The sequence below is a fragment of the Hordeum vulgare genome, chromosome 2H (genome assembly GCF_904849725.1).
Source record: "Hordeum vulgare subsp. vulgare chromosome 2H, MorexV3_pseudomolecules_assembly, whole genome shotgun sequence".
Lineage (NCBI taxonomy): Eukaryota > Viridiplantae > Streptophyta > Magnoliopsida > Poales > Poaceae > Hordeum > Hordeum vulgare.
The window spans coordinates 451714563-451786651 of record NC_058519.1 but is presented as its reverse complement, the minus strand read 5'-3'; the positions used below and the strand labels follow the sequence as shown (position 1 = coordinate 451786651).

At 44.5% G+C, this 72089-nt stretch overlaps 3 protein-coding genes across 9 annotated transcripts; 2 read left to right on the top strand and 1 right to left on the bottom strand.

Moving 5' to 3' along the window:
• Positions 1-41628: 41628 nt before the first annotated feature.
• Positions 41629-45480, top strand: LOC123426606 (probable protein phosphatase 2C 39). Of its 7 annotated transcripts, XM_045110472.1 has the most exons (7): positions 41629-41785; positions 41947-42089; positions 42200-42328; positions 42490-42560; positions 43084-44384; positions 44472-44736; positions 45162-45480. In XM_045110472.1, the coding sequence occupies exons 5-7, from the start codon at positions 43218-43220 to the stop codon at positions 45287-45289; spliced, it is 1560 nt and encodes a 519-aa protein (XP_044966407.1). In that variant the 5' UTR covers positions 41629-41785; positions 41947-42089; positions 42200-42328; positions 42490-42560; positions 43084-43217; the 3' UTR covers positions 45290-45480. The 7 variants fall into 7 exon arrangements, with proteins under 7 accessions (XP_044966407.1, XP_044966404.1, XP_044966406.1 ...); XM_045110469.1 differs by lacking the exon at positions 42490-42560 and having other exon boundaries at positions 42003-42089; XM_045110471.1 differs by lacking the exon at positions 42490-42560 and having other exon boundaries at positions 41956-42089.
• Positions 45481-45580: 100 nt separating this feature from the next.
• LOC123426608 lies at positions 45581-46786 on the top strand. Its single transcript, XM_045110477.1, has one exon. The coding sequence runs from the start codon at positions 46343-46345 to the stop codon at positions 46625-46627; it is 285 nt and encodes a 94-aa protein (XP_044966412.1). The 5' UTR covers positions 45581-46342; the 3' UTR covers positions 46628-46786.
• Positions 46787-46799: 13 nt separating this feature from the next.
• On the bottom strand, positions 46800-52647 carry LOC123426607 (uncharacterized protein At1g32220, chloroplastic). The gene is made up of 7 exons (XM_045110476.1): positions 52332-52647; positions 52096-52189; positions 51933-52021; positions 49504-49559; positions 48152-48298; positions 47291-47416; positions 46800-47218 (listed from the first exon to the last, which is right to left on the bottom strand). Exons 1-7 carry the CDS (start codon positions 52469-52471, stop codon positions 46938-46940), a joined length of 933 nt encoding a protein of 310 aa, XP_044966411.1. The 5' UTR covers positions 52472-52647; the 3' UTR covers positions 46800-46937.
• Positions 52648-72089: the final 19442 nt, after the last annotated feature.

The following is a 72089-nucleotide window of genomic DNA, read 5'->3' as shown; positions in this document are numbered from 1 at the left end:
ACCTCTCGATCTGGGCGTTCTTCTGAAAGATGAACTTCAACTCCTGGAACATCTCAAATGCTCCGTGACGCTCAAAGCGACGTTGAAGTCCCGGTTCTAAGCCATACAAGACTGCACATTGAACTACTGAGTAGTCCTCCTTACGTGTTAACCAAGCGTTCTTAACATCCTGGTCAGCCGTAGCGGGTGGTTCATCTCCTAGCGCAGCATTAAGGACATAATCCTTCTTCCCAGCTTGTAAGATTAGCTTAAGATTACAAGCCCAGTCTACAAAGTTGCTTCCATCATCTTTCAATTTAGCTTTCTCTAGGAACGTATTAAAATTCAGGGTGACTGTCGCGTGAGCCATGATCTACAACACAAATATATTCAAAGTGGACTTAGACTATGTTCAAGATAATTAGAGTTTAACTTAATCAAATTACTCGCTAAACTCCCACTCAAAAAGTACATCTCTCTAGTCATTTGAGTGGTTCATGATCCACTTACACTAGCTCAAGTCTGATCATCACGTGAGTTGAGTATAGTTTCAGTGGTAAGCATCCCTATGCTAATCATATCATCTATATGATTCATGATTGACCTTTCGGTCTCATGTGTTCCGAGGCCATGTCTGCACATGCTAGGCTCGTCAAGCTTAACCCGAGTGTTCCGCGTGTGCAACTGTTTTGCACCCGTTGTATGTGAACGTTGAGTCTATCACACCCGATCATCACGTGGTGTCTCGAAACGACGAACTGTAGCAACGGTGCACAGTCGGGGAGAACACAATTTCGTCTTGAAATTTTAGTGAGAGATCACCTTATAATGATACCATCGTTCTAAGCAAAATAAGGTGCATAAAAGGATTAACGTCACATGCAATTCATAAGTGACATGATATGGCCATCATCACGTGCTCCTTGATCTCCATCACCAAAGCACCGGCACGATCTTCTTGTCACCGGCGCCACACCATGATCTCCATCAACGTGTCGCCATCGGGGTTGTCGTGCTACTCATGCTATTACTACTAAAGCTACATCCTAGCAAAATAGTAAACGCATTTGCAAGCACAAACGTTAGTTTAAAGACAACCCTATGGCTCCTGCCGGTTGACGTACCATCGACGTGCAAGTCGATATTATCTATTACAACATGATCATCTCATACATCCAATATATCACATCACATCGTTGGCCATATCGCATCACAAGCATACCCTGCAAAAACAAGTTAGACGTCCTCTAATTTTGTTGTTGCATGTTTTACGTGGTGACCATGGGTATCTAGTAGGATCGCATCTTACTTACGCAAACACCACAACGGAGATATATGAATTGCTATTTAACCTTATACAAGGACCTCCTCGGTCAAATCCGATTCAACTAAAGTTGGAGAAACTGACACTTGCCAGTCATCTTTGAGCAACGGGGTTACTCGTAGCGATGAAACCAGTCTCTCGTAAGCGTACGAGTAATGTCGATCCAAGCCGCTTCAATCCAACAATACCGCGGAATCAAGAAAAGACTAAGGAGGGCAGCAAAACGCACATCACCGCCCACAAAAACTTTTGTGTTCTACTCGAGAAGACATCTACGCATGAACCTAGCTCATGATGCCACTGTTGGGGAACGTCGCATGGGAAACAAAAAATTTCCTACGCGCACGAAGACCTATCATGGTGATGTCCATCTACGAGAGGGGATATTCGATCTACGTACCCTTGTAGATCGCACAGAAGAAGCGTTAGTAAATGCGGTTGATGTAGTGGAACGTCCTCACGACCCTCGATCCGCCCCGCGAACCGTCCCGCGATCAGTCCCACGATCTAGTGCCGAACGGACGGCACCTTCGCGTTCAGCACACGTACAGCTCGACGATGATCTCGGCCTTCTTGATCCAGCAAGAGAGACGGAGAGTTAGATGAGTTCTCCGGCAGCGTGACGGCACTCCGGAGGTTGGTGGTGATCTAATCTCAGCAGGGCTCCGCCCGAGCTCCGCAGAAACGCGATCTAGAGGTAAAACCATGGAGTTATGTGGTCGGGCTGCCGTGGCAAAGTTGTCTCAAATCAGCCCTAAAACCTCCGTATATATAGGGGGAAGAGGGGGAGCCTTGCCTTGAGGTCCAAGGACCCTCAAGGGGGTCGGCCGAGCCAAGGGGGGGAGTCCTCCCCTTCCAAACCGAATCCAACTAGGTTTGGAAGGAGGAGTCCTTCCCCCTTTTCCCACCTCCTCTTTTTTTTCTCTTTGATTTTCTTCCTATGGTGCATAGGGCCTTCTTGGGCTGTCCCACCAGCCCACTAAGGGCTGGTGCGCCACCCCCAAGGACTATGGGCTTCCCCGGGGTGGGTTGCCCCCCCCCCCCCCCGGTGAACACCCGGAACCCATTCGTCATTCCCGGTACATTCCCGGTAACTCCGAAAACCTTCCGGTAATCAAATGAGGTCATCCTATATATCAATCTTCGATTCCGGACCATTCCGGAAACCCTCGTGACATCCGTGATCTCATCCGGGACTCCGAACAACATTCGGTAACCAACCATATAACTCAAATACGCATAAAACAACGTCGAACCTTAAGTGTGCAGACCCTGCGGGTTCGAGAACTATGTAGACATGACCCGAGTGACTCCTCGGTCAATATCCAATAGTGGGACCTGGATGCCCATATTGGATCCCACATATTCTACGAAGATCTTATCGTTTGAACCTCAGTGCCAAGGATTCATATAATCCCGTATGTCATTCCCTTTATCCTTCGGTATGTTACTTGCCCGAGATTCGGTCGTCAGTATCCGCATACCTATTTCAATCTCGTTTACCGGCAAGTCTCTTTACTCGTTCCGTTATACAAGATCCCGCAACTTACACTAAGTCACATTGCTTTCAAGGCTTGTGTGTGATGTTGTATTACCGAGTGGGCCCCGAGATACCTCTCCGTCACACGGAGTGACAAATCCCAGTCTCGATCCATACTAACTCAACGAACACCTTCGGAGATACCTATAGAGCATATTTATAGTCACCCAGTTACGTTGCAACGTTTGATACACACAAAGCATTCCTCCGGTGTCAGTGAGTTATATGATCTCATGGTCATAGGAACAAATACGTGACACGCAGAAAACAGTAGCAACAAAATGACACGATCAATATGCTACGTCTATTAGTTTGGGTCTAGTCCATCACGTGATTCTCCTAATGACGTGATCTAGTTATCAAGCAACAACACCTTGTTCATAATCAGAAGACCCTGACTATCTTTGATCAACTGGCTAGCCAACTAGAGGCTTGCTAGGGACAGTGTTTTGTCTATGTATCCACACATGTATATAAGTCTTCATTCAATACAATTATAGCATGGATAATAAACGATTATCTTGATACAGGAATTATAATAATATCTATATTTATTATTGCCTCTAGGGCATAATTCCAACAAGTCTTGGAGGGAAAAAGTATGGCCTAGTCATTGTTGATGATTACTCAAGATATACATGGGTGTTCTTTCTCAAGTCCAAGGACGAGACAAAGATCACCTTCATTGATTTTGCCAAACAAGCCCAGCGGAAGTTTGACAAGGACATCAAGGCAATAAGAAGTGATAATGGCTCTGAGTTCAAGAACTACACCCTAGAAGAATTTCTTAGTGATGAGGGAATTGAACATCAGTACTCCACACCTTACACCCCTCAGCAAAATGGTGTGGCAGAGAGGAAGAACCGGACACTTGTGGAAATGGCAAGGTCCATGTTAGACAAATACAAGTCACCACATAGTTTTTGGGCTAAGGCCGTCAACACAGCATGTCATGCATCAAACCGGCTCTTCCTTCGATCAATATTGGAGAAGACTTCATATGAGCTCCTAACTGGGAACAAGCCCAATGTTAAGTACTTTCGTGTGTTTGTATGCAAGTGTTTCATCCTCAACAAACGGGAACGGTTAGGAAAATTTCAATCCAAAACAACTAAAGGGATTTTTGTTGGCTATGGATCAAACTCTCACGCCTACAGAGTCTACAACAAATCCACTATATGTGTTATAGAAACATGTGACGTGACGTTTGATGAATTTAACCGCTTCCATGGGGAGGAAGTTTATCTAAGTGATGCAGGTGAAGAAGACTCCTCAAAAGATATCTTGAACATGGGTGTAGGTGCACTTCTTCCCATGGAACAAAGACCCCATGATGATGATGAAGATGATGAGAGTATTTGTCATCCTCAAGACAGTTCACTGCCCGTACCTCCACAAGATACTAGCACACATATCATGCCAGTTGTTGAGGATCAAGTGGGAGAACATGTCTCTCACTCTGATCACACTCAAGAACAAGTCGATCTTCAAGAGCTAGACCAAAGTATGGATATGCTTGATGATGAACCTCAACAGGTGCAACGCGAAGAGGAATATCTTCCTCCGCACATAAATGATCCATATGTTGAGGACGTTGATGATGGAAACGAAGTCGAACCTCATGAAACCCTGACCTCCATCATGCCACGTGTGGCTGGTCGTGTTGATATTGATCAAATCCTCACCGGCGTGTCGGAAGGTAGAGTGACTCATAAACAATTAACAAACTTTTGTGCTCACTTTTCGTTTGTCTCTAGTACCGTGCCACACAGGGTTCGGGATGCATTGTGTGACAATGACTGGCTCCTTGCTATGCAAGAAGAGTTAAACAGTTTTACACGCAACGAAGTATGGTCATTGGTAGAACGACCAACTGAGGAAGATAATGTCATTGGAACTAAATGGATTTTCAAGAACAAGGAAGATGAGAATGGGACTATCCTATGTAACAAGGCAAGGTTAGTAGCACAGGGGTACTCCCAAGTTGAAGTTTGGACTTTGGTGAGACTTTCGCCCCTGTTGCTCGTCTTGAATCCATTCGCATTTTATTGGCCTATGCTGCTTTCAATGGTTTTACTTTGCATCAAATGGATGTGAAAAGTGCTTTTCTTAACGATCCTCTACAAGAAGAGGTATATGTATCACAACCACCTGGGTTTGTTGACCCTCACCACAAAGACCATGTATACAAACTTCACAAGGTTGTGTATGGCCTCAAACAAGCACCCCGTTCTTGGTACGATCATCTTAAGGAGTTCCTACTCGATGATGGCTTTGTGGTGGGGGTGATCGATCCCACTCTTTTTACTAAGAGGGAAAATGGTGACTTGATCTTATTCCAAATCTATGTAGATGACATCATTTTTGGTTCTCCTAACATCCATTTATGCAAGAAGTTTGCGGCCTCCATGACCAAGACCTTTGAGATGTCACTCAACACGGACTTGAAGTTCTTTCTTGGGTTTCAAATACAACAATTTCAAGAAGGGATTTTCTTGTCTCAAACTAAGTACCTCAAGGACATTCTTGAAAAATTTGATATGACAAATGCTAAACCAATGAAGACACCCATGGCCACAGATGTAGTTCTAAATGAAGACACCAACGGTATTCCTTTTGACCCATCTAGTTACCGCTCCATGATTGGTTCGCTACTTCATCTTTGCGCATCTAGACCGGACATCATGTTAAGTGTAGGCATATGTGCTAGATTTCAAGCTTCCCCTAGGGAAAGCCATCATACGGCGGTTAAGCATATTCTTAGATACCTTGTTCACACCCCAAAGTTAGGCTTATGGTACCCTAAGGATGCAAAGTTCGACCTTATTGGGTACTCCGATCCGGATTGGGCCGGTGACAAAGTGGGACGGAAATCCACTTCCGGTGCATGTCAGTTTCTTGGACGCTCCTTGGTAAGTTGGTCCTCGAAAAAGCAGAACTGTGTTTCTCTCTCCACGGCCGAGGCCGAATATATTGCAGCCGCAAGCTGTGCAACCCAACTGCTATGGATGAGGCAAACCCTAAAGGATTATGGTATCACGTATCGACACGTTCCTCTTCTCTGTGATAATGAAAGTGCCATAAAGATCTCTGAGAACCCCATTGATCACCCTCGCACAAAACATATTGATATTAGGTATCATTTCTTGAGAGACCATGTGCAAAAGGGTGACATTGATATTACCCATGTGGGTACCGACATGCAGCTCGCCGACATTTTCACCAAGCCACTTAGCGTAGCTAGGTTCTGTCAACTTAGGCGTGAACTTGGTATCTTGGAGCTTGATAACATAACTTGAAATCTTGCACACACGCACACACTCACATTATGTTTGTGTCTTGATGTGGGCATGCATTTAGGGGGAGTGGGTCATAATTTTGTGTTTTGAGCTTACAAAGTATGCATAAATCAACTTCTGTCCACAAGTAGTATATGTAATGCTTGTAGGCAACTATGTTCGTGCTCTTTGTGAAAAACCATGAAAAATCATCATCTCATCATCAAAAATTCCAGAATCAGCCTCTGCCTCCTCCTCTCTCTCTCGGTCGTCCCACGTGTCTCGGACGTCCGGCGGCTAACCACATTCCGGACGGCCCACCAGTGTCGGTCGTCCGCCGGCAAAATCCTCTCCGGACGTCCGACGCCTGTCGGACGTCCGACACATCGGGGCCTATAAATAGATGGGCGCGGGGCTGGGCTTTGCCCTAGCCCTCAAGCGCCCCCTTTTTCCCCTGCAGCCGCCGCCGCCAGCACCAAGTGCGCTCGCCCGCGCCGCCACTCCCGAGATCTGCCCGATCTCCTCCACGGATCCTTCTCTTCTTCCTCTTCTTCCTCCGCGGGATCTATCTGCAGGTATCTCCTCCGTTCCCCTCGCGTTTGGTTCCCTCTCTCCCAAGTCCACGTGTTCGTTCATATGGTTTGACCATGTTCGTTCCTCATTTGGGGTTTCCATCCGTGTAGGTTGTTGTGCACCATGCCCAGGGTTAAGCACGCCGCCCGGAAGGACGTTGTTGGCTCATCCGCTCGTGCCCCTACTGGCACGGAGTCGGACTCGGAAGGGCAACGTCGTCCCTTCAAACGGACTGCCCGGCGTTCTCCGTCTCCACAGCTCCCCTCGTCGTCTGATGGTGATGGCTCTAACTTCGAGGATGAGCTTGCCGCCGAGGACCGTGCTGACCAGCCCACCGATCGGAGGTCCATGCCAAAGCCCGGGACTCGCAGGGCGTCCTATATGCCACCACCTCTTCCTGCTCAGCCCGCAGGTGAAGCTCGTCGCATCTCACTTGAACCCCCTGCTACCTTAGGTCGTGAAGTCACGAACCTCACCACGCTTGCCAAGTCTTCATACCTCACTTTCCGCCGCGACATTGATCAATTCTCTGTCGTATGTGACTCTACGGACTCACGTTTCCGCACACACGTCCAGGCGGACATTTTTACTACAGTCATAGTTCCTAAGGGTCTCTCTGTTCATCACTTCATAGATCTTGAGCATATTCGCATGCACCCGCGAAATACCCGGGTGCCATTGAGCTTATTGAGGCATCGGGGCTTGCTGCCCCGTTTGCTTTTCATCGTGATTTTAACGCTGCTGCCATTCACCAGTTCTATGCCACATGCTTCTTTGCTCCAAACCACACTGTTAGCTGGATCACCTCTGACGTTCGCTTCACAGCTTCTTATGATACGTTTGTTGCCGCACTTGGTTTCCCCAACTCCGGCTTCAAAATACATAGGAATGATCCTAACCATGCACCTAAGTCCATTGAGGCGTGTGGGTATCTCCTCAAACCACTCCGTGAGCTTGATGCGGATGAAAGCATGAAGGATCTTAACCAGGTATCCATCTGGCGTTCACCTTACTTTATCATCTTTCAGTGTCTTATCCGCACCATCTATCCCAAGATGGGTGATAAGGGCTCTTGTAGTGGCTACTGTATTGACATCATGTCACACTTGTACGAGCACCCCAAGAGCAAAATTAATGTGCCTCGCTTTCTCTGGCATGAGATTCGGCTTGCTAGTTTTCAATACAAGCGAGCTTTCCCTCATGCCCCCTTCATCCAGGCTCTTATTAATCATGTTGATGATTTCTCTGTTGCTGTCACTCACACACATCGCAAGTGGGTCATTCCCGCTCACATGGCGGATAACTATGCTCCCAAGAAAACCCCATCCTCCACATCCACTCGCCACACTGCTGCACGGTCAGCAACCCCCTCATCTAGCTCCGCTCCTCTCGGTCGCTTTGCCAACTTCATTGGCAAGGCACATTCTGCTATGATGAAGGCCATCTCTTTCCAGTGTGGTCAAACCCATGATGTGGTTTCTCGCCTAGTCTCCTCCAAGAATGCCCTCAAGGCTCGTCTGAGAGACTCGGGCGCTCTTGATGTGAGTGATGATGAGGCCCTTCCTGCTGCTCCTCCTTCTGACTTTGGCTTCCCATCTGGTCCTGAGTGGGCTGATTTCCTTGACGACGCTGGTGGCAGTGGCTTGCCTGACGATGAGGATGATGCTGATGATGATGCTGATGAGCTCTGAGCATGGTTGATGCTGTTGGTGCCTCCCTTTTTGGTACTTGGTGCCAAATGGGGGGTAATGTATGGTAGTTTTTAGTCTTTGGAGATTTAGTCTAAATTTGCATGGTTGAGTAATGTAATGGATTGTTGGGGAACGTCGCATGGGAAACAAAAAATTTCCTACGCGCACGAAGACCTATCATGGTGATGTCCATCTACGAGAGGGGATGAGTGATCTACGTACCCTTGTAGATCATACAGCAGAAGCGTTAGAGAACGCGGTTGATGTAGTGGAACGTCCTCACGTCCCTCGATCCGCCCCGCGAACAATCCCGCGATCAGTCCCACGATCTAGTACCGAACGGACGGCACCTCCGCGTTCAGCACACGTACAGCTCGACGATGATCTCGGCCTTCTTGATCCAGCAAGAGAGACGGAGAGGTAGAAGAGTTCTCCGGCAGCGTGACGGTGCTCCGGAGGTTGGTGATGATCTTGTCTCAGCAGGGCTCCGCCCGAGCTCCGCAGAAACACGATCTAGAGGAAAAACTATGGAGGTATGTGGTTGGGCAGCCGTGAGAAAGTCGTCTCAAATCTGCCCTAAAAGCACCATATATATAGGAGGAGGGAGGGGGACCTTGCCTTGGGGTCCAAGGGACTCCCAAGGGGTCGGCCGAGCCAAGGGGGGAGGACTCCCCCCCCAAACCGAGTTGGACTTGGTTTGGTGGGAGGAGTCCCCCTCCCTTCCCACTTCCTCCCTCTTTTCTTTTCTTTTCCTTTGATTTTCTTATCTTGGCGCATAGGCTCCCTTGGGGCTGTCCCACCAGCCCACTAAGGGCCGGTGTGTCTCCCCAAAGCCTATGGGCTTCCCCGGGGTGGGTTGCCCCCCCCCCCCGGTGAACCCCCGGAACCCATTCGTCATTCCCGGTACATTCCCGGTAACTCCGAAAACCTTCCGGTAATCAAATGAGGTCATCCTATATATCAATCTTCGTTTCCGGACCATTCCGGAAACCCTCGTGACGTCCGTGATCTCATCCGGGACTCCGAACAACATTCGGTAACCAACCATATAACTCAAATACGCATAAAACAACGTCGAACCTTAAGTGTGCAGACCCTGCGGGTTCGAGAACTATGTAGACATGACCCGAGAGACTCCTCGGTCAATATCCAATAGCGGGACCTGGATGCCCATATTGGATCCTACATATTCTACGAAGATCTTATCGTTTGAACCTCAGTGCCAAGGATTCGTATAATCCCGTATGTCATTCCCTTTGTCCTTCGGTATGTTACTTGCCCGAGATTCGATCGTCAGTATCCGCATACCTATTTCAATCTCGTTTACCGGTAAGTCTCTTTACTCGTTCCGTAATACAAGATCCCGCAACTTACACTAAGTTACATTGCTTGCAAGGCTTGTGTGTGATGTTGTATTACCGAGTGGGCCCCGAGATACCTCTCCGTCACATGGAGTGACAAATCCCAGTCTTGATCCATACTAACTCAACGAAGTATCCATACTAACTCGAGTGGGCCCCAAGATACCTCCCCGAGATACCTGTAGAGCATCTTTATAGTCACCCAGTTACCTTGCGACGTTTGATACACACAAAGCATTCCTCCGGTGTCAGTGAGTTATATGATCTCATGGTCATAGGAATAAATACTTGACACACAGAAAACAGTAGCAACAAAATGACACGATCAACATGCTACGTCTATTAGTTTGGGTCTAGTCCATCACGTGATTCTCCCAATGACGTGATCCAGTTATCAAGTAACAACACCTTGTTCATAATCAGAAGACACTGACTATCATTGATCAACTGGCTAGCCAACTAGAGGCATGCTAGGGACGGTGTTTTGTCTATGTATCCACACATGTAAATGAGTCTTCATTCAATACAATTATAGCATGGATAATAAACTATTATCTTGATACAGGAATTATAATAATAACTATACATTTATTATTGCCTCTAGGGCATAATTCCAACATGGATAAACTCGTGTATGGCTACTTATGAATGTTGTGATTGCTATGGATTGCTATGATATCATCATAGGCTATTATGTTTTTGCTCCACTACTTATATGATGATCTATTGTCTTTCTATGATGATCTATTATCTTTACATGATGATCCATTATATGTTTGATACACACATTAAAAGGGAGCTCCGATATTTTATCATGCACATACTAAGGGGGAGCTCTGTACTAAATCTCTCCAAGGCTATAATGTATGTTAAATATTTTTGAGACCTATGTATATGTTGTCATCAACTACCCAAAAGGGGGAGATTGAAAGTGCATGCTATGCCCCTAATCGACTTTTGGTGTTAATGACAACACATACATAGGAAACTAATCCTATTTGTTGAGTGTATCTCAGGATGGCAAGTACTTTAGTAGATTGAAAATTATGTGACAAAGGTGGTCTGAGAAGATCGGGATTTATATATCAAGAAGGCTCGGGATTGAGAAAAGATGATGTAGACTATCCTTTTGAGTTTACTATTCTTGAGTATAGGGATCCCGCACTATTAAGATGGGATCACTGGTTTTGCGATGAACTTCCTCATACCACATCTTCACTATTCTGCTCAATACCACATATTCTCTACTCTGCTCCTATCTCAAAACAGGTCTAATGCCTTGGACTTCCGGCTCCCTCCGGACGTCCGAGGGCCGGTCAAGGGTCGGACGACCGACAGGCTTCGGAAATCCGGAGCTCTGCATCAGAAGAACTTGAGCCCTATAACTCGGATTTCCGGCTCCCTCCGGACATCCGATGGCCGGTCGACCGACTAGCTTCGGAAATCCGGAGCCCTGCACCAGAAGAACGTGAGCTCTATAACTCGGATTTCCGGCTCCCTCCGGACGTCCGAGGGCCGGACGTCCGACCACTTTGGAAATCTGGAACCTCGCACGAGAAGAAGTTGAGTCGAATAACTCGGATTTCCGGCCTTCTCCGGACGTCCGGTCCCTGTTCAACTCATAGTGTTTCCAGACATATCTATAGCTCTCGGACGACCGACCCCTTGCGGACGCCCGGACTTCCGTAAACTACCGGACGTCCGGACCCTGTGTGACTTAAAGTGTCCCCAACGGCTGCTTGTACACTCCCCACTATATATAACCCCTCCCACTTCGTGAGAGGGTGTCCAACACAGCTAGAACACATCCAAGAACACCTTTCTACTCACTCACTCTTGTCTACACCAAATCTTAGATCCCAAGAGCATTTGTGAGTCCCTTTGAGTGTTGTTCCAATCAAAAGATAGATCGTCTCCTTCTCCTCCTTCCCACCAAAGTGATTTGTGATTTGAGCAAGTTTTGAGCAATCCCCGTGATCTTGTTACTCTTGGAGGTTGGAGACTCCTAGGCGGTAGAAGTCTTCGGAGAGGAATCAAACCATTGTGATTTCCCCCGGAAAGTTTGTGAAGGTTTGGAAGCCACCTCAAGGCTTACCACTAGTGGTTGAGAAACGCCTTCATGGAGTTATGTCAAAGGGAGAATAGGGTGAGCCTTCGTGGCGTTGGTGTGCCTTCATGGTAACATCCGCCCCTCTAACGGCGACGTAGCTTCCCTCCAAGGAAGTGAACATCGAGATACATCCTTGTCTCTCTTGGAGTTTCGGTTATTCCTAACCCTAACTCTCTACTTGTGTTAATCCTTATTACGTACTTGTATTTGATTATTGTTTACCGCTTGCCTTACTCCACTCTAAATAGCTTACTCCTTGTCATAGCAATTATTAGGCCTACACTCATATTTTGCACTTTTGCCTAAAATTGCTAAGTAATTATTAAAATTTGGAACTGTACCTATTCACCCCCCCCCCTCTAAGTCCATCTCGATCCTTTTCACGCGGCCAACAAGTAGAGTTGATATCCAACAGTGTTGTCGTTCATGAGACGTGCTCGCAACCTACTGTCGAAAGTATCCATGTGTTTTTCTTCAATCCAGGAGATAACCTTCCCCGAGAACTCGGAGCGTACAAAATTCTTGTGCTCCTCGATATACGAAGCCACGAAGGTGGAACTTTTTAGAACTGTGTAGTGCGCTTGAGTGAAAGAATGTATGTCCCTACATATCACTGCTTTCATTCCTAGTGTGCCTTTTCCACTCAGTCTCCCCTCATGCTACGATTCAGGAATACCAATCGGCTTAAGGTCAGGAAGAAAGTCTACACAGAACCCAATGACCTCCTCTGTTCCATAGCCCTTGGAGAGGCTTCCTTCTGGCCTAGCACGGTTATGAACATATTTCTTTAAGACTCCCATGAATCTCACGAAGGGGAAGATATTGTGTAGAAATACAGGACCGAGAATGGAAATCTCGTCGACTAGGTGAACCAGGAGATGCGTCATAATATTGAAGAAGGACGGGGGGAACACCAACTCAAAACTGACAAGACATTGGACCACATCCTTCTGTAGCCTTTCCAGACGTTCTCGGTCGATTACCTTCTGCGATATTTCATTGAGGAATGCACATAGCTTTACAATGGGTAATCGAACATTTTCCGGTAGAAGCCCCCTCAATGCAACCGGAAGCAACTGCGTCATAATCACGTGACAATCATGAGACTTCAGGTTCTGGAATTTTTTCTCTGCCATGTTTATTATTCCCTTTATATTAGACGAGAAGCCAGCGGGGACCTTCATACTGCTCAGACATTCAAAAAAGATTTCCTTCTCTGCTTTGGTAAGAGCGTAGCTGCTTAAGTATTGACGCCCTTTATTAGTCTTCTTGTCGTATGGGTCTTTCATACGTTGCTACTCCTCCCGTGCTTCTATTGTAACTTTTGACTTCCCATACACGCCCAGGAAGCCTAGCAGGTTCACGCAAAGATTCTTCATCACGTGCATCACGTCGATTGAAGACCGGACCTCTAGGTGTTTCCAATAGGGTAGCTCCCAAAATAAAGATTTCTTTTTCCACATGGGCACGTGTCCGGTAACGTCGTCTTTCGGAACAGATTGACCACGAGGACCCTTTCCAAAGATTACTATTTGATCCAAATCCTTGACCATAGCTAATAACTCATCACCAGTAGGGAGGTTAGGCTACTTCCGGCGATCTCCCTCACCCTTGAAATGCTTGCCTTTCTTTCTTATGGGATGATTGGTCGGTAGAAATTGATGACACCCCAGGTAGACAACCTTCTTAGATTTTTCCAAATATGTACATTTAGTCTTATCTAAACAGTGTGTGCATGCATTGTATCCCTTGTTTGACTATCCTAAAATGTTACTAAGAGCAGGCCAATCATTGATGGTTACGAACAACAATGCTCGTAGGTCAAATTCCTCCTGTTTGTGCTCATCCCACACATGTACACCTGGTTTGGCCCACAACTGCAAAAGTCCATCAACTAATGGCCTTAGGTACACATCAATGTCGTTGCCAGGTTGCTTCGGTCCTTGTATGAGCACTGGCATCATAATGAACTTCCGCTACATGCACAACCAAGGAGGAAGGTTGTAGATACATAGAGTCACGGGCCAGGTGTTGTGACTGCAACTCTGCTCCCCAAAAGGATTCATGCTGTGTGTACTTAGGCCAAGCCATAAGTTCCTTGGGTCATCTGCAAAGTCCGGCCACTCCCTCTCGATTTTCCTCCACTGCGACCCATCTGCGAGGTGTCTCAACTTTTTCCCGTCTTTCTTACTCCCGTCTTTGTGCCATCGCATCAACTTGGCATGCTCATTGTTTCTGAACAAACGTTTCAACCGTTGTATTATAGGAGCATACCACATAACCTTAGTAGGAACCTTCTTCCTGTGGGGCTCGTCATCGCCCTCAACATCACCAGGGTCATCCTGCCTGATCTTGTACCGACTTGCAGTGCATACCGGGCATTTATCCATATTCTCGTACTTCTCACCACGGTACAGGATGCAGTCATTAATGCATGCATGTATCTTCTGCACATCTAATCCAAGAGGGCAGATAGCCTTCTTTGCTTCGTACGTAGTCTCGGGCAATTCGTTATCCTTTGGAAGCTTCGGCTTCAATATTTTCAGTAACTTCTCAAATCCCTTGTCAGATAAACCAGTTTCTGCCTTCCAATTCAACAGTTCCAGTGTGGTACCGAGCTTTGTGCTGCCATCTTCGCAATTTGGGTACAACAACTTTTTATGATCCTTTAGCATGGCCTCCAACTTCAGCTTCTCCTTTTCTGTATCGCATTCTCTCTTTGCATCAGAAATGACCCGACCAAGACTATCAGCGGGCTCATCTGATGCCGGTTGTTCTTCACCTCCTTCTTCTTCATTGTCTTCCATTGTAGTATCACCGTGTTCTTCAGTGAACATAGGATAGTTGTCATCATCATCTTCTTCTTCATTGTCTTCCGTCGTAACCCCTCTTTCTCCGTGCATGGTCCAACAATAATATGAGGGCATGAAACCTTTTTGAAGCAAGTGGAGATGAATGGTTTTCGAGCTAGAGTACCCCTTCACGTTTAGACAGCCAACACATGGACAAGGCATAAAATTATCCACTTTGTTTGCCTCAGCCACATCGATAAATTTATGCAGGCCCACAATAAATCCGGAAGCGCGTCGTTCGACGTACATCCATCGCTTCCGTGCATCGATCTGGCATCATACATGAATAGTGAAATGACCACCGTACATTGACACATGCAATATTTGTTTATCAATTACACATGAAGAAAGTTGCTAACCTCGGGAGAGGATACCATTTCGTGTGAACTTTAGTGTGACTCGGGCATTAATTAGTCCCGGTTCGTAATGTACTCCGAAGTGTGCCGGTCACCGTACATCCATTAGCGATTCATCTCTATTATGAAATTAAGTATATCAAAAAACCATTGCAGAACATCATGAATAAAGAAATGACCAAATTAATACAAGTTCATCATCACATTAAAACCAAAGCTCAGTAGTGATCAAACGTTATTATTGCAAACATAAATACATAAAGTTCTCTCATAAAACAACACACAACTATGTAAAACATTTAAATGCAACAACAAATGCGATCAAAATCGCAACTAAGGTAACAATTGACCCAACAGCATAATGATACCAAGCCTCTTTATCAACGGCATATTTTCTAATATTCCTAATCTTCAAGCGCATTTCATCCATCTTCGAGCGCATTGCATCCATCTTCGAGCATTGTGCATCCATCTTCAACAACATCGCATCGATCTTCATCTTGCGATCATCGATGACATCGGCGACATGCAACTCCAGTTCCATATTCTTGTCCTCAATTATTTTCAATTTTTCCTTCAAGTATTTTTTTTCTTTTTCAACCAAATTTAACTTCTCGAGAAGAATTTCTATGTGGGTTGGAATTTCCGGTTCAACTACCTCCTAGATTAAAAAATATATGTCACGTTGGTCGTCATAATTGTCATAAACAATAAATAAAACAAATAGTTATAAAAGATAATATATACCACATCCGAATGATAGACAGGACGAGGGCCGACGGAGGCGGATACCAAAACCATCATACTATATAATAACAAAAAATAATAAAAGTAAGTAATTTATACAAGTATGTATCTAAATCATACAAGTAAGAATTTTTTTTTTCTTTTAAAAAGAAGACAAGAACAAGAGGCTCACCACGGTGGTGCTCGCGACGAGATCGGCGCGGGACGATCGACAACGGTGAGGACGGGCACGGGACGGCACCCTACCCATGTGCAGACTCTAAGAAGTTAATTTGAGCATTTCAAATTAGCTAAACTAGCAGTGACACATGAAAGGATGAAGTAGCTAACCTTTTAAAACACTTGTGGAGTTGGTGCACGGCCAAACGTAGACAAATATTGAGGAAAATGGAGTTTGAAGGTCAAGTTTGGAGAGGACAAAGCTTAACAGTGTGGCTCGGGCATTTCATCGAACACGTCAAGTGCATGAACTAGAATGGCAAGGGTGGCATATGGCATGGGCACACTTCAGCCAAAAAACAGAGAGAGTGATGGCAGGGGCGACGATATATATAGGCAGAACTTTAGTCCCGGTTTTTCTCTAAACCTGGGACTAATAGCCTTCCTTTAGTCCCGGTTCGTGCCACAAACCGGGACTAATGATCCGCGGTACGCCACGTGGGAGTCGCTGGATCTTTAGTCCCGGGTTTTTCCCTGAACCGGGACTAGTGAGGTGAACCGAACCGGGACCAATGCCCCGGCAAACCGAACCGGGACCAATGCCTACCATTGGTCCCGGTTTTGATTTGAACCGGGACTAATGGTCTTTCGGCCCTCGGCCGAAAGACCCTTTTTCTACTAGTGAAGACCAGGAACCAAACCGTGATATTATAACCCACAAGTATAGGGGATCTCGATAGTTTTCATGGATAGTATTTCACCCTAATTTATTGATTCGACACAAGGGGGACAAAGAATATTTTTAAGCCTTAACATTTAAGTTGTCAATTCAACCGCACCTGGGATATCTCTCTATAGCAAAAGATTTAGTAGCACGACGAATAATAGTAGTAGCAGTAACATTGATGGCAGCAATTTTGGTAACAACAGTAACAGTAGCAATTGAGTAGCAAGTGTGATCGTAGCAACAATAGTAGTAACTTAACATGATTCAGTATTTATACAACGTAGGCACATGGATTGGCGATAAAAAGATATGGATGACATTAATCATATAATGGTTACACACAAGAGCGACACAAAACTAGCTCCAATTCATCAATATAATGCAGGCATGTATTCCATATATAGACATACGTCCTTACGGTAAGAACTTGCATGACATCTTTTGTCCTACCCTTCCATGGTAGCGGGGTCTTATTGGAAACTTAGGGATATTAAGGCCTCCTTTTAATAGAGAACCGAAACAAATCATTAACACATAGTAAATAGTTGAACTCCTCAAACTACGACAACCACTGGAAAGAATCCCAATTATCTTCACCTTGGGGTATGCATATCAAGACACGTAATAGGTGCATACAACTTGCAAGATAGGATCCAAATACTTTTCATATTCAGAGATAACATATTAAGTTTAGATATGAAATCATGGTACTCGAGCCGTAGTGAAAAGCATTAAGCATAGCAAAGTCATAGCAACATCAAGCTGAGAACATACTGGATACTAGGGATCAAGCCCTATCAAACTTAACTCGATTATATGATCAATCTCATCCAAACCTCGTCAGCATCCAGCAAGCCTACTAAGGAGTTACTCACACCCGGTGGTGAGCATCATTGAATTGTTGATGGAGAAGGGTTGATTGTGATAGCCTGACTTATTAGGGATGATAGACTACTCATATCAATAAGGAATTCCTTCTTTTCCGGGAGCCCATTCGAATAGAACTCTCAAGTTAAGCGTGCTTGACTTGGAGTAGTTCTAGGATGGGTGACCGACCGGGAACTTGATCCCGGGTGCGCATGAGTGAGGACAAAGTACGCAGAAAAGACTAGTATTGATATGTGGGGCCAGTCTAGATCCCACCAGGAGTAACGACAGCCGGCAGGTGTGTCCGGGGCGTTACAAGTTTGGTACCAGAGTTGACCCTCGTGGTTACACAGATGTTTGCAGATAGGTGTGCGGTAATGTTGTTCATAACGTTTGTAATCCGTCGTGGCACACGGCATGGTACATGTACTGGACTGGATGCACAGACGTTTGTACCAAGAGGGAACGCTCCTGTGGCCCGACAAGGACGTCGGTTCCTCTGAGTGGTGGTCCGGGGTGTTACATTGATGATGATGACGACGGCGACGAATCCCTCTCTGCGGAGCCCAAAACGGACTCCATGTGAATCCTTCCGAGGAATAAAAGGAGGTGGCGGCGACTCCGTCTCGTAAAACATGATGAAATCTTCTCTCTGATTTTTTCCCCATAGATGTGAATTTATAGGACTGAAATTAGAGTCGAAGGAGCCACATGGACCCTCGTGGTTACACGGATGTTTGCGGACAGGTGTGCGGTAATGTTGTTCATGACGTTTGTGACCCGTCTGATTTTTTCTCCATAGATGTGAATTTATAGGACTGAAATTAGAGTCGTAGGAGCCACATGGACCCTCGTGGTTACACGGATGTTTGCGGACAGGTGTGCGGTAATGTTGTTCATGACGTTTGTGACCCGTCGTGGCACACGGCATGGTACATGTACTGGACTGGATGCACAGACGTTTGTACTAAGAGGGAACGCTCATGTGGCCCGACAAGGACGTGGGTTCCTCTGAGTGGTGGTGTATGTGATAGCCTGACTTATTAGGGATGATAGACTACTCATATCAATAAGGAATTCCTTCTTTTCCAGTATTGATATGTGGGGCCAGTCTAGATCCCACCAGGAGTAACGACCACCGGCGGGTGTGTCCAGGGCGTTACAATTTTGGTATCAGAGCTGACCCTCGTGGTTACACGAATGTTTGCGGATAGGTGTGCGGTAATGTTGTTCATGACGTTTGTGACCCGTCGTGGCACACGGCATGGTACATGTACTGGACTGGATGCACAGACGTTTGTACCAAGAGGGAACGCTCCTGTGGCCCGACAAGGACGTCGGTTCCTCTGAGTGGTGGTCCGGGGCGTTACATTGATGATGACGACGGCGACGAATCCCTCTCTGTGGAGCCCAAAACGGACTCCATGTGAATCCTTCCGAGGAATAAAAGGAGGTGGCGGCGACTCCGTCTCGTAAAACATGATTAAATCTTCTCTCTGATTTTTTCTCCATAGATGTGAATTTATAGGACTGAACTTAGAGTCGAAGGAGCCACATGGACCCTCGTGGTTACACGGATGTTTGCGGACAGGTGTGCGGTAATGTTGTTCATGACGTGTGTGACCCGTCGTGGCACACGGCATGGTACATGTACTGGACTGGATGCACGGACGTTTGTACCAAGAGGGAACGCTCATGTGGCCCAACAAGGACGTCGGTTCCTCTGAGTGGTGGTGTATGTGATAGCCTGACTTATTAGGGATGATAGACTACTCATATCAATAAGGAATTCCTTCTTCTCCGGGGGCCCATTTGAATAGAACGTGTTGAGCGGAATCATACATGCACAAGGCATCAACCATTGCACATATGTGCGGGACGACGATGTTGCATGGTGCGTCATGGTTGTAGTCGAACAAACTCATCTCGAATCGGAGATGGCGCATGATGGGGCATAATTGTAGTCAAATAAGTTTGGCCGGGTCAGAGTAGACAGTATGACGGATCAACCTGAGTCGATTAGTACAGAAGAAAGTGGTGAGTTCAACAATGACGACATAGGAGCGTGGTGTTGATGGTGACCGAGATCTGGACATAGAAACACGTTGCACATGCCCGATGGCTTGTGTGGCTTCAACAAGACTAGGACGCAGGGTTGATTCAAGATGATGCACATGAGAGCTTAAATTCAACGATTCGTGAGGGTGGACTGATCATATACCATGGAGTCACGTTGAAGGTGGAGTTGGAGTCTTGAAGACTTCACTTAATGTTGATTGAGGGCCTATGATGTAAGAGCTCGAAGAGTTGAATCCTATTTTAGCGGGAAGAAAGCAAGTGACACATGGTTTGGACTGAAGGCTAGTGGTCTGATGGAATCATGAAACCGTCAACGGTCGGTGACGATCAATGGTAAATGTGAAGTTGGGGTTGAGTGGCGTGGGTCTGTGATCCTTGAGACTCGATCGGGACAATAGAGGATCGATGTAGCAATAGCGGCAAGGCGTGCGGGACACACATGGCATGAAGACCGGTCAAGGCTCTCGTGGTCATACATGTGGTGAGACAACTGCGAATTTCACTCGGAATGACTAAAAGAAATAGTGAATTTGCTTCAACTTTCACACAACGTTCAAGAAAAGAGCGATGATGTTGAGTTCAGGGGAACTTAATTTTGTTCGAGCGTTGAGTCTGATCAATAAAAAAGGGACTACAAGTTGCATGTGGAGTCATATGGAGTATTCGGAGTAGCAAAGAACTCATGGCATAAAATGAAGCTCAATGTACATGAAAGTTTGATGTATGAATGAATCAAGGTGGTGGAGAATATTCGTCAAGGTGGAGTTTGTTAAAATTGTGTCGCATATAGCATACAAGGTAGGTTTGAGTTGGACTTTGAGTTGTATTATGTTTGTTGGGTATGGACTCGTGTCCTAGTAGGACAGTTTTATCATGCGCCTCTCATCTAATGTGGGGGTAGACACGGATGTAATTTGTGCCAACATAATAGCACATGCATGCATGGGAGCCGGTGGCGTATGCTAGCATCGGAGGGATATGGGCGCGGTACTATGATCGTGTCACGGTGAGGAGCATCCAAGTCATGCCCTCAGGATGTAGCCAAGATCGATCATCCTTGTTAATAAGTCACGGCGTCGTGCCTTGTGTGGTTGCTTGATCCTTGGATGATCGACGGTGGCCTCAGATTAATTCTAACAAGAGCATCTCCATGCCACTAAGGATCTCTCGTCGAGCCACCCAAGCTCTTGCCCTACCGGGTCAAGGGCTGCTCGGGCACGTGCATGTTGTTTGTGTGGTTTGTGTGGCATCTAAGCGTGCTTGGCGCGTGCTCTCGCGGTGTACGCGATCTGTTCGACGAAATGTGAAGTATGGAGGAAAAAATATCGAGTGTGGTTAGTTGCACAAATAACTAAAGGTTTGAACTGAGCACACCCTAAGAGTGTCCCTACGCGTGCGGAGACATTATAAAAAGGCAATTAACTAATTATGGTTGTAGGTGCTCTTAGCTTCTTACAAAAATGTAGTGACGGGGATAAGATGATTGGTAAGCCATGGCCCATAGTCGCTCTCAATGTCTCTTCTTTTTAGCATGCTGAAATCAATTTGTAGGTCGTGACAGTCATCTTGTAGACTCTGAGTTTTATTTTTTTCATGCACTTTCTTCAAGTAATGCCGACCTCAAAAAGGTCATTATAGTGGTGGAGATTATGGACCCAAGGTGGGTGGGCCAAACAGAAATAAATAGCTTGTGAATTGTTGTTTCAAATCCCAAAAAGATTTTTTTTAAAAGATAAATCACAAAAGTAAATGCATAGTGTACAACATTTCATTAGACTGGCGGGCCATAGCCTATTCGGACTTGTTGTAGCTCCCCTAGTGGGTCAATGATCAGGACGTGACAATGTGCCACTCGCTCACAGTCTTACAAGGGCTTACATGTCCAATAGCCATGACATCATGTCCCGTTTTTTCTTTTGTTTTTATTCACACCTTGTTTTTGTTTTTACTTTCTTTATTTTTAACTTATGTTTATTTTTTTAGAAATATTTAAAATATTTGTTTATTACAGAAACACTTTACATTAAATTTAACAAATGCTAATATTGTATTTAAAAAATATTAAATGTGTATAGCCAAATGTTTTTAATGTATAAAAAAATACAGTGTGAAATAAAAAAGTAGGAAACTTTAATCAAGTGTCTAAAAAATGTTAATCCTATGTACGAACAATGATTTTGTAATGTAAAAAAATGTTTCCTGCCATTAGAAAAAATATATGCCTCATTTGATGGAAGTATTTCCATGTTTACTGAAATGTTCATGACATTTATAAAAAATAATATAAAAATCTAAAAGAAAAGTTAGCATAGGTTAATAATATGTTTATTTCATTTAAAAATGTATCATGACATTTTAAGAAATACTCCCTCCGTTCCTAAATATAAGTCTTATTAAAGATTCCACTACAAACAATATACAGAACAAAATAAGTGAATCTACACACTAAATTATCACCACATACGTCCGTATATAATTCATAGTGGAATCTCTTAAAAGACTTATATTAAGGAACGGAGGAAGTATTTATGTGTTCCCAAAATGTCCGTAAAAATTTCAAAATGTTTATACAATGTAAATAAGTGTTCGTGTTGTTTGAAAAAATTGTTTATTTTCATTAAAAAAATATACACCATATATTTGGAAAACAATGTTAGCATGTATTCGAAAAAGTGTTCTGAAAAATGCCAAACGTGTATCGGAAATATGTTTCATGTGTGCTCTAAAAATGTATACTCTGTACTGAGAAAAGGTAGATATGTGTTCAAAAAAAATAACCAATAAAAAGCCAACAAAGAAATAAAAATAGACCAAAGAAAAAGGAGAAACGAAGAAACCAAAAAGTATAAAACGAAGAAACAAAACACAAAGATAATGTAAAAAAATACATCAAAGTCAAAGCATAGGGAAAATCCCCAAGAGAAAACCGACAAAAAAACCAAAGGTAGAGGAAAAGAAAACGAGAAGCTGCTCGAGCGAACCTAGCGACAACTACGAGTAACAGCGACCGAGCGAACTAAATGGGCCAGCCCATATGACTTTTCCAACTGACCACCATGTTTTCCCTTGTGAGAAATTTCTCAAAAAACAAAAGCACGAGACAGGCGGTTCCTCAGCATGGACCAAAGGGTTCAGAAGGAGCACAAAGTGCTACGTACAGCAGTGAGTAGTGTTGTTCTTCCAACCCCCGGTCGCGCTGCACACACACGACGACCAGCGCTTGCAGTTGGCGTCCATGATTGCGTCCTCACGTTCCATCAAAGTGCACTCCGACTGTGGAAGGAATTGTCTTGGGAAAGTGAAGGTCACAACTGATGCGAGAGGGAGCATCCATTGATATGATCTTTGTGTGCAGAGACGACACAAGAACAAGATCGATCATCGATCGCTTCTTTTCTCTGGAATCAAACCATGTGCTAAACGGGGGGCTGTGGTTGCGCGACTGGACGTGCTACTGCATCTGCAGTTTCAATCGGAGATGTGATAATGGTGTGTGTCGCGTACAGGGAATGTTTTTGTCTGTCGGGCTGGAGGGATCTGTGCCGACTGCCAGCTTTTTCTTCCTCCAACGCGCGGTCTTTCCTCGCGGGGACGTTATCGTTCCGTGAACTCGCCTTTCAGCGGAAAGCTTCAGTGCTTCTCCACAAAGTATTTGCTGCCTCAAGAAATTGGACGATCTCAACATTCAAAATAAATATAAAGGAGGACGATCTATATGGTATACACACTGCGGAAGTATGTGCATCATAATAGTTATAGCGCGTCGGAGGCATTTCACAGAATCGCTGGATGATCAATATCTGCTCACGCAACTCTGAAGGTTGCTATCGGCATAAAAAAAAAACTCTGAACGTTGCTGTGCTGAGCTCGACTACTTCAGAAATGCATGACACCGGGAATTCAGAGGGATTAACAGTGACAGGCAACCCTCGGACAACTTCTCCACAAAGGAGAAATCCCATGATTTCCCACCTCACACTGTCACAATTCGAGCATCGGCCAATATCTGCATTTCACACCGCGCTATTCCACAGTTCTCCGGATTGATAACTCAGCCTGTAGTTTGTACACAAAGGAGAAGAAAATCAGGATTTACCAGTTACCACACCCTAAAGTGTTGAAGTATGGCAGGACATCCTACTTCAACCGGCTTAACTAACTTGAAGATATTGTAATAACTAATAACCCATCTTTAAAGCAACTATGCATATGCTACTGAGGTGGTTGGATGATACTGTAGATTAGTTTGATGCGGGACACACACACACACATAATCGCATGAAATACGTACTGCTTAAACTAAGCTAGTGTGACTATCTGAGTCGGCCGTCACTACTAGGCTGCTCTCCGAGTTTTCTAATTACCGTATATGCTGTTTCCGGTTAGCCTGAGCGAATGCAGATACGCACATTTGGCCCTGGCCCTCCAGCTAGCTAGTATGACATGACAAGGTATAACGGCCCCTAAAATTAGGCAACCTTTCAGTGCACCAGTGGGCAAGTGAAGTGTAGTAGGAGATCTGATGAAAAGAATGCAAAATTTGTCATACTACCACCACCCGTCCACTTGGATCTTTGCAGCCACAAAAATATCTCGTCAGATCAATAATGTACGTAGTATTGATCATTAACATCACATTTCGTTCAGATTTTGCGGTAATCGATCTCTGCAATGACATTGGTTGGGCATCATACCTTTAACCAGCAGCAAGTCGCGAAGAAGCCAAGACCCGACCCGACCGAACGAAACGATTTGCATGGCAAGTTTTCTGAATCCATTTTTTTTTACATTCAGACTGAACATGTGAATTCCCTGACTGTTTGAATCAGAGAACAGCAGCTCCGATTCATGTGAACACCGTGCAAGCAGCGTGTACTGACGCGCGGCACCCGTCTTCCGGATTCGCAGGTCCTGAATCTTTTTGTGACACCACGAGGCAGACGTACGGACGGGCGCTGCTCTCCCAGTGACCACGAATCCAAAATCTTTTGTGCCCAATCCCTCTCCGATACCTGACGTTGCTAGTGCTACGGCTGTCTTCTTCCTAGTACTAGTACTATACTACCTCGAGCATGCCCCGGCTGTTCCGGCGAGGCGGTTTAGTTTGCTCTGACCTTTGGCAAGTCGGACAGCCGCGCACAGGGTTTCGCCATTGATCGGTGCAGCAGAATCCCGGCCGAGTGCGTAGATGGATTACGGAGCCGGAGAGCGACGGCACGTCGCTCTCGTTAAAAATGCGACGCCACGCTACCACGTCCCCGTCGCCTCCTTGCCCTGACCCTGAGTGGTCAATGCCTGCTTTGTCTCGTCTTCTCAGAAGGTGTGCCGGAGAGATAGATGATGTCTAGAATTGCGCGTAGATGGACGGAGGAACGCGATCTACCGGGCTATATGATCGAATGCGCGCGTTGATCACGCGCCAGCGAGATCGATGCTGGCGTATGCGTATTACGTTCAGCAACTTTGCAGCACAATCTCAGGAACTGCTCCGTGCTATCAGGAATAGCATCTCCCACCGAGCACAGTTAGTTAACTAGCTGGACTATGCATCCAATGCGACTACTGTAACGAAGCTGTTTTGCGTAAAAATTTCCGAAATGGAGGATGACCCACGGCTACTGCAGTATTATCATGCACACAGCCATTGTCATGCCCACTCCTATGGAGATAATCATTGAGCTGATCTCCATTGGTACTACCGCGGCATCGGCCATTCTCCTACTTGTGACGATGGCTCATTGTAGTCGTCCAAGCAGTCGTGTGATGATAAATGAGTTATGGATTTCGTCGTAGATTTGCCGTCTAGATGTAGAGCACACAGTATTGGTACTGAAACATCCGGATTCATTCAACACAAGTACTACGTAGTATTGACAAATATCTTCTGCCTTTGTGCGGCCGATTCTCTATCTGATTTATTATCATCGGTATATTAACAAACCACATTTAGTTAACTAATTGGGCATAGATGCCAATTCCAACCATCTATCCTTGTTGTTTCTTAAGAAATTCTGCTGAGCTATGCTGAAGCTGACAGCTTCAAAGAAAATAATTATTTTGCAGTACAAGTACAAGGATGGTTTGAGCTTTTGCAAATCTTCTATTCTTAAATAGCTAGAACCCACTACATAATTTTCCTTTCCATACAACAATGCCACATCATCAAATCATGCATGTAGTTAAAAGTTTTTTTTTTCATTAATCTCTTAATGCAAAACATATCCTCATGCATGATTTTTTTAGATAATTAAGCAAGATATTTTTATAATGGTTTCTGCATTAACATTAGTTTTTTAACATTTATCCATGTATTTTTTAACAAGTTTTCCGCAGCAACGCGCGGGGCATCGTCTAGTTTCTACAACGCCAAGGCGCAGATATAGCATCTACTGGCCTTGTCGTAAAGGATTTCATTAAATGCTTGAAATTTTGTTGATACTCCCTCTGTTCCTAAATACAAGTCTTTTAAGATATTTCACTAAGTGTCTACATACGGAGCAAAATGAGTGAATCTACACTCTAAAGTATGTCTATATACATCCATATGTAGTCCACTAGTGAAACCTCTAAAAAGACTTATATTTAGGAACGGAGGGAGTACTACTAGAAGACGCCAAGAGCGATGATTAGCTGATGACCTGAGTTGTTAATGGCTTTCAAGCCCCACCCCACATACGTAGGTATGACTTTCAGGTCACTTGGTTGATCAATAATTTGTGACAGTATAGTTTATGATCAGCTAATTAGGTCAACTAGCTGGAGGATTTGTTAAATGACGTGTAGTGTGTTAAGGCGAATTGCTCCCTAATCAGGTTACATAGGCGCGAATCTGCAAGTCTCTGTCATTGATGGCTGGCAGCTAATGGTATTCTAGAAGAAAATAGTATCCCTGAACTTCCCCTGAATACCTTATGCTTTTGGCTCATCACATTCTACTCCAACTTTGCGCTGGTTAGGACTGTAGTAATTCTACACCTAGGGAATAATTTTCGACTAGGTTTTTTTTGTGCTAATAATTTTGGATTGGTTGATGCTTGACAGAGAGACACACACATAGCGGATCCACGGCTCATGCGGCAAGTGGACCGTGTGCGCCTGTGCTAGCCGGACGGTCTGGTACGGGTTCCAACCTAGAGGAATCTGAATCTGAAGATTGAGCACGCGAGAGGGCTTTTGTCCTAACCAAACACGCCGCATCGCATCAGGCATTATCTTTATCTTTCTATGATCTAATCCATATTGGCAAGCATCAGCGAGCCTGATCTGGTCGCCCGCCGCCCAATACGCCGGGATCGATGCCATCCCACGTCAAACGCGGCAGCTCGCCACATCTCATATCTTCTCTCAAGTTGTTAAACGCATGTCTATCTCTTTCCTTCGTATGCGCATCTTTAGGGTAGTTTGCTTGTCGTATCTTTTTCGTCTCTTCAGATTTTCATTTGGTGTCTAGGTGCTCGGCGGGGTAATATTTTTTTAACACAATACAAACGCAGACGTTTATATTAAAAATATATTTTATAGACAATAATAACTTTATTATTTATTTTAAGTTTACAATTAAATGTTTACGTTCTATGCTATAACTGTTATGATTCTTAAGTCTGGAATAACCAAGAGCTCTGAGAAAAATTCATCCGTACATGTAGAATAATAAATGGTAATAGATTTCTATCCGAACTACTCCCTCCGTATCTAAATATAAGTCTTTTAAGATATTTCACAAGGTGTCTACATACAAAGCAAAATGAATGAATCTATACTCTAAAGTATGTCTATATACATCCATATGTAGTCCATTAATGAAAGCTCTAAAAAGACTTATATTTAGGAACGGAGGAAGTAGCTCAAATGTTACATAGATGGATTTGTTTTTTCAATCATGGACATGAGTTCAGCTATAACAAGGATGCTGACGACATTAAGGGCATGATGTTAGAATAACACTCATGTTGAATTGACCCAACTTGTACGTTATACTCACTGATGATTTCGTCGCAAGTTTGTAGTGCATAACATGGACATAAATTCACATATATTTCAGAAACCATAAAGAAGATCACGAAACACTTTTTCCACCGCCATAAGTCTCTATTTCGCGGTAATCTCATATGGAGCTCCGTTCTGGCACCCTGCCGGTGGGGGGGGGTCAATCACGGAGGGCCTCGTCATCAACCTTGTTGCCCTCATGATGATGTGTGACTAGTTCACCATGGACCTATGGGTCCTTAATTAGTATCTATATGGCTATATGTCTATCTTGATCTTCAATACAGTGATCATCGCATCTTCGCTGCGATCCATCGGATGTAATACTTTTGTATGGTGCGTTTGTTGGGATCCGATGAATTATGGGTGAAAGGATCGATATGGTTGACTAGAGGGGGTGAATAGGCAACTGCCAATTTTTAGCTTATCTTAACAAATTAGCATTTGCAACAAAGGTTCTCTATATGAACAACTAGGTGAGCAACCTATATGATGCTAACTACAAGGATAACAAGTGCAAGCAAAGAATACACCACAACAACAATAAGTACAAAGTAAAGGTAAGAGATAACCGCAAGAGGAACCGGTGGATACGAGGATGTGTTACCGAAGTTCCTTCCCTTTCACGGGAAGTACGTCTCCGTTGGAGCGGTGTGGAGGCACAATGCTCCCCAAGAAGCCACTAGAGCCACTGTATTCTCCACACGCCCTCACGCAATGCCAGATGCCGTGATTCCACTATTGATGCCCTTAAAGGTGGCGACCGGACCTTTACAAACAAGGTTGGGGCTATCTCCACACAAAGCTTGGAGGATCCCAACAAGACCACGAAGCTTCACCACAATGAAATGTGGCTCCGAGGTGACATCAACCGTCTAGGGTGCTCAAACACCAAAGAGTAACAAGATCCGCAAGGGATTAGTGGGAGGATCAAATATCTCTTGGTGGAAGTGTAGATCAAGGCACTCTCAAGCAATCCCTAGAAAATCAACAAGTTTGATTGGCTAGGGAGAGAGACCGGGCAAGAATAAGATTATGGAGCAACAATGGAGCTTGGAGAGGTTAAAGGTGAGCTCCTAGAAGAAGAAGACACCTTTATATAGTGGGGGGGTAAGATCCAACCGTTACCCACCCACAGCAATAGCCAAGCGGTACTACCGCTCTGCATCTCACCAACCTACACCTGCTACCGTGCCTACTACTGTGGGAGGGAGTATGCGAAAAAGTCTGTCGGAGCGGTAGTAAAAAATTACTACCGCACTGAGGGCAGTGGTACCGCTCATGGAGCGGTAGTAAAAAATTACTGCAGCTCTTAGGACGGTAGTACCGCTCATGGAGCGGTAGTAAAAAATTACTACTGTTGTGCCAGCGGTACTACCGCTGGCCCTTTTGCATAAACATCAAAGATGGGTATGGAGCTCCATTGTAGCTAGGGAAAAGGTGGTGCACTAAATGTGTACGTGATGATTCCACCCAAACCTTTCCGACGCGAACCCCCTCTTAACAGTACGGCTTTCCTATGACTCAAATCCACTAAAGAGAAACATAGAAAACAACCGTCTTCGAGAGATTCCGAGGGGCATCGAATCGTCTTGTGCCTAGATATGAATTATCTGAAATGCTCAATGCACACGATTAGTCCGCACATGCATTGTCATCAATCACTAAAACCACTTAGGGAGGAATATGTCCTAACAATCTCCCCCTTTTTGGTGGATTGATGACAATACATGATTTGCACATAAAGGATATAGAGAAAGCATATGCAAAACCCAAAATTTATAAACTAGATACAAGCTCCCCTGGGTGTGTGCATACCAACACACAACCAAGGACAAAGCACCCCCCCCCCTAGATTTTATAGACTAAGAAATCCTTGCAACATAAAAGAGTAGATACTTATGTATGGAAGCAAGGCATAGCATGTGAGCATGAAGATAAAGGCACAAGATAATAAGACTCACAAGCTATTAATAAAAAGGATAATCATGAGACAAAGGATAAGGAAGATATAGAATATGTCTCACACCATATGATAAAGTCTCACCTCTCATAGTTTCACCCATAAAGCAAAGAGAACCAGCGAAAGCAACTAAAGTCCAACAAACAAAACAACCATGAAAACGAGAAAACAAGCAAATCCTACACTCTCTCCCCCTTTGGCATTGGGACACCAAAAAGGTAGAGAGGACACCTACGACATAGGTGGTAGCTCGAACTGGGGAGAATATAGCCATCAGTCTTCGGTCTCCTCCTGAACATACTCCTCATCTGAGTCGTCGTCGGACTCCTCCTCAGAGTCCTAGTCAGATGCAGCCCACTGCAGATTGTTCTTCTGCATCCACTCAGCCTCCGGGGTGATCTCTCGCTCAAATCCACTAGAGATGTGCACATCAAGTTTCCTCATGATCAGCTTGTCACGCTGACGACTCTCCTACTGAGCGACAAGGGTCCTGTATTGTCCTTTGGCCTGCATGCAGAACAAGGTCTTCGTCTTGTTGGTGAGCTTTTTGGCCCATGACGGCTCGGTGGAGGAAGGCATACGTGACTCTGGAACAGCCTCATCCTCAGTAGCAGCCACATCCTCATCAGAATCCCTAGGGGCAGCACGTGTAGTTGAGGTGTTTGCCCATTTGTCCTTCTGGCGCAGTTTGATGGGCTCATGACGAATCCAATTAGGAGCAAGAAAGTCAACAGTTGGAAATGCCTTGGTCCACGTCATCTTGATTAGGTAGAACCGGTAAGGATCGTAGATTGGGACCTTACGGTTGAAGACCGTGGAGTACAACTCTCTACACATAACATGAGAGACATTCAGTGGTCCAGAGGGGCGAGTCCGCCCCTTTTGACACATGATAAGCATATCTACCAGGTATGAGTGGACCTGGTTCTTGTTGCCAACTCTAGGAAACATGGTGTTGCGAAAAATGCAGTGCATCACATCCAGAAAAGGGTTCATAACATAGGAGACCTCACCAGATGGGGTTTCCTTCACAATATAGAATGGTAGCAACTTCTCCTTGGCTATAGTAGTAGGGTTAGCATGTGGGGACAAGCCAACTGGGTGGTGAAGCCCCTCATCCTGGACATGCAGAAGATCCATGAAGTCCTTCCACTTAGCAGACGGTACTTCCCCATTTTTTAGCCAGGTCATGGTGCGGTCGTCATCAGTGTGGAAGTGAACAGTAGCGAAGAAGTGTGCCACTATCTCGTAATCAAAATCTTGCTAAAAAGTGATGAGCTCCTCAATCTGAAGTTGTTCCACTATGGACAGAGCATCACCAAAGTATGCAAGGTCTTTCTTCAGATGGTTGATATCAATCCACTGCGCTGGAACATACATATTCTTCTTCGTTTTGATGACGTCTTCAAAAATAAGAAATTGGTCTTTATTCCAGAACATTTCACCTCCAGGGAACTGTTCCCTATTGCTGCTGTAGGGGTTGACCTTTCGGCGTAGCTGAAACTCTGCAAGTGGCATGGTATTCCAGTCAACAGTGTTCCTGGGCTTCTAAGCAGTCTTCTTGAAATTGCGCTTGGGTGCTTTAGAACCTTCGGGGACATCTGATGAGCGGGGACGCTTGGTGCTCGCATCCCGAGGTGGGTTAGAGAGCCTGGAAGCACCACCTATGATACGCAAAAAGCAAACACAACAGAAAGGACACAAGATGTCAAGGCAAAGATCAAGAATCAACAGAAAAGCCCAACAAGGAGAGGGTACAATGTGTGTGCTAAAGGAAGGGCGGTAGTACCGCCGCTGGAGCGGTAGTAAAATTTTACTACCACTCTGGTAGCGGTAGTACCGCCGCTGGAGCGGTAGTAAAATTTTACTACCTCTCTGGCAGCGGTAGTTCCGCTGCTCGAGCGGTAGTAAAAATTACTACCGCCCTGGCAGCGGTAGTACCGCTCTGACAGCGGTAGTACCGCTGCTTGAGCGGTAGTACCGCACGGGAGGCAGAGTGCCAGATCCGTCAGTTCCATGAAACCAAAAAAAATCCCTAATCCTCCGAAACAAAACCTCGGATCTGGAACTACTGGGCATCCCAACACACAAGACACCCCACTACAAGAAGGATATACTACCCAAGAACTCCCCAATCCCTCTAGGAAGAGGATAGGGTGCCATGAAGAAAAGAACATATACATGCCCCTAACCCTAGATTCAACAAAAACTAAGCAAAAACGAAGGGAAAGAGGGGCAGTACCGAGGTCCATGGCACATGGGAGAGGATCCCACCAATCGGAATCGGAGAAGGGTGGTCGGAGATGGAGATTCGGCGAGTCCCTTGGGCAGCAAATTGAGAGAGGAGAGAGACAAAAGAAGAAACCTTGGGATGAATGGGTAAAGGAGAAAAATTGCCTCCCCTGCACTTTAAATAACCCGTGAGGTCGTGGCGGCGTGGTAGTACCGTTGTTATTGCGGTATTACCGCTTGGCCAGCGATAGTACCGCTCGCCCATCGGTAGTAAAAATTTACTACCGTGCTGGGGGCGGTAGTACCGCTTGGCCAGCGGTAGTACCGCTCTCCCAGCGGTAGCAAAATTTTACTACCGTGCTGGGGGCGGTAGTACCGTGCCCCTATTGTCAAAACTGACTGGAAAACTTGCTCTAGTCTCCTCGACAATAGAAAGGACTTGAACAATGCCAGTGGTTAAGAAAAAAGACAGAAAACCCAAACAAGGATAAGAAGCAACATGTACACTGTGGAACGCAAAACCGAATCTTCTGACGGAGAGAGGGCGGTGGCCGAAGCCACCAATGTTTGAGACAAGTGGTATGACACCGCGAATAATTATCCTTGGGTTCATGACCACAACTCGTCTTTAAGCACAAGTGCCATCAACAATGGATAATGTGAAAGACTTGATCAATTTATGCATAATAGGGTGAGGAGAAGTTCATTGAGAGAACACCACCCCCCTATGTCCATGCCTACATCTAGAGCCAAATATAATGATGATGTATATCAATATGCTTGGTCTTGCTATGTTGCACCGGATTAAGGGATATCTTGATAGCACTCTCATTGTCATACAGAAGAGGCACTTTGTCACAAGTGACACCGTAATCTTTTAAAGTTTGCCTCATCCATAATATTTGAGCACAACAACTTGCAGCAGCTACATACTCAGCTTCGGTGGAAAAAAGTGGCACACAGTTTTGCTTCTTCGAAGACCAACTTACCAAGGAACGACCAAGGAATTGGCATCCTCCCGAGGTTGAATTCCTTCCAACACAGTCGCCAGCCCAATCTTAGTCAAAGTAACCTACTAAACTGAAGCTTGCTCCTTTGGGGTACCATAAGCCAAAGTTTGGGGTATGAGCGAAATATCGAAAGATTCATTTGACTGCCGCATAGTGGATTTCCTTTGGTGCAGATTGAAACCGTGCACAGATTCCCACACTCGGCATGATATCGGGTCTAGATGCACAAAGGTAAAGCAAGGATCCAATCATGGAGCGATATACCTTTTGATCCCCAGCTTTACCATTGGGATCACTGTCGAGCTTGCATTTGGTTGGCATGGGAAATTTGACTGGCTTGACGTCCTCGAGCTCGAACCTCTTGAGCATGTTTTGAGTGTACTTGGCTTGTTTGGTGAATGTTCCTTCTCTTCCTTGTTTGATTTCAAACCCGAGAAAGAATTTCAACTCTCCCATCATCGACATCTCAAACTTCTCGGTCATTAGTGCAGCAAATTCTTCATTGAAAGATTTTTTAGAAGAACCAAATATAATATCATCAACATATAGTTGGCATATGAACAACTCCCCTTTGACCTTCTTAGTAAAAAGAATGGGATCAATTCTCCCAATCTCAAACCCACGATCTTGCAACAACTCAGTAAGGTACTCATACCACACGTGGGGCTTGTTTAAGACCATAGAGTGTCTTCCTGAGTTTGTATACATGAGTGGGGAACTTGGGATCCTCGAACCCCGGGGGTTGTTTGACATATACCAACTCATTTGAAGGACCGTTAAGAAAAGCACTCTTCACATCCATTTGTTGCAATTTAAAGTCATGATGGGAATCAAAAGCAAGTAACATGCGAATATATTCAAGACGAGCGACAGGAGCAAAGGTTTCACCGTAGTCAATACCCTCGACTTGGGAGTAGCCTTGCGCCACCAGTCTTGCCTTGTTTCGAATGACAACACCATTTGCATCCTGCTTGTTCTTGAAGATCCATTTGGTTCCAATGACATTATGTTCCTCTGTTGGCCTTGGCACTAATTACCAAACTTGATTGCGCTCGAAGTTGTTAAGTTCATCATGCATAGCTTCTCTCCCTCATAGTTTCTCTCCTCCAAAACTCCACGACGAAGTCATGGTGAGCTGTCACCACCAACACCTCACCACGTCGTCGTGTTGCAGGAGGACTCGGTCTGCTACTTCACCATCGCTCGCTAGATCGAGGAGGTGAAGGCGTCACCAAGCTGTACATGTTTTGAACGTAAAGGTGACGTCCGTTCGGCACTTGATCGGGAGATCGCAGGACGGTTCGTGATTGGATCACGAAGACGTACTACTACATCAACCGCGTTCTTGAACGCTTCCTCTTAGCATCTACAAGGGTATGTAGATCCAATCTCTCCTCTTATAGATGGTCATCACCATGGATAGATCGTGTTTGCACGTAGGAAATTTTTTGTTTCCCATGCAACGTTCCCCAACACCCTTCTGTCACTAGGATATAGAAATTCGCCAGGTTGAACCTACCACAATGCACCTCTCTCACCGAAGAAATATCAATCTAGTTGGCCAAACTATTTCAATAGATCAGAGAGAATTACAAAGCTATCATAATCATGCACATAAGAACACTCAAATATTTATCTTGAATAATCTGAAGATAAATCCACAATTCGTCGGATCCCAACAAACGCATCGCACAAAAGAATTACATCATATGGATCAAAGCGATGATGCGATGATCACTGTATTGAAGATCAAACAGAGAGAGATTTACATCTAGGTACTCACTATGGACCCATAGGTCTGTGGTGAACTACTCACACATCATCGTGGGGGCAACAAGGTTGATGAAGAGGCCCTCCATGATCGATCCCCCCTTCAGTAGGGTGCCGAAATGGAGCTCCAGATGGCCTCCCATCGAAACAGAGACTTGCGGCGGCGTAAAAGTGTTTCGGGACTCCCTTTGATGATTTTAGGGTATATGAGAATTTATAAGCTAAAGAACGAAATGGAAGGGCCATGAGGGAGGCACAAGCCATCGGGGTGCCCCCGAGACCGCGCCCGTTGTCTTGTCGGCCCCTCATGAGGCCTCCAGCCTTATTCCGATGCTCGTTGGTCTTCTTTTGATCCAGAAAAAATCATCAAAAAGTTTCAGGGCAATTGGACTTTGTTTGGTATGAAAAACTTGAAAAGTGAAAAACATGCAGATAAACAACAACTAGCACTGGGCAGTGGCTCAATAGGTTAGTACTTAAAAAAAATATAAATTCGTAAATAAATACCCCCAAAAGTATTTTAGAATGATAATATATCAACATGGAACAATAACAAATTACAGATACGTTGGAGACGTATCAAGGTGTGGCCAAAATCACTGTTTTGACCTTATCCTTAAACTAGAGCACAAAATGAACCCTGTCTAAAACTATTTCACGATCTGTCCCTTTTGGCAACGCCGTAGATCGTGTCGTTTCTTCTCCACATAGAAACGCCAAACCCGTTTGTATTGCTGCTCCACATGGAAACGCCGAACCTGTTTGTGTTGCTGCCCTACATGGAAACGCCAAGTATTTTGGCGTTGCTGCCCTTGCTGCAAACGCCATGTACCATGGTGTTGCTTCTCCTGACCCCTTGCCGCAAACGATCCGACCCTTCTCGCGTAGCAGAAAGTAAGCTCTCCCATTTGCCATGTTCCGCTGATACTGAAGGAGGGGGTGGACCGGATCGGCCTCCACAGCACAACTCCGCAGTAGGTTGGTGTAGAACGACCGCGGATCTTGGTCACCGGAAAAGCGATGGCAGCTGCCGCATCCATGGCCATCTCTCCCGCCTCACCCATGGGTGGAAGAGACGGGGCGCCACCATTGAGGACGGAGGAAGGAAGGTCTCTGGTGGTGGCTGGATGGAGGAGAGGAGGTCGCTCGGTGGTGGGGAAGTGGAGGTCGCCGACGGCGGTTGGATTGGGGAGGGATTGTGAGGACAGGAGGCCGGCGACGATGGGTGGATTGGGGATGAATCGGGGAGATAGAAGGAGTGCTGCGGGCTGGTGGGTTTCTTTTACCTTGGTTGGGGTCGGGAGAAGCAACACCGTCGGTACATGGCGTTTGCAGCAAGGGCATTAATACCAAAAGCCCTGGCATTTCCATGTGGGGCAATAACACAAACAGGTTTGGCTTTTCCATGTGGAGTACCAAAACAAACGGGTTCGGTGTTTCTATGTGGAGAAGAAACGCCACGGTCTCTGGCATTGCTAAAAGTCTCAGGTCGTGAAATAGTTTCACACACGGTTCATTTTGTGCTATAGTTTACTATTAAGGTCAAAACAGTTATTTCGGCCTCAAGGTGTTAGGTAGGCCACACACGCTCACATGACCAGTTAGGAGTGGCCGTGTGACCCCCTCCCTAGGACTGGCACCAGTGGCCCCAGGTTCCCATACCTCTCTTTTATTAAAAAAATTCAATGGTAATTTTCTATATTTGGGGCACTTTTATTTTTCAACTCATTTTGACACCCATAGGAGCATATGATCATATTTTACTGCCATGGCATTAGTTTCTAAAAACTACTCAAAACTCCATTGAAACCTAACTGAAACAACAACAAAAAATGTTTGCTATAGGATAAATTGTTCCAAAAAATGCACCTTTTGAAGTTCTTTTTTGCCAATGGGAGTGATCATGCCTATGTTGGGGGACGTCGCAAGGGAAACAAAAAAATTTCCTACGCGCACGAAGACCTATCATGGTGATGTCCATCTACGAGAGGGGATGAGTGATCTACGTACCCTTGTAGATCGTACAACAGAAGCGTTAGAGAACGCGGTTGATGTAGTGGAACGTCCTCACGTCCATCAATCCGCCCCGCGAACAATCCCGCGATCAGTCCCACGATCTAGTACCGAACGGACGGCACCTCCGCGTTCAGCACACGTACAGCTCGACGATGATCTCGGCCTTCTTGATCCAGCAAGAGAGGCGGAGAGGTAGAAGAGTTCTCCGGCAGCGTGACGGCGCTCCGGAGGTTGGTGATGATCCCGTCTCAGCAGGGCTCCGCCCGAGCTCCGCAGAAACGCGATCTAGAGGAAAAACTATGGAGGTATGTGGTCGGGCAGCCGTGAGAAAGTCGTCTCAAATCTGCCCTAAAAGCCCCATATATATAGGAGGAGGGAGGGGGACCTTGCCTTGGGGTCCAAGGGATCCCCAAGGGGTCGGCCGAGCCAGGGGGGAGGACTCTCCCCCCCCCCAAACCGAGTCCTACTTGGTTTGGTGGGAGGGAGTCCTTCCCCCTTCCCACTTCTTCCCTTTTTTTTTTCTTTCCTTTGATTTTTTTCTTCCTTGGCGCATAGGGGATTGGTGGGCTGTCCCACCAGCCCACTAAGGACTGGTGTGACCCCCCCAAATGCCTATGGGCTTCCCCGGAGTGGGTTGCCCCCCTCCGGTGAACTCCCGGAACCCATTCGTCATTCCCGGTACATTCCCGGTAACTCCGAAAACCTTCCGGTAATCAAATGAGGTCATCCTATATATCAATCTTCGTTTCCGGACCATTCCGGAAACCCTCGTGACGTCCGTGATCTCATCCGGGACTCCGAACAACATTCGGTAACCAACCATATAACTCAAATACGCATAAAACAACGTCGAACCTTAAGTGTGCAGACCCTGCGGGTTCGAGAACTATGTAGACATGACCCGAGAGACTCCTCGGTCAATATCCAACAGCGGGACCTGGATGCCCATATTGGATCCTACATATTCTACGAAGATCTTATCGTTTGAACCTCAGTGCCAAGGATTCGTATAATCCCGTATGTCATTCCCTTTGTCCTTCGGTATGTTACTTGCCCGAGATTCGATCGTCAGTATCCGCATACCTATTTCAATCTCGTTTACCGGCAAGTCTCTTTACTCGTTCCGTAATACAAGATCCCGTAACTTACACTAAGTTACATTGCTTGCAAGGCTTGTGTGTGATGTTGTATTACCGAGTGGGCCCCGAGATACCTCTCCGTCACACGGAGTGACAAATCCCAGTCTTGATCCATACTAACTCAACTAACACCTTCGGAGATACCTGTAGAGCATCTTTATAGTCACCCAGTTACGTTGCGACGTTTGATACACACAAAGCATTCCTCCGGTGTCAGTGAGTTATATGATCTCATGGTCATAGGAATAAATACTTGACACGCAGAAAACAGTAGCAACAAAATGACACGATCAACATGCTACGTCTATTAGTTTGGGTCTAGTCCATCACGTGATTCTCCTAATGACGTGATCCAGTTATCAAGCAACAACACCTTGTTCATAATCAGAAGACACTGATTATCATCGATCAACTGGCTAGCCAACTAGAGGCATGCTAGGGACGGTGTTTTGTCTATGTATCCACACATGTAAATGAGTCTTCATTCAATACAATTATAGCATGGATAATAAACTATTATCTTGATACAGGAATTATAATAATAACTATACATTTATTATTGCCTCTAGGGCATAATTCCAACAGCCTAATTATCAAACTTTTTCAGTTTTTGCAACACTACAAACCTTGAATTACACTTAAGTTGCCTTAAATTGGATAGCACCAATCATAAGAATTTGATATTTTCTTTTGATGGGTGGAATATGGCTTCAAGTTCACCAATAGTGAGAGTCATAGCCTTCTAGGAATAATAATTTCCAACTATCTTTTAAACTTTCTTTGCAAAATGGAAATATGTTCATTCCCATTAACATACTAGTAACCTTACTTTTCTTGCAATCAATAACAACCCGTGTGAATTTAAAAAAAGGCCTCCCAAGAATGGCAGACACGTTGTCATTGTCAGGTATCTCAAGTACAATAAAGTCCATTTAGATCATAAAATTAGCTACCATCACATGTACATTTTCACATATGCCTAAGAAGTAGTCTTATCAACCATTTGCAAATATCACGATCAAGAATCATTGAAAAAAATACATTATATGAATTACACTCATGTCAAACAGTTCATGTGATCATTGTATCGAAGCATGGAGAGAGATGATGGTATGTAGCTACTAATGTAAACAAGTATCCAAGGTATGAACTACTCACACCTCAGTGGGATATTCTTAGTGAAGATGTCGGTGAATTGTCGCTCCGGTGGAGTACCTACAAGGGTTGTAGATAAGATTTTTCTCACATTGCGAGGTTGCAACAGCAAAAATTTGCATGATAACTTGAGAAAGGGTTTTGAGGCAATATGTAGCGAGAGACATGAGACCCAAGGACAGGATCCCTATGGGCCCCATGCGCCCCTAGTCCCACTTTTGGTAGGTCTCCTCCATCGATGGAAAAAGATTATATGATTTTTCTTATATTTTTCTTAGTTCGCTTCATGCATCCACAAACATAAAAGACATAGAAATTATTGACTAAATTCATAGTTTGTATGCAACACAAAAAAATCGTATAGTGCATAAAAATGATAAGAAATAAGGATGATAACATCAGAAAAATTATAAATATGTATAAAACTTAGCATTGACCCACAACATGTGAGAGTCATAGGAAAAATAATAGGTCTGGTGTGGTATATAAATTTAGGCCCTAGATTGAACAAAATACACTTCAAAGCATTTTATAAATCTTATAAAATTACATCTTGATAAAATGAGCCTCAAAGACAACTATTGCTAGTATACCAAATGGCTAAATCTACATTTTTCTTGATACGAAATAAGTCTAATTAAATCTTCATAAGTCAACACACTAAACCTCTCTTCTAACGTGTGTTTACAAATACTCCCTCCGTTCCAAATTACTTATATTAAATTTTTCTAGTCCCGGATGTATTTAGACACGTTTTAATGTTGAATATATCTATATCAGACAAATCTAAAACAAGTATAATTTAGAAAGGTAATATAAAGTGTTAGTAACTTTTTCCTGAATCAGATGTATACACACATGTTTTAGTATATTTGTTTATTCATTTCAACATATTTAGTTCATATTTAAATATCCAAAAAATATTTGTTTAGAAAAAGCCATCATGGCTGGCTTTATTAATCACACATCAAAAATACATCGTCTATGAGCTTACTAACCAGGCAATCTGGTGACTCATTAGTCCAAAACACTAGAAAACTGATTACAAAAACTGTAATTGGCTAGCACATGCATTGCTTGATTAGCCGAATGATAACAATGCTTAAATTCGACCTCCCTCATGGTTGAACCAATATCAACACACTCTGCAAAGATAGCCGCCGTTGCATCCCACCATCTAGTTTGCCTACTACAAAATTTGATTAGTTCTTGGGAATCAGATTTTGTCACCACCCTCTCAAGACCTCAAATTCCTTGCCAAACTTAATCCATCTTTCATTGCCATAGCGTCAGTGGTAACGACATCCGCCGCATACGGAATATAATTGCACTAGGCAGCTAGAAAAGTACCTTTATCATCTCTTAAGATCGCTGTTGTTGCACCCCCACCTACATTTGCGAAATATGTTGCATCAACATTCAGTTCAGTGAACTTTGGCTCCGGCCTGGACCATCTTTGCTCTACAATAGCTGAGATTTTCATGAAAGCTTTATGATAATTACTGATAATGGCCAGAAGGCCAGAACTGACATATGCCACCTATCAATCGGTTGGAATGGCTCATTGTGAGTTATTTGACGGAGAGTCCACCAAAGGAACCAGGAGCAAACAACTATGATATGCTTGATGTTCAGGCCTGGCATAATGGGAAGCGACGAGTCGGGAAGCAACAAAATATGTTCCATGATCACCGAACCTGACAGTCGACCTCGCTCGGTGAAGAAATGAGTCCGCTCAAGCCTAATCGCCTCCACAGACCTTGAGCATGTATACACTCAAAGAAAAGGGATGAATATCTTCAGAGTTCTAATGGAAAATAGGACAGGGCCCAACTGCACCAATGTGCGGGTTGGCGAGTATGCCTTTTAGGGGCAGGATTTCATGAAGTAGCGGTCAACAAAAGATCGAAGGTTTACGTGGGATAGTGAGCTTCCATAGTGCTGACGAGACCGCCAGAATCACAGAACCTCGTGGACGGGAGAAGTTGTGTGTAGAATGCAATCTCTTTTATAGTGCATCCTAAACATCTTATATTTGTGAACAAAGAAAGTAGAACGCAATATGGACTTCAATACCTTGGATTAAAAAAAATACTAACCTCAACTGATATTTGTGTATACATATATGTCTAGATCTTATACCCGGTGTTTCTATTAAAAATAAATAGAAAACAGCATTGGAACTCAAATTGTGAATAGTTCACAAGCGTGTTCAGCCATTGGAGAGCTTAACTATTGATTTTTGCGTTGGAACTCAAATTGTGAATAGTTCACAAGCGTGTTCACTTTTACTCTAAATAATTGCCATTGGAGAACTTAACTATTGATTTTTGCGCGAAATGGAAACATTTTTTTTTCCTTGCTGCCATGCCATCTTAGTATTTTTCTCCGAGATCATCGGCCGTGGCCACGAAAAACAGGTGACGTTCATAAAAAACCAGAAAATCAAGGGACGAGGTTTAGCCAACAAAAAATGGCAAAAAGCAAAAGCCAAAGGAAAATAAAAGGCGAGCCACCTGCAAAAGGGGAAAAGGGCAAAATAAACGAGAAAACGAGATTGTGGCGCGAGGATGCGGAAAAGGACGCGGTTAGATTTGGCATATCCAATTCTCCGGAAACAGTCAGATCCGAAAAACAAAAACAAAAAATAAAACCACTGAGCTCGTTGCTTCCATCTCCCTCCCTCCCTCCAGTCCTCCTCTCTCGCCCACCACCCCCATTATATTCTCCTCGGCCCACGCCTTCCTCCCAATTCCCCCCATCCACCACACCACACCACACCCGTCTCGTCCTAGCTCCCTGCTCCTCCCGCTCGCCATTCCTCCGCCCCGCCCCAGCTCTGCTCGTCCTGGACCGCGGGTCGCCAGGAAGGTGAATGAATCCTCAAAATCATCATCTCCCCCCTCCTCTCTGTCCCGCGTTCTGTATACGCCCGTACATGCAAGCTCATCTGTTTTTCTCTTCCTCCCGTGTGTTACTGTTTACTGGTTCTTGATTCATGTCGTGTGTGTGTGTGTGTGTGTGTGTGATAGGGCCTTCAGGAACGGGATTTTTTTACCTAGGAGCCAATTTGGGTTTTTAATCGCAGATTGGATTGGGTTCAGGGATGAGGGGAGAGGAGGGGCTGCATCACCTGGCCCGGTTCCCATCTCTCTGAACTTAGATGGATGCATCTGTGCGTATCATGCGCCTGCACTCTCTCTGTCTTTTCTGGTTTGGTTTACTTGTTCCTTCTTCTCACGAGCCGGCTTCTTCTTCTGCTCTTGTTGTTGTTGTGGTAAATAGGTGAAGTCCAAGAAGGTTAGCTCTTGTGGAAACACCGGTCATAGCCGCTGCGGCGAAGTTCATAAACCTGTCCTGCCGTGTCGCATGCGGGATCGCTGCTTAAATAGAAATAATCCCTTCTCGCTTCAGGTTATTGCTCACTTCCCATTCGCCTTTTGAGCTTCAGGTTACTGTTCCTCTACAGGGTCCCGAGGATGTTCTTTATCCATTTTATTTAGAGCGAAAATAAATTAATAACGTGACGGTATGCCTTGCTAAATTTTGTGACGTATGAGATGTGGTATTTTCAGTTGACAAGAATTTTTCGACATGTGTGTCCTATCGTCCGTGCTAGCTTATATTAAATCACGCCACATCTTTGGTAAGTAGGCACAGCTCATACAACTCAACTCTCACATAGTGGTTGTTTGTAGAATTGTAGTCATGATAAATATTCACGAGATTGCAAAAGACTAGTAGTAATACATGATGCATATGATTCTTTCTCATTGATTCGCAGCATTTATGTTGAGGGATAATGTTCTTTCCCATCTTAAATTTTGATGGAAGTATGGTCAGATTTACCTATAAAGGTATATAGGAGACCAAAGTACTTATCAACTACAAAAACCATGGTATTACCATCATCAATTGCATCACTTCCCTCAAAAAAATATAAAAAATATGTCATCATCAATTACATCACTTCCCTCAAAAGAATAAAAATATATGTGCGATGTTGGGTAGCCGGTTGGTATGTACTAAAATAAAATATAATCTTCCAGTATTGCTGAAACAAGTGTTTTAATTTCGTTTAAATATATTTTTGCAGCTGTTTTATCATGTTTGTGCTAACTACAATTATTTGCGCTGCATTTAGCTAATGGTTTGGCTTAATATTGCAGGTTTGGTTTGCATTTCCTTTTAAGTATAAAGGCAACTGTATTTGGCATGGCATTTGAGTAAGCATCAGAAACTCAAAAGCAAAGTTTGTCAGAAATATTATACCTTTATTGGTGTCAATACTTCCATAGAGAAGATGGTGGATGATTTGTTTTATGAGGGCAACACTGATCACAGCATCAGCTCTGAGGACGAAGAGACACTTGTCAGGAGTTGTAGTAATCTCAGCGTAAGCTTTGGCTATCATTGCAATTCTTATCAGAGTTTTCCTCTTGAAAGTGATGAGCATGACACCTCTCCCCAGATGAGGTTTGAAAGTAATGCCATGATGAAGTCACGAAATGGCTCATTTACTTGTTTATCTGGTGCCGCAATTAGTGCAAATTTCACACTGGCCAATACGAATATTTGCAAGGGTCTTATTGGGGAAGAAATTTTACCAGAACTAGATTCTCCAAATTCTTTCAGAAAAATCGTCTCTTCTCCATCTATGTCAAGGTTAGACTTGCTGTCCACCTCACAAGGCAGCCCTGCATCAACTGAGAGCTCCATATTTGAAATCAGTAAAAATCTTTGGAGGTCCAGCGCTCCAACAACTGTATCATCCAATTTTCTGACTGGTACCGAGGTAAAGATGGCTGGTGGAGCTGCTGGAGAGGATAGAGTCCAAGCTGTGTGCTCTGAGAAAAATGGATGGTTGATTTGTGGAATTTATGACGGATTTAATGGACGAGATGCAGCTGATTTTCTGGCAGTAACTCTATATGATAACATAGTATATTACCTATACTTGTTAGAGTGCCGTATCAAGCAACAAGATGGCCTATATAGCTCATCAGAGGACTCCCTGAATGGTGTTAAAAGTGAGTTAACATTAGCCATGGAAATTGCAGAGAATGAAGATGTAAAACTTTCTGAAAGTTTTCGAGCTGGTGTGCTGAATTGCCTCACTTCTGCTGTTGAGCAAGCTGAGAATGATTTCTTATGCATGGTTGAACAGGATATGGATGATAGACCAGATTTAGTTTCAGTTGGGTCTTGTGTCCTGGTTGTGCTTCTTCAGGGAACAGATTTGTGCATTCTGAATCTTGGGGATAGTAGAGCTGTGCTTGCTTCCATGCCATATGCAGAAATGGATACAGTTAAAGCTACTCAATTGACAGAGATCCACTCGCTTGAAAATCCATTGGAATACCAAAAACTATTAGCTGACCATCCTAATGACTCTAAAGTTGTGATGGGTAACAAAGTAAAAGGGAAGCTAAAGGTCACTCGTGCTTTTGGAGTTGGCTACCTTAAACAGGTAGCATATTATACTTTAGCATGTGATGAAAATTCATGACATTCTTATGATTTAACTAATGCCCATGCTCTAATCCCAATTCTGCAGAAAAAGTTCAATGATGCACTCATGGGAATTCTCCGAGTTCGTAATTTGTGCAGTCCGCCTTACGTATATACAAATCCACACACACTCAGTCACAAGGTTACGGAGGACGATCTGTTTGTTGTGCTTGGCAGTGATGGCTTATTTGATTTCTTCAGTAACGATGAAGTTGTTCAGTTGGTTTATCAATTTATGCATGATAATCCAACTGGCGATCCTGCGAAATATCTTATCGAGCAAGTTGTACATAAAGCTGCCAAAGAAGCAGGTATCTCCATCAAATTTATTTTTTGATACACAAATAACTAGCATTAAGAGTCTATAGAATACATTTGCCTTTGTGATTGGTAATGAACAACCCAATTGTAGAAACACCTTTCTCATGTTATAATTGGAAGGGAAGTACCCCCTTAACCCCTGTCAAGTGAGTAAAAGCTCTGTGATACCAAGTAACAACAAAACATGTTTTAACTCAAAAGTATGTCATTGATGTCAGATGGCTATTTATAGGCTTGTAGAAAAATTATAACTCCCTCCTTTTTGAAGAGGCAGTATGTGTGAGAATACATTTACTTTGGTGAACTGTTTTGATTTTTGCAACTAGCATCTTTGCAAACCCTTTTGGGGAACCATAGCTGTAAGCAAGTAGAACTAACACCAACTCTTCACTACTTTCCTGTTATGCCTTGCCAGCTTTAACAGCTGAACAGTTGATGAGGATACCTGTTGGGAGCAGGAGAAAGTACCACGACGACGTGACTGTCATAGTTATCATCCTTGGGAACGCACGAAGGACGGTGAGCGCATCAACTTCGATATGAAAGACGTGCCGATCTCAAGAAGAGGCTGCCAGCCGCATAAAATTTTGTGGGTGTTAGGACATGGATCTTTTTCAGGGTTCTGGTGTGATAGTCAATAAACATAATAATGTGTGTATATCCTTTGGAAATTTTGGGTGCGAACAGATATCTTTTGTTAAGTCAAAAGGTGCACCGAGACTTGTTCCGCTTAATTCTGCACGCGGTAACGAAAAAAAATCACCGCTCTTATTCCGCATTGCGATTCATGACCTACCATAATCTATGGTGAAACTTTAGTGATCTGAAGATAACATGGAACCGAGAGAACATCTGTGAAAAAAAAACAGTCTAGTGTGTTTGTCCTGTCGAGTTTGCGGGATACATTTGCTTAGCGGCCACAAGGTGTTATGTGGTCGGGGCGATGAATCCTGGTCACATCACACAAGCTACCAATCTTTCCACGCCTCCAGTATTTTTTGTGGTCTCTGATCGACTTCCCTGTTGCTGCATTGCCCCAAGAGCCCCCCAACCTGGAAGACACCGTTGTCTACTCTGCCAATGCACACCACGAATTCCTGAGGTTTTTTTTTTCTTTTGGAAAAGGAGGAAACGAGCCCGGCCTCTGCATCAATCGATGCATACAGCCCTGCATCAATTCGTACGAGTCTCGATTAAGCTAGCTTTTCACAAGAGACAAGAATGGGGTATCGCCAAAATACACAAGAGTGAAAGAGAGAGAAAGCCCTGCATGCATGATTATTGCTTTCCCCGTAAGCAGAGACTGCGCGCTTATTGCTTGCCCAGCTTCGGGATGCAGACATGCAGTTGCGCAAGCATTTCTTTTCGTAGCGTTGTGGACTTCACACTTGGCATAGACCAATGGCAGCTTGCGTGCTGTGCCTTGTAAAAGGTGTTAAAATGGCGAGAGCGACGTGCTTGGCTTGACACCCGTCGTAGTATAACTGCCTCCTTCCTCTGCGTTTGTGCTCGTGTTGGTGATCCATCCTTCCGGCCATTTATGTCAGTAGGACTTTGGAAGTAGTAGTTCAGAATCAGAGAGAGAGATAGGCGTCGATGGACGTATTCATCCACGAGGACTACGTGAACAAGCGCAACATGGTGAGGAGGGAGCAGAAGAAGAAGACGCAGGTGCAGGTGCTGCAGCTGGGCAGCACAGGCGCCTGCCGGCCGGCGCTGGCGCGGGCGCGCGGGGAGGGCATCCCAGGAACGCCGAGGCAGTGCCTGACGCCGACCAGCCTCTCACCGTCGTCCACCATCGAGTCTCCCGCGTCAGGCTCGTCGGAGGAAGCCGTCTCATCGGATCACCGCCGCCTCTTCGATTGCCTGAAGCCGTACTAGGGAGGCAACCGAGGTTATGTGTGAGGTTAAAGAATAAACGTGGGGCTCTTCTGATGGTTTTTGTGCTTGTATTTCAGCTACTTGTGTATGGGCCATTACGAGATCAACCCTAGTAATGTAACCAGCGTTGCCTGCTATGAACAACTGTCGCTTTTGGAATGGACCGCGTTAGTGCATTTAAACTCTCTATATAAGCACAGCATTGCAGTACTGAGTTCGGCATTGAGCTATCCACTAGTATTATGGAAGATTTGCAAGAACATGACTGCTCCCTCATAACTCCGTAAGGTACTTCCAGATATGCAGATCTCTACACTCTCGCACTGGCTGCTGCTTCCTTGATCTGCTCGATTGTGAACACGCCGAAGAAGCTGTCATCTATGACGGCGTTGATCACGGCGTAGGCGACATCTTCCACATTCACAGGGGGTGCGAGGACCAGGTCCGAACCAGGCAATGCACTCAATGGTTTGGTGAAATTTTCGACAGACGAAAGTAGCTTCTCAAGTGGTTGCCCTACGATGTCGAGCGGTATCTCGTAGCCATCTACTTTCCTTTTACCGTAAATAAACCCAGGCCTCAATACAACACCTGAAAGAAAAAGGTTAGACTGGATAAACTGATAAACGCATATGAACCAAAATAAAGTAGCAGAGATCTAACCTGAGGATGGGTATTTGGAGAGGACTTCAGATTCAGCCTTTCTCTTACCAGTGAAATAGCCCGAGGTAAGGAGAAAGGATGGAAGGTTGTAATCATGAACAGAGATCAAAATAAATTTCGGGATCCCTGCAGACGAACATAGCAAACTGTTTATGTAAGGTTCTTTTATATTTTTCAAACAATAAAAGGAAGAGTAAGCTAAAGTGCCAGGCAACATGGTTCCAGAAAGGACAAGTCTCCGCCGTTTGAAGTTTTCAACCTTTAATTGCAAAGGTTTAGCCACGATAGCAAGTTGCCTAACACAATATAACTCACAATTTGATATTCCAGCAAATGCACCCCCAATAGTTTAAGTTCTACTGATTAAAAGCGCACTTTTTAGTTTTCACTAAATTAAAACTGTTGCAGAGAGTTCAGTGTTTAGAAGTAAATGTAGGAGTTATGGTATTAAAATGAACAAACAGGTTTGGTACAGGTTTTCTTATATATTCCTATAATTCAAGTGGTCATGGAGTAATTGATTCTACAACTAAAGTATTTCATAGAGTTGTCAATTATGGGACTTATAAGGGACCATTTGGGATGATGTCATAAGTCAAGATCCTATTGGTGCCAAATGCATACCGCCGATTGTATCAAACTAGTACTCCCTCCATCCCACAATATAAGATATTTTGGCAAGTTAAAACAACTTGCAAAAACGTCTTATATTGTGGGACGGAGGTAGTATCTTTCAACGTGCCTGCTTAATGGAACTTACTTCAGTCATGGAATCACATTAACTACTGCCACACCAACAAAATGTCCAAAGATGCATACAGATAATCTTATCACTGTCATTACTAATCGCAAAGTACTCACCAAATTCTTTTGCAGCGTCTACTGCTATGGCATTTGCTTCACCATTTATCCTTTTCATCTGTTCTTCATTACCAAATCCTCCAAGGGTAGACACAACAGCAGTAGCCCCTACTAGTACGTCCTCCCATCTTGCATAGAAAACATCTCCTGCATAACAATAAGATACTTAACTGAATATGAGAGTAACGAAAGAAACCATACCAGACACTCTTGGAAATGCAGTACAAGCATGTAACTCCATTACCGGAAAAAAGTGGTAAAGGGGGAATACCGAGGTTCATACAAAGCGTAATGTTAAAGCAATACTTCTCAAGCAAACACGTTCGTCATAAGCCAGGTGAGTGGACCAAGGACAAAATAGAAGTGGTCTTAAGTACATACATATATTTTTAAAACTATTTTGCAATTACTTCAAGAGGATCCATCATCTAGTAATACTAACTTACCAAAAAGTCGAGCACAACAGAATGCATACATGTAATGTTTGCTTGTTTAGCACCAACGTTAATCTATAAAGTGTACTTCTTACTGTACCACTATTACTCCAGAACATATCTTATTAAATCCATTCGATGTAATTTGAATTCTCAGGTGTGTATTTCATGTAAAATAATATGCAGGTAAAACCATCCTAACAGCAAACCATAGCTCCGGTTTAAATAAAGAGTTAACTCTATGATGTTCGGGGCTAGAGGACGTAAGGGAGTAGTTCATCCAAAAATACAAGGTGAACATGGATGAATAGTAAATTCGAAAAAAATACTAGTACAAAAAATTTGAAAAATTCTGGAATTTAGGGGTATCAAACTTGGTCGACCATTGGACTAACGTATGAAGTTTCGTGAAGAAATGACACCCGTGCTACTCTTAGTGAAGAAAATACAATCAGGGTCTTACTATTCATCAAACAGTGTTTTTAATATAGCTTTGATTTTGTCATTTTTGCCTAGAATACCACGATCCACGAATACCATTTCTTTGTGAAACTTCATACGTGAGTATACCAATTGACTATGTACTGCCTCTGTAACAAATGTAAGATTTTTTTTATGTCATATGCACAACCAAAAAACGTCTTACATTTTGGTACAGAGGTTGTAGTTGCAAAAAAAAACACATTTTTTGAAATAAATAAATAAATCGAATTTATTATTCATAAGGGGTGCGCGTGCAATCAGGTTCACCAAATCCACGTCCACAGTTCACCCAATAAAAATAGATAATATGATCAAGCTAAATCTATTTACCACAAAGGTAACAGGCTAATGTTACAACTCAGCATACTAGCTATCCAAGAAAAATAGATAATATGATCAAACCAAATCTCAGCCTAATGTCGCAACTCATCCTACCTGCTAGCCAAGTAACTTCATCAGCCCAAGGATCAGAGTAAGACGGTCTTCCTGACCTGTCATTAACACAGAATGTCTAAATGATGACAGGATGCAGATTAGGCTTTCAGAAATAAAGCCTGAATAATTATTATTTTCATCATATAGATCCCAATTATCTTAAAAAGCTTCACCAAACCCCCTTATGCTTCAATGAATGCAATAATCCCATATACACTCCCTTAATTATCTACCTGACACGAAAAGGCTCCCCCTACTAGCGTATCATCCCATCAGTAATTTTACATATGTATTCCCTTGATTATCTACCTGACAGGAAGAGGCTCCACCAACTTCTGTATCGCGCGGAAGGCTCTCGCCGTTGCTGCCTTCAGGCCTCTCCTCATGCCCCTAATCGCCGGCACTGCCACCGCCTTCTGCTGCGTCGATGGCTGGCCTGCAGCTGAAGGTGATAGGAGTTCTCTCTAGTGGTACGGTGGTATTTGCAGCATTCTAGGATGGCTAGTTGATGGCGGTGTTCGCTCCTCAAATCCATCCAGAGGTGATGTTCTGGCCTCAAATCCAGCCAGCGATCAAGTGTCGGCTGCCCATTGCTGTTGCTCAAGGTCTCATGTGGCTTGGAGCTTCCAGATCTGGGTGTGCGGCATGTATGTCTGGCCGTAGGAGCAGGATGGCTTCGGCGGTGGGAGTAGGCTCCTTCAGCGGTGACCATCCGGCCGGTCTAGCGGCTAGCATGGATCTGAAATGGCCGGTATGGCATCTCCCGATTTAGCACAGTGGCGGCATCGGGTGGCCTCGTGATGGGCTTGGTGGGCGTGTGGACACCAAGGGAGGCTGGAGGCTGGCGAGTTCAAGAGCTTCCAGTGGTGGTTGGCATTGTTGGCAGACGGCGTGGTTCAGTGGGGATGCTGAGTTGTGATACTACGGCAAAAGCCCTGTGCCGGCTTTCGTGGCACAAATGACGTTGACGCCTTAGGGCATCATTTCTCCTGGGAAGCGTCATCGTGAAGCCTCCACATCTCATCCACCCTAAGTACTCTAGGGGTAAAAGCCTCAGATCCGGTTTCTCTGGATTGGACGATGATAGCGTCCACGACATTGTTCCATTCTTTGAGGCGTCGCCTTGGAGCCACTGATCCCTTGTTGGTTGGTTCATCCCTCACACATCTCATCGGAGCGTGAATGGCCAGTTTGAGGTCCGCAACAGCGGTTTGTGGTGGCAAAGGGAGGTGGTTGCTGCTGCTTGCTTCTTATTGCTTCAGGTGTCGAATCATGCCAAGGTTCGCTTGCATTCAGTGTGGAAGTGTGATCTCACCCAGTGATGCCCTTCAGCTGCAATGCCGGTCTTGCCTGAGCTGTGCTCCTCGGTTATGCCAGCAACAATCCACGGTGCGGAAAGGGAGTGCTTTGTGAGAATGTCCTGCGCTGTGGTCTTGGTCATGATGCCTTTCGTTCACTCGGACGGTGCATCAGTGAATTGGGTGGTCTCGGTTGCACGTGGCATTTCGACTATGCCAACGATGCAGAAAGTGCTGGTGTGTCATCTTGGCGGCACGTTACCCTTCAATTATGTCGGCTCCACATAAATGTCATGCTGTGGGCTGACTGGCCGATGTCTTTCGGCCGATATGAACTTGCCAATGGCAAGTTCTTCCAGTCATTTAGTGGCGGTTGTACTTTTAGTGCGTTAAGGCCAACGATGTCGTGTGTTCTGGGCGTGTTGATGTTCGCCATTCTGCTCAGCAGAGTGATGCCTTTGGCAGTACTGTTGGTGCTCCTCGTTAAGTAATTGGCTGGGAGAGTCTTGGGCTTGTTGTTCCTTTTCTTTGGTTGCTCCTACTGTAGTGGTGGTGTGTGTGCTTGTACTGCCACTGTACCTCATTGTATCCTGATTCTATCATTTGGTTAAGATGCCCGTCGTACTTCACTAAAAAAAAAAATCTGACACAGAGTTAGAAGGATCAAGGTGCTGAGCAGGGAGGCTTCAGATGGGATGTGTGTCTTGAATTTGGTCTCTGGAAAATGAATTTGCTGGATTGATAACGTGCACTACATGGACAACCCACTTGAGGTATTTTGCAGGAAGAGGTATACATACATAAAGTTTGTACAAACGATAAGAGAAAAAAAAAAAAGAATTGAGCGTAGCTCAGATGGTTCCTTGTGGTGGAACCAGCCCACCCAGGTTCAAATTCTAGACTTGGCTCGGGTGCTCACATTTTCCTGGATTTATTCCAAGAATTCCGACGATGTTCGTTCAGTGGGAGACACGTTTGTGGTGACTTTGTCAATCTCAAGATGTGATATCTCGGTCTCCGAGAGATGCTCATAGGGATAGGGCATGGGTGCATATGTTCATAGGGGTGAGTGTAGTGTTTGTGATTTGTACTGTGTTTCTAGAAGAAAAAAGGGTAAGGGAAAAGATGTACCTGCTGAGACTCACAACCTCAATGCCTTTAGCTACTGCAGCTCTGCATATAGCAGAACCGACAAATCCACTTCCTCCCAAGACTACAATCTGCAAGCATTTGGAAGTATTTCAGGAAATCCAATCTTATTGGAGAAACATACATCAAGTAGTCAAGTTCATGCCTTCTCTGTTTTCACGTCGGCTACGACATCGATTGGCGTAGAAGAGTAATCTTCTCTCACACCGGGGGCAGCAAACCTGCACTTGGTTCGCAGCCTGCGTAATAATAAGGGACAATCGTGTCAATGCAAAGTAAGACGAAATACCCGTTCATTATTACACGCATAATTTTGCAGTGATCACTCGGTCGACGAGAGCAGAAACCAGGTGAGAAAGGGAGGGAGACGGGGAGAGAAACCTAGAGAAGTGAGCCACGGAGGAGGCGGCAGGAGACGTGCGGAGCGTCGCTGCCGCTGCTGATACGGGCGCGCACCGACGAGGCGGAAGGGACGGATTCGCCGGCGCCGGTGGCCGGACGAGCAGTGTCGAGGGGGACATGGGCCCGGTCGCGGGATCCGCGCGGGGTGGGGGACGCTTTCTCTCTTTCCGCTTCTTCTCTTGCCCCCGCGTCGGCGAAGGGTGGCGACGGGAACGGCTGGGCGGGGAGTGGGCGAACGGCGTGGGGCGTGGGGCGTGTGTCTCGTTTCGTTTCCGGTGGCTGTGGCTCGCTTCGCTCCGCTTGTTTTTCCTGTGGCTCTGGCCTGGTGTGGTCTAACGTGGTGTGAGTAGCATGTGACACGCGCGCAGTCGACATGAACACCGGCCCCAGTCGTCGGATCATCAAATCGCCGCTGAGGCCAACTCTAGCTCGTGATCCATCCTGTTCCTCGCGTCCGTTTGGGACAAAACACATACGTTCATACGGTTCAGAGCGCGCGGAAACGAACCTTTGTCCCTTTTTTATCCGTTTTTGATCCATTTCCTATTTAAACTTGGTTTGGTTTTGAGATGAAACGAACGCTGCGCGCACGGGCTGGACGCGCGCTTGTCCTTCCATGGCCCGCCCGTCGGTGGCACAAAGCAGCACAGTTTTCCCATCCCCACGCCCCGTTACATTTCATTTTCTCTCAAAACCCTCCCACGCCCCGCCACCCCCTCCGTACGCCATCCTCCCGTCATGGCTGATTGTTGAAAATATGAGCAATTTATCATAGGACTTTATTAACAAAAAAAGTAGATAAAACATGACTACCATGATAGAGATGAAACAAGACAGATAATATAAAGATGAGACAAGAAAAGACATGTGCACATATGATCTAGAAGAGAAAATATATAGAGTCGTTCTATATACACAAGAAGGCATCTAAAAAGATGAGCAGAAACGGAACATAACTAGAAGAGAAACTAGAGCAAGAAGTTGCGACAGGAACTCAAGCAAAAGGAACAAGAGCACGTACTGAGTTGCAGCAGCAGTAGGGTTGGTGTTGGCGTTGTTAGTGGCCATGTTACCGAGGAGGTGGTCGACGTCGGGGAAGAAGTCGTCGTCCGGGAAGTGGTCGTCGATTTTCGTGATGAAAGCCAATAGTCGCGCTGAGCGCTCCCCAAAAACCTTATCACCCTTCTCCCGTACAGGAGTCGAAGAGACGGAGTTTCGGAGGCCTACTGTCCCGACGTACGATGCACGTCGCAAGTCGGGATGGGGAAGAACGTAGCAGCAGCACAAAGAATGGAACCGGTGGCGAGAGGAAGTTCGGATGCGTATATTTGGAGAGGAGCGAGAGGCCAGCGACGGGAGCCGAAGGAGACGAAACGAACAGACAGTTCATGTTCAGTTTCCACTACAACAAAAACGTCCGGCTTCCGAGTTTTCGTATACCAGTCGTGCGCGGCAAAAATTTAGTTCGGCTCGGCTCATTCCCGCAACCGGCGGCGCGTCGTGACGAGGCGAGGCGGGCGGCGGAGGAGGAGCGCGCGTGTATGCCTCTCTTGTTCTCAAGCTCATACATGTGTCGAAACATCCTTCCTTGTAAGGAGGTCCAACTCCCACTAAACTAGCAGTGTGGGGCTAAACTTATCGACCTCTTGCCTTGCACGAATGGGCTGCGTGAGCCTCTAGGATTTATTATGAATTTTTAAAATTAGTATTGGGCTGGCCCAAAATAATAGATAAAATTTCAGCAATCCCCTACCAGATCCCAGAAGCACACAAAATTTGGCTTTGGTTCCAAAACACTGTTTTATATACCGATACTGCAATGGAGACTATTAAGTTGAACTTCCACCTAGAACTCTATGGTATACTAGTAAGCAACTTGAAAAGTGGACTAGGCCTTGAACTGCAAGTTTTCTGCGAATCTAGCTTCACATAGAGCCTTGACCGATACTATACTAGGCTACCGTGGGACTTCCCAGCAGGTGGAGCTTATGTGTCATACTCCGAGACCTTTCATGAGTTTACTAGAGAACACCCTACTCTCATAAATTGTGACGTTAACAATCAGGATCATATAGGTGTGTTCTTCAAAAGATGTTCAGCAGGACAACATATCTGCTTCAGTAAGCCACTTAGAACATATTAAGATGTATATCAACCTGCCATGCAGTTTAGGAAAGTATTGCATCTTCATGAAGTGGTATTATCAATGATAAGGATACTTTCCTCTCAGTTGACCAACATCTTGTATTCCACATCTAATTCACGGGATCTCCGATCATAAAGAATAGGTTATCACTATGAACAACTCATATTGTGGGTCTCATACCCATCTCCTTCGATGCATTATCTATCACATTACGTGATAGACCATTAGTAAAAGGATATGCCAGATTTTTAGATGTTTGGATATAATCCAATGCAATAACTCCGTTGTTTCTCATTTTCCTGACATATTTTAACCTTCTTTGAATGTGTCTTGATGACTTCATGTTATCCTTTGAGATGCTCACTTTCGTGATCACAGTTTGATTGTCGCAGTTCATAGGGATACCCGGTACATGTTTCTCAACAACCGACAAGTCACTCAAGAGCCGACGAAGCCAATCTACTTCCACCGTAGCTGTATCTAGTGTTGTGAGTTCTGCTTCCATTGTTGACCTTGTTAAGATCGTTTGCTTGCAAGACTTCCAAGAAACAACGTCACCTCCATGAGTGAATACATATCCGTTCATGACCTTTATCTCATCAGCATCAGAGATCCAGTTTGAATCACTATACCCTTCAAGCACCTTTGGATGTCGAGTATAGTGAATTCCATAATTTGCAGTGCCTTTCGAATAACGCAAAACTCTCTCTAGAGCTTTCCAATGCACATCTCCCGGTTTTGAGACAAACCGACTCAGTTTGCTAACAGCAAAAGAGATGTCATGTCTTGTAGCACTAGCTAAGTACATAAGCGAGCCAATAATCTGAGAGTATTTCGATTGATCTCTAACAATTCTTCGATTCTTTCGAAGCAGCACGCTGGCATCATATGGTGTTGGAGAGGGCTTGCAATCACTATATCCAAAGCGACTCAATATTTTTTCCACATAGTGAGATTGAAGCAATGTAATCCCACCATCATCGTCTCTCAACAACTTCAGAATGACATCCGCCACTCCTAAATCCTTCATCTCAAAACAGTGAGATAGGAACTCCTTGACCTCCTTAATAACATTCATATTTGTCCCGAAAATCAGTATGTCATCAACATACAAGCAAAGGATAACTCCCTCGCCCCCACCATGGCTATAGTACACACATTTATCGGCTTCATTTACAACAAAACATGCAACTGTTAAAGTTCTTTCAAACTTCTCATGCCACTGCTTGGGTGCTTGCTTAAGTCCATATAAAGACTTCAACAACTTGCACACTTTTCCTTCCTGACCATCTACTACAAACCCATCTGGTTGTTCCATGTAAATTTCCTCATCCAACTCTCCATTTAGGAAAGCAGTCTTAACATCCATTTGATGAACGAGAAGACCATGTGAGGTGGCTAGTGAAAGTAGTACTCGAATAGTGGTCAGTCGAGCCACAGGTGAGTAAGTGTCAAAGAAGTCTTCACCTTCCTTTTGGGTATAACCTTTAGCCACGAGTCATGCCTTGTACTTCTCGATAGTACCGCCAGGCCTAAGCTTTTTCTTGAATACCCATTTGCATCCTATAGGTTTGCACACATAAGGACGATCAGTGATCTCCCAGGTTTCATTTGACAAGATGGAATCCATCTCACTATGGACCGCTTCCTTCCAGTAATCAACATCTTCATATGCATAGGCCTCTAAAATAGAACTGGGAGTGCCATCTATGAGATACACAAGAAAATCATCACCAAAGGACTTTGCAGTCCTCTGTCTCTTGCTCCTGGTAGGAACTTCATTGTTCTCCTCCACAGAATTTTCAAAGTGTTCCATCGAAATGGTAGGTTCAGTAATTGCAACTAATTCATGATTCTATGAACTAGGCATCTCCTGATTAGATGAGGTAGCCATATCCTTCATGTCAAAGATATCTTCGAAGAAAGTCGCATCATTTGACTCCATGATTGTACCGACATGCATGTCAGATACCTCAGATTCTACAACCAAGAATCTATATCCAATGCTATGAAAAGCATATCCCAGGAAAACACAATCCACACTTTCTGGTCCTAGCTTGCGCTTCTTCGGAATTGGCACATTGACTTTCGCCAAACAACCCCAGGTTCGCAGACAAGAGAGTTTTAACCTTTTCTCCACCCATTCCTCGAATGGCGTTATCTCTTTGTTCTTTGTGGGAACTCGGTTTAGGACATGACATGCAGTCAATATCGCCTCCCCTCACCATGCCTTGGAGACACTCGGTGTGTCTAACATGGCGTTAACCAAATCAGTTAGAGTACGGTTCTTTCTTTCGGCTACCCCATTTGAGTGAGGTGAATAGGGAGGCGTCCTCTCATGTATTATACCATGTTCCGCACAGAAGAATCAAATTCATTTGAGAAATACTCTCCACCACGATTGGACCTAAGCCTCTTGATCTTTCGATCAAGTTGATTTTCAACTTCATCTTTATAGATCTTGAAATAGTTCAAAGCCTCATCCTTAGATTTCAGAAGATACACTTGGCAGTATCTAGTGGAGTCATCAATTAACGTCATGAAATATTTCTTTCCACCTTTTGTAAAAATTTCATTCATTTCACATAGATCTGAATGTATGAGCTCTAGTGGTGCAAGGTATCTCGTTTCGGCAGTCGTGTGAGACTTACGAGGTTGCTTGGCTTGCACACAAACTTAACACGTAGATCCCTTGACGGTGGTGAAACTAGGGAGTAAGTTCAATTTGGCTAGTCGCGACATGCAACCAAAATTAACATGACAGAGACGCGAATGCCACACATTTGATTTACTATTGTTGCAAACATGACTGCAACTTTATTGCAAACATCTGCCAAGGATAAACGGAACAGACCTCCTGACTCATAGACTTTACCAACACAAGTTCCATACTTGGATATTACAAATTTATTCGACTTAAATACAAGCTTGTAGCCATCTCTACACAGAAGAGATCCGTTAACAAGATTTTTATTGACGGAGGGGACATAATGCACGTTCTTCAGCCGCACGATCTTCCCCGAAGTAAACTTCAGATTGACCATGCCAACACCACGAACAGAAGCATGATACGTCTCCGTCGTATCTACTTTTCCGAACTCTTTTGCCATTGTTTTGGACTCTATTTTGCATGATTTGAATGGAACTAACCCGGACTGACGCTGTTTTCAGCAGAATTGCCATGGTGTTGTTTTTGTGCAGAAATAAAAGTTCTCGGAATGTCCTGAAAATTTACGGAGATTTTTTCTGGAATAAAAGAAAAATACCTGCGCAAAGATCCACCGGAGGGGGCGTGTCAGTGGGCCACAAGCCCACAGGCCGCGGACACCCCTATGGCCGCGCCATGAAGGCTTGTGGGGCCCACGTGGCACCACCGCCCCCAATCTCAGCTCTATATCTTCCGTTTCGCCTGGAAAAAAAATCAGAGAGAAGGTTTCATCGCGTTTTGCGATACGGAGGCGCCGCCACATCCTGTTCTTCATCTGGAGGGCAGATCTGGAGTCCGATTCGGGCTCCGGAGAGGGGAAATCGTCGCCATCGTCATCATCAACCTTTCTCCATCGCCAATTCCATGATGCTCTTCATCGTTCGTGAGTAATCTCATCATAGTCTTGCTGGACGGTGATGAGTTGGATGAGATCTATCATGTAATCGAGTTAGTTCTTGACGGGGATTGATCCCTAGTATCCACTATGTTCTAGATTGATGTTGCTACTACTTGGCTATGCTTAATGCTTGTCACCAGGGCCCGAGTGCCATGATTTCAGATCTGAACCTATTATGTTGTCGCCAATATATGTGTGTTTTAGATCCTATCTTGCAAGTTGTAGTCACCTACTATGTGTTATGACCCGGCACCCCAGGAGTGACAATAGCCGGAACCACTCCCAGAGATGAACATAGTATGAGGAGTTCATGTATTCACCGCGTGTTAATGCGTTGGTCCGGTTCTTTATTAAAAGGAGAACCCTAATATCCCGTAGTTTCCATTAGGACCCCGCTGCCACGGGAGGGATGGACAATAGATGTCATGCAAGTTCTTTTCCCTAAGCACGTATGACTACATACGGAATACATGCCTACATTAGATTGACGAACGGGAGCTAGTTACATATCTCTCCGTGTTATAGCTGTTACATGATGAATCACATCCGTCACACTCATCCATCACCGATCCACTGCCTACGAGTCTTTTACTACTGGTCCTCGCTACGTTACTTTGCCTAGGCTTGTCCCTTGCTACAAAAGGGATTGGGCCACTCTGCTGCTGCTATTATTGTTCCGCTGTTACTTGTTGCAAGACTTTGTTGGCGCTAACATCCCATAAACAAGGCTTTTTCTGGTACCGTTGCTATCGTACTACCTTGCTACTGATACTTTGCTTGCAGACACTAATCTTTCAGGTGTGGTTGAATTGACAACTCAACTGCTAATACTTGAGAATATTCTTTAGCTTCCCCTTGTGAGCGAATCAATAAATTTGGGTTGAATACTCTACCCTCGAAAACTGTTGCGATCCCATACGCTTGTGGGACATCAAGGCCTTTTCTGGCACCGTTGCCGGGGAAGCACAACTATATACTCTGAGTCACTTGGGATTGATGTCTGCTGGTCACTATGAGGAATCCGTAAGATCCAAGAACTAAAATCTTGCCTTCCACTACGAGGAGAGGTAAGGAACTGCCATCTAGCTCTGCACTTGATTCACCTTCAGTTTTGAGTAAGTTTGCGACTTCGCCTCCCGCTAGAAATCTTGATATGTCGCCTGTGCTTGATGATGCTACTTCTGCTGCCCATGATGCTTATGATGATGCTATGCTTGATACTATGCCTTATGATGCTATGCTTGATACTATGCCTGATGATGCTATGCTTGATACTATGCCTGATGATGCTATGCCTGATACTGCTTTGCCACTAGGTGCATTCCTTGATGCACAAATTGCTAGAGTTGCTGCTAGATGTGATGATACTTCTGAAACTGCTGATACTATTGAAGTAGAACCTGCTACTATGCCTGAATTGCCTGTTATGCCAGATACGCGCTATGTTATGGAGGGAGAGATAGCTGAGGATTTTCTTGCGTGTAAGGATAGCTATGATGTTGAGAAACTTCTGCGCAACTGGAAAGAAAAATCTCTGAATGCTAGGATGAAATACGACCCGAAGTTTGCCACTTCGCCTATCTTTATGACCGATAAGGATTATGAATTCTCTGTCGACCCTGAGTAAATCACTCTGGTCGAATCTAATCCTTTTCACGGTTATGAGTCTGAAACGGTTGTTGCCCATCTTACCAAACTGCACGATATAGCCACCCTATTCACTAGTGAGGAAAAGATCCGCCACTACTATATGCTCAAGCTGTTTCCTTTCTCGCTAAAGGATGATGCTAAGACCTGGTTCACTTCTCTTGCTCCTGGTTGTGTGCATAGTCCCCAGGATATGGTCTACTACTTCTCTGAAAAATATTTCCCTGCCCATAAGAAGCAAGCTGCCTTGCAGGAAATATACAACTTTGCTCAAGCTGAAGAAGAGAGTCTCCCACAAGCTTGGGGGAGGCTCATCCAGCTACTGAATGCTTTGCCTGATCACCCTCTTGAGAAGAACGAAATACTTTATATCTTCTATAACGGACTTATCGATGCTTCCAAAGACCACCTAGATAGTTGTGCCGGTAGTGTTTTTAGGGAACGAACCGTAGAACAAGCTGAGATTCTACTAAATAACATCTTGTGCAATGAGAATGCTTGGACTATTCCTGAACCACCTCCTAAGCCAACTCTGAAGAAAAGAGGTATTCTATTCCTCAGTCCTGAAGATATGCAAGAAGCCAAGAAATCTATGCGAGAGAAATGCATTAAATCTGAAGATGTCAAAAATCTACCACCTATCAAAGAGATCCATGGTCTCGATAACCCGATACAGGTAGTAGAAGTAAATTCTTTGCGTAGGTTTGATGAGAGTGATATTCCTTTTGATAAACCTGCTAGCTTATGCATGGATGAATTTGATAACTTCGTTGGCAAACAACAGAGTTTCAATGATTATGTTAGCACACAATTGGAAAAGAATGCTCGTATGCTTAGTCATATAAGTGCTTGTGTGGACAGAAATGTCAATGATCTTAAGCTTCTGAGTAAACATGCCTCTATGGTTACTACTCAGGTAGAACAAGTACTTAAAGCTCAGAATGACTTAGTCAATGAGTTGAATGACAATTCTGTCAGAGTCATCACTAGAGGCGGTAGAATGACTCAGGAACCTTTGTATCCTGAGGGTCATCCGAAGAGAGTTGAACAAGATTCTCAAGGAGTTAGCACTAATGTACCTAGTCATCCTAGAAAGAAGAAGAAATATGATAGGAACCTGCACGCTAGCAACCCTGTTGCTGCTACACCTGAGAGTCCAAACGATGCCTCTGTCTCTGATGTTGAAACACAATTTGGTGATGAACATGATCCTAATGATAATATCAATAGTGATGTTCATGTTGATGCCCAACCTAGCAATGAAGAGGATGTGGAGATTGAACCTAGTGTTGATCTTGATAACCCACAGCCTAAGACTAAGAGATACGATAAGAATGACTTTGCTGCTAGGAAGCATGGTAAAGAAAGGGAACCATGGGTTCAGAAACCTATGCCCTTTCCTCCCAAACCATCCAAGAAAAAGGATGATGAGGATTTTGAGCGATTCGTTGAGATGATCAGACATGCCTTTCTGCAGATGCGTTTGACGGATATGCTCAAGATGTCTCCGTATGCTAAGTACATGAAAGATATTGTGACTAATAAGAGGAGCCATGCTTGCCAATTACACTTTCAAGGGTGGAACTCCTAAGAAACTAGGTGATCCCGGTGTGCCCACTATACCTTGCTCCATTAAAGGCAACTACGTTAGAACTGCGTTATGCGATCTTGGAGCCGGTGTTAGTGTTATGCCTCTCTTCCTTTATCGTAGACTTGAATTGGATAAGTTGACACCCACTGAAATCTCTCTGCAAATGGCCGACAAATCAACTGCTTTCCCTATCGGCATTTGCAAGGATGTGCCTGTCGTGGTTGCTAACACCACTATCTTAACAGACTTTGTTATCTTGGATATTCCTGAGGACGATGCCATGGCGGTCATCCTCGGAAGACCCTTTTTAAACACCGCATGGGATGTTATAGATTGAAACAAAGGCAATGTCACTTTCCATGTCAAGGGTAACGAGCATACGGTGCACTTTCCGAAGAAACAATATCGAGTACATTGCATCAATGCTATCGAAAAAACTTCATCGATTCTCATTGGGAGCTTTGAATGCCCTATTCCTCGTGTCAAGATGAAGTATGATTTGCTTGTTGGGGAGACACACATCCCCATTGAGGTGACCTAGTGACCATTCGAAAATTCTCCGTTCTCTTTTGCGATTCGAGAAAGTTTTGTCAAGGGGATCTGATCAACCCCATTGACGGATTTCTTTCGATGAACATGAGATGGATGAATTGAGGAGTCGCAAACCTCTGTTCCAAGCTTTCACTTTCGGTTGCTTAGAAGAAAAATGATAGATTTAGTTTAGTTTTCCCTGTTTTCTGTTTTAATGTCCGGTAGAAAAGTACCCCGAAAATAAAAGTTCTCCGAACGCTGTGAAAATCAAGTATGATTTTTTCTGGATTTTTTGAAAAATACTGGGACAAAGAGTCTGTCTAGGGGCCACACCAGTGGGCCACAAGCCCTAGGGGCGCGAGCACCCCCCTGGCCGCGCCACCCAGGCTTGTGGGGCCCACAGGCACCCCCTCCACTCTTTCTTTCTCTCATCCCCTTCTCCTACCTCCAGAAAAAATTGTTTCGCAGCTCAAACCCGTGTTCTTGCTCCTCTTGCTGGAATTTTCGATCTCTTTGCTCAAATCACTGTTCTCCGAACTGTTTTGAGGAAATTACTCCTTGGCAAGTGACTCCTCCATTGGTCGAATTAGCTTTTTCTCTAGTGCCTTATACTACGCGTATTTTTGCTGCCTTGGTGACCATGTTCTTGAGCTTTGTATGCTGATTCTAGCTGGTCCCAAGTAGTTTTGATGCGTAATATGGCCTCTAGGCACTTGTGGGAGTAGTTGCTACAAGTTTAGTTGAACCTTGTGCACCTTTCCTTTGGGTCACTGAAAATTTCAGAAAAAGGAAGATGTTGAGGAGAAATTTTCATGGTGGTTCTTCAAGCAAGAGAGGTCCCCGTCTTGCGATTCGGGAGCCTGATCCTTACCAGCCTAGGGACGCGCAGGTCCAACCATGTGAATGGCCTTCTGATGAATTTATGATTGAGGCAGGCTTCAAAGATGAGTTTGATGCATTTGTTCGCAACGTCGGACTCGAAGAATTCATCTCCGATAAATGTGAACAGTATGTTGCTCTCACTGCCTCTTTTGTTCGTAGATTCAAATTTTCAGCTGGCCGTGAGCCATAGGTACTGTTTGATCTCTATGATCAATTGTATACCATGGATTTAGAGGATTTCAGTAGAATTTGCAAAATACCTACTTGGGGTAGCCTCAGTGATCCTCCTAAATCTTTGGTTAGAGATTTTTGCGCTGGTATTACGGTTGGAGAAACTAGGGACATTACGCAAGCTACCATGGGGAGTATTCATTTTCCTGCCTTGCATTACTTTGCCCTCTTCATAGGCAGATGCATTAATGGCAAGATTGAGCATTGTCACCTCTGCACACCCGACCTTAGTATCCTTAAGAGCGTAGTGACGGGTGACAAAAGCTTCAACATGGGAGCTATTACAGCAAGGAGGCTGAATAAGAATGCTATTGAAGGGGATTTCTTTGGTGGGATCTATGCCACTCGCATAGCAAATTTTCTTGGAGTACCCATCCGCGAAGGTGATCCTCCGCTCCATACAGCTTTCCTTGACCGCGTCGCTTTGACACGCTACCAGTTCCTTGAGAGGGATGACGAATCCCTCCTATACCAATTGATATTTAACCGACAGCGTGTTTTCCATATTACCCTTCCTGCTCCTGTCTTCTTTGACTTTCAGGTAAAACGGAGATATTACATAACCAGAGGAGAGGCAGAGGAGTATGAGAGGGAGGCAAAGGCTGCTCGTCTCTGTGAGGCAGCTATTCAGGCAGTGGCTGCAGCGCTCCCGTATAACCCCCATTATGATTTTCGGTTTTGCTAGGACCATCCTTGGGAGTAGACCAAGTTAGGCCAAAAGCCTAAGCTTGGGGGAGTACGTGTTCGCACTGACTTTACATTCTTGCTTATGCTTTCACTTTGTTAGTCGGTGTTCACACTTTGCCACTGTATCATCCATGCTAGTTTATTTTCTTTTTCTCGTTTTCTTTTCGTGTGTCTGTCTAGTTTGAGAAAAAACCAAACAGATTTTCTTTTCTTCTTTTTTCTTGTTGGGAACTTTACCGTGTAAATAGTTTTCTTTTCCTTTCGGTCAAGGTAGAAGATATTGGTTACAATGTTTAGTGGCTCTTGCATGCATACCTGTTTAGCTTTCAAAGAGCCATATTACTTTGTCTTCTCCTTTGTGTTTGCCTGCAGACTCGAGCTTTAGTCCAATGCACGAGCACGCTTATTATTGTTCACATCGTTCGGTCGTGCAAGTGAAAGGCAATAATGACGATATATGATGAAGTGACTGAGCCTGGAAAAGATGGTATGAACTCGATCTATTTTGTTTTTGTAAATATGACTAGCTCATCATGCCTGATTCAGCTTTGTTGTGAGAGAAACATGTTTGCAATGACAACTTAGAGATCATAGTTGCTTATGCCATGCTTATTTAGCTAGGAGCTTATAATGGTCTGTGTTGGTTGCCCACATGAATGTTGAGATGACTATGATGTAGTATGATAGGATGGTATCCTCCTTTGAATGTTTCAAGTGGCTTGACTTGGCGCATGTTCACGCATGTAGTTGAAACAAAATCAACATAGCCTCTATGATGTTCATGTTCATGGTGATTTATGTCCTACTCATGCTTGCACTCAATGTTAGTTACTCTCAATGCATTTTGATGACTGTTGTCGCTCTCTAGTTGGTCGCTTCCCTGTCTTTTGCTAGCCTTCACTTGTACTAAGCGGGAATACTGCTTGTGCATCCACTTCCATAAACCCAAAGTTGTGCCATATGAGTCCACTATACCTACCTATGTGTGGTATCTACCTGCCGTTCCAAGTAAATTTGCATGTGCCACTCTCTAAATCTTCAAGAAATAATCTGTTTTGCATGCCCGAACCGCTCATGTGGTGACAGGGGGCTATTTGGTATCTTCCATGCTAGGAGTGTTATCCTCGATATGTGTTTATTCACCATCATTCACAAGAAAGGGGTCGGTAATTGGAATTCCCAGTTCCATGCTCAAATCGAAAAGATAATTGCAAACAAAACTCCCTCAGGATTGTTGTTGGTATGGACGGTACCTGAGGATTCGGCTAGCCGTGGAGTGTGATTGATTGGTGGTGGGGGAGTCAAAACTTTACTTTTCTATTTGGGAACCGCCTATAGCATGTGTAGCGTGGAAGATGTTGAGAACTCTTAGTCATTGTGTTGACAATGAAAGCATGCCACCCAAAATTATTATCTCTGTTTTCAAAGCTTGAGCTCTGGCACCTCTGCAAATCAATGCTTCCCTCTGCGAAGGGCCTGTCTATTTATGTTCCTGTTGAGTCATCCTCCTCTTACAAAAGCACCAATTAGAGAGCACCTCTGTCATTTTTATGCTTTGCTTTTAACTGTGTTGAGTATGACTATGACTGGATCTTCATTGCCTTGAATTACAATGTTTAGTCAGCCCTTGGTCTTTGAAGGTGCTCTGCATTTATGTTTTGCGGTCTCAGAAAGAGCTAGCGAGATACCATCTATTCGTACTGCTTCATGTTGTTTTGATTGAAGTGCTGACACTTGAGGCTTATTATTATTTGCTCGCTAGTTGATTATGCCATTGATATGAGTTTACCGTGAGACCTAGATGTCATTTGCTTTTGTGGTTTGCTTGTGATGTTGCTGAAATTATGGTTATGAGTTAGACATAGTTGCAACAACAAGATCAAATAGAGTTCGTCAAAGTTTTTCTTTTGTCTCTTTCAGTTTGTCAACTGAATTGCTTGAGGACAAGCAAGGCTTTAAGCTTGGGGGAGTTGATACGTCTCCGTCGTATCTACTTTTCCGAACTCTTTTGCCCTTGTTTTGGACTCTAATTTGCATGATTTGAATGGAACTAACCCGGACTGATGCTATTTTCAGTAGAATTGCCATGGTGTTGTTTTTGTGCAGAAATAAAAGTTCTCGGAATGTCCTGAAAATTCACGGAGATTTTTTTCGGAATAAAAAAAATACCTGCACAAAGATCCACCGGAGGGGGCGTGCCAGTGGGCCACAAGCTCACAGGCCGCGGCCACCCCCTATGGCCGCGCCATGCAGGCTTGTGGGGCCCACGTGGCACCATCGCCACCAATCTCAGCTCTATATCTTCCGTTTCGCCTGGAAAAAAAATTAGAGAGAAGGTTTCATCGCGTTTTGCGATACGGAGGCGCCGCCACATCCCGTTCTTCATCTGGAGGGTAGATCTGGAGTCCGTTTCGGGCTCCGGAGAGGGGAAATCGTCGCCATCGTCATCATCAACCTTTCTCCATCGCCAATTCCATGATGCTCTTCATCGTTCGTGAGTAATCTCATCGTAGGCTTGTTGGACGGTGATGAGTTGGATGAGATCTATCATGTAATCGAGTTAGTTCTTGACGGGGATTGATCCCTAGTATCCACTATGTTCTAGATTGATGTTGCTACTACTTGGCTATGCTTAATGCTTGTCACCAGGGCCCGAGTGCCATGATTTCAGATCTGAACCTATTATGTTGTCGCCAATATATGTGTGTTTTAGATCCTATCTTGCAAGTTGTAGTCACCTACTATGTGTTATGACCCGGCAACCCCGAACTGACAATAGCCGGAACCACTCCCGAAGATGACCATAGTATGAGGAGTTAATGTATTCACCGCGTGTTAATGCGTTGGTCCGGTTCTTTATTAAAAGGAGAACCTTAATATCCCGTAGTTTCCACTAGGACCCCGCTGCCATGGGAGGGATGGACAATAGATGTCATGCAAGTTCTTTTCCCTAAGCACGTATGACTACATACGGAATACATGCCTACATTAGATTGACGAACATGAGCTAGTTACATATCTCCCTGTGTTATAGCTGTTACATGATGAATCACATCCGTCACACTCATCCATCACCGATCCACTGCCTACGAGTCTTTTACTACTGGTCCTCGCTATGTTACTTTGCCTAGGCTTGTCCCTTGCTACAAAAGGGATTGGGCCACTCTGTTGCTGCTGTTATTGTTCCGCTGTTACTTGTTGCAAGACTTTGTTGGCGCTAACATCCCGTCAACAAGGCTTTTTCTGGTACCGTTGCTATCGTACTACCTTGCTACTGATACTTTGCTTGCAGGCACTAATCTTTCAGGTGTGGTTGAATTGAGAACTCAGCTGCTAATACTTGAGAATATTCTTTAGCTTCCCCTTGTGAGCGAATCAAGAAATTTGGGTTGAATACTCTACCTTCGAAAGCTGCTGCGATCCCATACGCTTGTGGGACATCAAAGCACTTGAACGGTTGCCCATCAGCATTGTGGAAGTCCGTGCGGTCTGATAAGACGAAAACATGGAAATATCACCACGTACATGCACATTAGCACCCGTGTCAATCAAGTAATCGGGAAAATGACATACTGAAAGGATAGTGGGAAATATACCATACCCAACATCCTTCACGTCAGTGCCATGAATGACAACATTAGCGGTCTTGCCGCCTTTCCCATGTTGACGCTTGTCATAACGATTAGGGCAGTTGGGTGCCCAAAGATCAGATCTCCGCAGACATGACAAACACCTTTCTTCTTGTCAGTCCTCTTCTTGAAGTTGGTGTGCTGTGAAGCCTTATTATTCCCAACAAACTTTCCCTTACCATCAAACTTGCCCTTGTTATTGAAATTGTGGGGCTAGAAGTTTTTCTTTTGTAGTAGATTGGCACTAGTTCCTCCCTCAATACCTCGAGCATGTGTGTCTTTTGCTCTCGCCTTTTCTTCCACATCAAGAGTACCAATGAGATCCGGAATGGAAAACTCCGACCTCTTATGCTTCAGTAAGGTAGCAAAGTTCCTCCACGGCAGAGGAAGTTTAGTGATGATGCCTCCGGCAACAAACTTTTCCGGTACCATACAATTGAAGTGCTCAAGTTCTCTAGCAAATGACTGTATCTCGTGAGCTTGCTCAACCACAGAGCGATCTTCAGTCATCCTGTAGTCATAGAATTGTTCCATGATGTACAACTCAGTGCCAGCATCCGAGACCCCAAACTTGGCCTCGAGTGCATCCCACATATCTTTTCCATTATCAATTGACGCATAAGCATCAACTATGTTCTCACCAAGAACACTCAAGAGAGCAACTTTAAACAGGGTATCCATTTTCTGAAAAGCTTTGTCCTGTTAAGCATCATGATCTCCTTTAGGTTTGCCAAGAGTGGTATCATAGAAGCTCATGGTTTGAAACCATAGAACGGCTCTCACGTGCCACCTCTTATAGTGGATACCCTCAAACGTAGGAGGTCTCATGGAAGCAGCAAAACTACTCGGGGTAAATTGCCTATAATAAGGTTTTTGGATTGTTGGAAATATGAGCAATTTACCATAGGATTTTATTAACAAAAAAAGTAGATAAAACATGACTACATAATAGAGATGAAACAAGACAGGTAATATAAAGATGAGACAACAAAGGACATGAGCACATATGATCTAGAAGAGAAAATATATAGAGTCGTTCTATATACACAAGAAGGCATCTGAAAAGATGAGTAGAAATGGAACATAACTAGAAGAGAAACGTGAGCAATAAGTTGCGGCAAGAACTCAAATAAAAGGAACAGGAGCACATACTGAGTTGCATCAGCAGTAGGCTTGGTGTTGGTGTTGTCAGTGGCCATGTGTACCGAAGAGGTGGTCGATGTCGGGGAAGAAGTCATCATCCGGGAAGTGGTCGTCGATGTCCCTGATGAAAGCCAGTAGTCGCACTGAGTGCTCCCCAAAAACCTTATCACCCTTCTCCCGTACAAGACTCGAAGAGATGGAGTTTCGGAGGCCTACTGTCCCGACGTACGGTGCATGCCGCAAGTCGGGATGGGGAAGAACGTAACAGCAACACAGGGAATGAAACCGGTGGCTGATACGTCTCCATTGTATCTAGTTCTCCAAACTCTCTTTCCCTTTTTTTGGACTCTAATTTGCATGATTTGAATGGAACTAACCTGGACTGGCGCTGTTTTCAGCAGAATTGCCTTGGTGTTGTTTTTGTGCAGAAATGAAAGTTCTCAGAACGCCCTGAAAATTTACGGAGAATATTTCTAGAAAATATGAAAAATACCTGTGCAAAGATCCACCGGAGGAGGTGGGCCAGTGGGCCACAAGCCCTGTAGCCGCCACCCCTGGTGGCGGATGGCAAGCTTGTGGGGCCCACGTGGCTCTGCTGCCCCCAATCTCAGCTCTATAAGTTCACTTTCGTCCCAGAAAAATGAAGAGAGAAGATTTCATCGCGTTTGCGATACGGAGGCGCCGCCACATCCTGTTCTTCGTCTAGAGGGCGGATCTGGAGTCCGTTTTGGGCTCCGGAGAGGGGAAATCGTCGCCGTCGTCATCATCAACCTTCTTCCCTCTCCAATTCCATGAAGCTCTTCGTCGTTCGTGAGTAATCTATTCATAGGCTCGCTGGGTGGTGATGAGTAGGATGAGATCTATCATGTAATCGAGTTAGTTTTGACGGGGATTGATCCCTAGTATCCACTATGTTCTGAGATTGATGTTGCTACTACTTTGCCATGCTTAATGCTTGTCACTAGGGCCCGAGTGCCATGATTTCAGATCTGAAATTATTATGTTGTCACCAATATATGTGTGTTTTAGATCCGATCTTGCAAGTTGTAGTTACCTACTATGTGTTATGATCCGGCAACCCCGGAGTGACAATAACCGGAACCACTCCCGGTGATGACCATAGTTTTAGGAGTTCATGTGTTCACCAAGTGCTAATGCGTTGGTCCGGTTCTTTATTAAAAGGAGAACCTTAATATCCCGTAGTTTCCTTTTGGACCCCGCAGCCACGGGAGGGATGGACAATAGATGTCATGCAAGTTCTTTTCCCTAAGCACGTATGACAACACACGGAATGCATGCCTACATCACATTGACGAACGGGAGCTAGCCACATATCTCTCCGTGTTATAGTTGTTGCATGCTGAATATCATCCAAACAAATCACCGACCCATTGCCTACGAGTTTGTCCCTCTGCTGCTGTTACTTGTGTTGCTCTGCTGTTGTTACTTGTGTTGCTCTGCCGCTACTACTGTCGCTTGCTACTGTTGCTACTTGCTACTGCTGTCACTAGTGCTGTTCCTTGCCGCTGTTATTACTCATTACACTGTTGCTACCTACTACAATCTTGATTTGCTTGACGTTGACGGGAAAAGACAATTTCCGTCAACGGGCAACTTGGCGCCATTGATATAAACGTTAGGAATAGTCTGCCGTCAACAGATCATTTCTGACACCGTTGTTATCATACTACTTTGCTTGCAGATACTAATCTTTTAGGTGTGGTTGAATCTGATAAATTCAGCTGCTAATACTCGAGAGTATCCTCTCAACTCCTGTTTGGCGATCAACAAATTTGGGTCGAATACTCTACCCTCGAAAACTGCTGCGATCCCACGCGCTGGTGGGCCGTCAACAACATTCTTCTAGTTTCGATTGCCGGAGAGAGCTAGCAGCATTCTCCTGGTGCCGTTGCAGGGGAAGGTCTGCTGTCACGGAATCAACATTTTTCTGGCGCCATTGCCGGGGAGGTATTGCTATATTCTCTGAGTCACTTGTGATTTATATCTGCCGATCGCTATGAAGAATCTGAAGGATCCAAAAACCAAAGTCTTGCCCTCAACTACGAGGGGAGGTAAGGAACTGCCATCTAGCTCTGCACTTGATTCACCTTCAGTTATGAGTAAGTTTGCGACACCACCTCCTGCTAGAAATCTTGATATGTCGCCTGTGCTTGGTGATGCTTATGATGCTATGGCTGATACTGCTTTGCCTGATACTGCTAGAGATGCTATTATGCCTGATGATGCTATGCTTGATATTGCTAGAGATACTACTTTGCCTGATGTTCCACTAGGGGTGTTCCTTGATGCTCATATTTCTAGAGTTACTGCCAATGCTCGTGATGCTTCTGAATCTGCCGATACTATTGAGATAGAACCTGCTTTTGCTCCTGCTAGATCTAGCTCTCCTAGATATGAATTGCCTGATATACCTGAGGGTTACGTTATGGAGGGAGAGATAGTTGAGGATTTTCTTGCGTGTAAGGATGCCTATGACGCTGAGAAATTACTTCTCAAGTGAAAGGAAAAATCTGTGAAAGCTAGGATGAAATACGACCCAAAGTTTGCCACTTCACCTATCTTTATCACCGATAAGGATTATGAATTCTCTGTCGATCCTGAGATAATCTCTCTAGTCGAATCCGATCCTTTTCACGGTTATGAGTCTGAGACGGTCGTAGCCCATCTTACCAAACTACACGATATAGCCACCCTTTTCACTAATGAGGAGAAGATCCGCCACTACTACATCCTTAAGCTGTTTCCTTTCTCTTTAAAGGATGACGCTAAAGCCTGGTTCACCTATCTTGCTCCTGGATGTGTGAGTAGTCCCCAGGATATGGTCTATTACTTCTGTGAGAAATACTTCCCTGCCCATAAGAAGCAAGCTACCTTGCAGGAAATATACAACTTTGCTCAACTCCAAGAAGAGAGTCTCCCAGAAGCATGGGGGAGGCTCGTACAGCTACAAAATGCTTTGCCTGATCACCCTCTTAAGAAGAACGAGATACTTGATATCCTCTATAACGGACTTACCGATGCCTCTAGATACCATCTAGATAGTTGTGCCGGTTGTGTTTTTAGGGAACGAACTGTAGAACAAGCTGAGACCCTACTGAATAACATCTTGATCAACGATAATGCTCGGACTATTCCCGAACCGCCTCCTAAGCCAACTCCAAAGAAAAGAGGTATTCTATTCCTCAGTCCCGAAGATATGTAAGAAGCCAAGAAATCTATGCAAGAGAAAGGCATTAGATCTGAAGATGTCAAAAATCTACCACCTATCAAAGAGATCCATGGTCTCGATAACCCGATACAAGTAGTAGAGGTGAATTCTCTGTGTAGGTTTGATGAGAGTGATATTCCCCTTGACAAACCTGCTAGCCTATGCTTTGATGAATTTGACAACTTTGTTGCCAAACAACAGAGTTTCAATGATTATGTTAGCAGACACTTGGAGCAAAGTACTCGTATGCTTAGCCATTTAAGTGCTTGTGTAGACAGAAATGTCAATGATCTCAAGCTTCTGAGTAAACATGCCTCTATGATTACTACTCAGGTAGAACAAGTACTTAAAGCTCAGAATGACTTGCTCAATGAATTAAATGACAACTCTGTCAGAGTCATTACTAGAGGAGGCAA

What these genes read in the sequence shown, in the direction of transcription:
- LOC123426608 (XM_045110477.1), top strand. Translation starts at nt 46,343, where the DNA reads ATGGACGTATTCATCCACGAGGACTACGTGAACAAGCGCAACATGGTG.
- LOC123426606 (XM_045110475.1), top strand. Translation starts at nt 43,218, where the DNA reads ATGGTGGATGATTTGTTTTATGAGGGCAACACTGATCACAGCATCAGC. An exon ending in GAGTTGGCTACCTTAAACAG is followed by an intron (nt 44,385 to 44,471) that starts GTAGCATATTAT and finishes CCAATTCTGCAG; the next exon opens with AAAAAGTTCAATGATGCACT. An exon ending in TAAAGCTGCCAAAGAAGCAG is followed by an intron (nt 44,737 to 45,161) that starts GTATCTCCATCA and finishes ATGCCTTGCCAG; the next exon opens with CTTTAACAGCTGAACAGTTG.
- LOC123426607 (XM_045110476.1), bottom strand. Translation starts at nt 52,471, where the DNA reads ATGTCCCCCTCGACACTGCTCGTCCGGCCACCGGCGCCGGCGAATCCG. An exon ending in TGAAGTTACTTGGCTAGCAG is followed by an intron (nt 48,299 to 49,503) that starts GTAGGATGAGTT and finishes ATTGTTATGCAG; the next exon opens with GAGATGTTTTCTATGCAAGA. An exon ending in CTCCAAATACCCATCCTCAG is followed by an intron (nt 47,219 to 47,290) that starts GTTAGATCTCTG and finishes TTTTTCTTTCAG; the next exon opens with GTGTTGTATTGAGGCCTGGG.